This window comes from Cupressus sempervirens, chromosome 5 (genome assembly GCF_028749045.1).
Source record: "Cupressus sempervirens isolate cs-2001-9-10 chromosome 5, ASM2874904v1, whole genome shotgun sequence".
Classification (NCBI taxonomy): domain Eukaryota; kingdom Viridiplantae; phylum Streptophyta; class Pinopsida; order Cupressales; family Cupressaceae; genus Cupressus; species Cupressus sempervirens.
The window spans coordinates 227,528,652-227,600,740 of NC_143122.1; the positions used below are offsets into that span (position 1 = coordinate 227,528,652).

At 33.6% G+C, this 72,089-nt stretch overlaps 1 pseudogene; it reads left to right on the forward strand.

Annotated features, from left to right (window-relative positions):
• The first annotated feature begins 11,190 nt into the window (after positions 1–11,190).
• On the forward strand, positions 11,191–24,025 carry LOC149555267 (PI-PLC X domain-containing protein At5g67130 pseudogene; annotated as a pseudogene).
• The last annotated feature ends 48,064 nt before the right edge of the window (positions 24,026–72,089 follow it).

The following is a 72,089-nucleotide window of genomic DNA, read 5'->3' on the forward strand; positions in this document are numbered from 1 at the left end:
CCTCTAAGTCATATTCACATAAAAAATCCATCCAAAACCTCTGCATGACATTTATATTAGGTTGCATTATGATCTACTACAAACTGTGATGGTTGATATGAAGCTCAAAATGATGCCCTAACAAGAAGTGTCTCAATCTCACTAAAGCATGAACAACTACAACTAGCTCAAGATCATGTGTGGGATAGTTCAACTTGTGATTGAGCTTGTGAGACTCAAATGCAATCACATGTCCATCTTACATTAGGACTACTCCAATCCCTTGTAGGGAAGCATTAGTGCACACCATAAAATCACCTTCTTGATCAGTTATTTCTAGAATAAGTGCGCTAGTCAAAATATCCTTGAGCTTTTGGAATGCTTCCTCACACTTCTCTATCTAAATGAACTTATTCCCCTTTCTCTACAAGGAAGTGATGGGGTATGAAACTCTGGATAAGTTATGAAAAAATCTATGATAATATTTGGCCAAACCAATGAAGCTACAAATCTTAGATACAATAGTGGGTGTAGACCAATCTACCATCACTTGGATCTTCACAAGATCCATTGAGATACCTTCTCTTGAAATGATGAGTCCTAAGTACTATACCTTAGACTGAAAGAAGTCACACTGCGCTGAATTAACACATAGTTGATTGTATCTAAGACACTAAAGGACTAGCCATATATTTTCCTCATGTTCTTCTTGAGATATAGAATATATAAATATGTCATCCAAGAACACAAGTACAAAATAGTCTAGGTAAGATCAAAATACTCCATTCATCAAGAACATGAATATTGATGGAGCATTCATCTAACCAAATGGAACCACTATAAACTAATAATGTCTATAACAAGTGCAGAAGGATGTTTTATGTATGTCAGCATCATGAATGCATAACTGATGGTACCCTAACTTCATATCTATCTTATAGAACACCTTGGCTCCCTTGATCTGGTCAAATAAGTCATTGATCCTCGGTAAAGGGTACCTATTCTTAATCATTACCTTGTTCAACTATTTGTAGTTGATGCACAAGCATAATGACCCATCCTTATTCTTCACAAAGAGCATAGGTGCTCCCCATGGGGAAACACTTTATCTAATACAATGTATAAACAAAAGGTCCTCTAGTTGTAGATGTAATTCACTCAACTCCTATGTGGTCATCCAGTAAGGAGCTCTAGATATGGGCTCTACTCCTAGGATGAGGTCAATGAAAAATTCAATGTCCCTCTTAGGTGGCATACCTAGGATATCATTGGGAAAAGTATCAATATACTCATGTAGGATAGGATGATCTAGGGTCTTCCCTTCAAGGTATTCCTTCTTAAGTTCACTCACAATAATGGTGAACACTTGACAACCCTTTTAGATACTCCAATTTAGCTGCATTATGGAGATCATATAGAGGGATATAGGTCTCTGGCTGCCCATAATCTCATTGTCCTTACCCTTGTCATCCTTACACTAAATAGTGTTCCTCCTACATTCAATGCTAGCTCTATGTGGCCCTAGGCAATCCATTCCCAACACCATGTCATAAAACCCAAGGGGAATGACTTGAAGTTCTATTGAAGTAATGTATCCTCCTAGGTCTAACTCGCACTAGTGAACTAGATAGTTTGTGGCTATCCTAGCTCTTGAAGCTAGTTCCACCTGCCAACCTATGTCTTTCTTAACCACCTCAAGATAGCACTTGACTATGATAGAAGGTGATATGAAGGAAGTTGTAGCACTTGAATCAAATAAAATAGAAATGGTTATATCTCTAATTGCTCCTATAGTTTCATATGGTACCTTGGTGATCTATCTAGCAGTGATCTACCACTACAAAAAATCTATGTGATCTCCCAACACCACCAACTATAGGCTTAGATGTTATTGGCCTCTTTCCTGAATACTGGGAAGTACATTGGGGAAGTTGGCTGAAATATGCCCAAACTATCCACATGAAAAACACCTTGTAACTCTACCAAAACCTCTCCTTGCTAGAGGTGCACTAGACAAATGATGGTTTTCTCTGCTAGCAAAGGAGTGGTTACTCTGCACAGGATGACTATACTAGTTGCGCCTATTGCATTGTATGTTACAAAAGTTCTAAGAATTGGAACCACCACCACCGCTATGTGCTAGAGGGTAACATCACCTCTTTTTCTATTGTTGTTGATGCTAACCATAATTTTCCTTGGAGAAAGGAGGCTTACTATTACTAATTGAGCCCTAGTTTTGTATACCTTTGGACCCTGATGGTCTTAGGATGGAATACCTTCACACCCCCATTGAAATGATTGTTCAGTCCTTGTATAAAGTGTTGTACCATAAGTGACAAAGTGTCACTAATCCTTGCATAGGACATGAGTTCAAAGAACTTCTGGTCATACTCTACCATATTTAGGGTAAACTATCTCACATTATGAAAGTCATCTTTTCTTTCCCAACTCCACTCCTTAGGTAAGAAACACTCACGTAAGTTCTCTAGAAATAACTCCCATGTGATGTTCTTCATATCTAGGCCCAACTTCTTCTCCTCAATCTTCCACCATGTTTCTACAAAAATCTCTAGGTGGGTAATGGCATAGCTTTCTTTGATATTTTTTTCAAAGTCTTGCATCACAAAACATCTATCCAGTGTGATCAACCAATTCTCTACATCATAACCAGTACGAGCTCCTAAAAAATATTTAAGCTCAACTCTCAGGAGGTTCTTCATTTGATTGGCTTTGATAGCCCCTAGCCTATCTCTTGTGTGACCTCTCCTAGGACTCTTGGATATTTGTCTCTCGTCATTCCCTAAATCATGTGACTCCCTTTGTTCAACCCTCTCCTGGTTAGGTAAGGGCTCTAAAATAATCTTCAATAGTTTCCTAGTACTAGGTTCTTTGGAGTCTACATACTACTCTCCACTATTCTCCTCATTGTTCTCTTCCTCAACAGGACTCTCATGACTAGTTACATCTAGGTTGATATCTCTACCTCATCCATGACCTTTACCTTGGGCTAAGTTACAAACCCTCACATTTGATCTAGACCTAGTCACCATCCTCCTAAAACATCCAAGAAAGAACAAAAAAATACCAAAACAATCAACAAAGGTATAATACCTTAAAGCATAATCATAATAAAATATGTTCTGATAACCAAATCAGGAGTACTTCAAGTTTTCCTTTTTCTATGTTTAAGTACTCGGGTCTAAAGTTCACATTGTAATATATAAGTATAATTGTTTAAGTTTGTTTTAAGTTGACTAATTGTCATCTAGTGGCATTCCAATATATTTAGAGCTCCCAATGTAGAAACTCAAGCTCTGATACCAAATGTAATTCCCTACATGGGAACCCAAAAGAAATTAACCTATAATGTCACTAAGTTTGCTAAACATTTTTTTTTAAAGATTAAAACAATCAAGAGATAACATAGCCAAAGAAATAACTCATATACATATATAACAAATACAATAATAGTTACATCTCTCAAGGGTTCCGTAAAATTGAATCACACGTGCATAATTTTTAATAAGATTAATTTTGATAAGTAAAAAAAGTACATGTCATAGAATAACCATAGGGGCAAAGTCACATAAAAGAATATACAAGTACATAAGATACCTCATGGCATAACCATAATACATAATCATCCTTTGCACAAGTCATAGGGTATGAAATGCTAAAAGAATATACATCATGACAAGATACAACATTCCATAGAATTTCAAATAACCAAAGTACAAAATACCATAGTATGACCATAGAAAATAATCAATAGATAATGAAGAATAGAACAAACACAAGGTACATCCAACATCAACATCTAGCTATCAAATCTCAATGGTATAAGAAACACTACCACCTGACCTTGTGGAACCTAAATGACCCACTACCATTGTGCTAAGGAGATAATACCAAGTCCCAAATGGATAACAATCCAAAATTCATAGCAAGAATCTAGGTCAAGGAACCCTACTAGAAATCTATTTCAAGGTACAAAGTACACAAGTAACAATCTAATCCCATAGGAAAAAAAGACACGTAGGAAACCTAATACATGAGTGGGAAAATTTCATCACATGAGTCAAGTCTAAGTTTACCTTAGTAGTCTCAATACCTTGGTCCCCTAATGACTATGAAAAATCTATATCCTTTCTTACAAACAAGGCATACTAACAAGGAAATGTTGCAACCAAGAATCCTCTCTACTCCCATCCTAGTCTATGCTAGCACTCGAGGCATGAGTGATGTAATATACTAACTCTTGTTAATTCATTTTAACCCCATTAATGAAAATATGATCACTTATTAATACAACTTACAATTGGTTACCCAGGTAGCCTCTATAGGGCTTTGACCTCAATTTCAAGCCACTTCCCAGCATACACATAGATAACCTATCCTAAGCTCATAAAATCAAAATAATCAAATCATTTGTATACAAGAATATAGAAAACACCAATAGATAACTGATCAAAACCTCAAAGGTTATATAACGAAAACACAACACATGAGCTTACAAAGAAGAACTAGATCTCATCACAGAAACATAGAATAATCATTTTGACATGTATCACTAGAAAATAACTTAACTCCCTGCCTCTGGTATACATTCCTATTTGGTCAAACTACGATATTTTTCACCACACCCGTCACATGAAGAAAACACAACATCACAATAGTTTGTTTACACCAACTAGAGTTTTTCAGCCATGAAGCTTTTTATTAAATTTCCTAAAGATCGTTTTGAGTATAGTTTAAGTTTTTTTTTTTTATAATGGTTTCCATTAGATATAGTTTCACCTATTCAATTAACCATAATACAATCCCCCATTTGTAGTCTAAAAGAACCCATTTCTAGTAAAACTATGCTTTGATTTAATTGATATTTAAAAAAAGAAGAAAAAAAAACATTAAATTTAGTTTAATAAAAAAACTAAATTTAACTACCTTTTAAAAAGAATTATTATTAAATAATATTAAATAATATAAATAAATAATAATAAAACAATTTAAATAACATATAATATAATATTTTTTTTTCAAAGAAAAAAAACTTCAAAAAAAACCTTACAGAAACATTAAACCTTAAAGAGGGGATGACAACTGATAACATGTGCTACCCAAGGAAGTCTTAGTACTACCAAGATAATAGTTGTTGCCCTTCTACAGCCTCGACCTGCATGTTGTGGGGTATAGAGGGGTGTGTCGATGTAGTGACTCACCCCCACTTCAAATATATTTTTTATATTATTATTTTTTATAATAACCCCCATTCCCAAACACGAATCCCAAAAATGGTACTTACCACAATAAAATTTATTTACTGTGATTATATGTATATATATATATATATATTGTTTTTTTTTTTTAAATAATTTTTTATTTCTGTTTACTAAATTGATAGAGGGAATACTTGTAACCAATTGAATTAATAAAACAAAAAACTTTTCCTAGTGTCAAAACCTACCCATGAACTAATTTTTTCAAATAGTTTCAATGAGGATTTCAATTTTGTTTTTCTTTCACAAACATTTCAGCAATGAAGAACAACAACTTCTAAACAAGGGTTTCAATTTAAAATACATTTTTCATAAACAAAATTGATATAACAGGCACAAAGAAGACATAAAATTTTCAAGAGATTTCCTACAATGAATTTTACAGGATTCCTACCTCAATCTAATTCTATAATATGACAATAGCTCAATGATTGCAAAATTCACATCTCCCAGATCCTTCAAAAATTTCTCATCTTTCAATCTCAAAAATTGCTCCTCCAAAACCCATGTGTGTACAAATGAGTTGAAATCTCTTAATAAAGAGTCTAACCCTACATAGGGTTTCCAGTTCATGAACATGCAAAGGCCTCTCCTTATAATAAACTTTTATTATGTTAATTTACTTAATTCCCTTGTGCAACTTTTTTTCCATTAATTAGATTAAACCTTATTTAAATTATTCCTGACTTATTTTTAATTATTTAAAATTTTCTTTATAAAAAAATCATTTAATTAATCATTTAATAATCTCTAAGGTTGATTTAATTATACTTGAAAATTACAACATACCCTCAAACTCAATAAGATAAAACTCGACTATAAAGAAAAAGAGAGAAATCACATTCAAAGGTTAGGATCTCGAATTCATGTCACTTTAACTAATTTAAAAAGGTGAAGAACTCAAATACTTGTCCTTTATCTTAGGACAATTAGGCTCAGGTTTAGGATTTGGACTTGAGATTTATCTCCCCTCTTTTACCATTGAGATACTGCGATAGGGAAAACTCATGCTAGCATTTCAGGAAAGTTGATGCTGGTACCTACAATCTACATAAAAGATGAACATCTACATATGCATATATATCTAAACTAAACAAGAAATGGTGGGGAGTGGTACGTCATGTAGATCTTGACTAGTAGGTGACTACGACTCCCTCTCTCAACCACATTAGATATGTCAGACATAAGACAACACATACATGTACACCATACACATGCAAGTGTGGGGTATGTAACCATAAAGCCACATATAAATCATCCATATAATTGTCATCACGAATGAAACTAAAATTACTATATGAAGTATGCAAAGCATCATCATCAAAAGAATAACTATGAAGACATCAAATATCTTCGTATAATGTAGCTCATAAACTAAATAATCCAAACATGTAAATACTATCAACCAAATTAGGTAACCAAGTACCACTAAATAAAATCATGTAACCATGAAAGATGGCCTAAAAGAACTTGGCAATATAACATAAAAAGGAAACTAAGGGTAGGCACTATAGGTTCTATTCAAATATTTCAATATGTGAACGATATATAAATGATAGTAACAAAAGTTTTGACGAATCATCTTTCAAAAATTATAGTGGTGAAAAAGGCACTTATCATGTGTAGTTAAAATACACATACTTCAAGGCCAAATTGGTAGTAAATCAGTGATCCATGAATTGAAAGAAATATACACTCATGTTATTGAGGTTATTTATTTGATAGTTTTGTCAAATTTCATATCTTTCAAGTATGACCAAGTGTAAATAGTGACTTTTTTCATTTTAGGTTAATTTTTAGAGGTTAATTAACCTCTCCCAAAATACGTAAAATGGAGTTAGTTATTAACCTAGAGAGAAGGTAGTTATTTTGAAAAGTCTATAAATACAATGCTATTTGTAATGCAAAGGGGGAGAATTTTTCCACAAGGGAAACTCTGCAAAAATACAAAGGAACTTTCAATAAATTATCTTTTCATATTATATATAAAGGTTTTTGAGTTGTTACTTTCTCAAAATAATAAAGAATGCATTTGTTCATATGTCCGAATGTATGTCTAGGTTATGCTTACTAATTTATCCTATGTTAAATTATTAATTCCTTTATATGTTTGTCTAGATTATGTAATCAATGCAAAGAAAAATATTCATCTTTTGGTATCTTGATGTGAATGCACTAGGATATTTTACTTTTTCTTATGTTAGGGTCTACTATCCATTTTTTTCCATCATTGTATTTTATGCTCAAAATGGCCTTCATATTATTATCTTTTAGGAATTCCATTTGATGTTCATATGTATATCTCTTGGGTTTCTGTGATCCATCTTATGTAATTTCATGTTCTATCTTTTTGTAATTTTAGGTGAAAAGTACACAAAAATTCAAAATAATCACATCGTATGATAGGGTTTCCCCTCTCAAACGCAGAGAAAGGTTGCAAGTTGATGGTGATTATTTGTAGTCTCTCCAACTATTGGCACAATTGTCACTATTCACAGGGTGAATAGGGTCATTTATAAGTACAAATTCACAATAAAAAATATATTTACCAACATAATTTTGGCGACTCTACTAGTTATTGAACAAGAAAGATTAATCGGTCATGTGTGATGAAGCAAGATGGTGTTTCCATGTGAGAATATGTTTCGAGTTCTCCAGGGAAATCTTGGTTTCTGGAATGCAAAAGAAGACATTATTTTATATTTGAACACTCTAGCCTAGAGGTGTAGATGAATAATTGAACAATATCACTAGGTGAATCGAGGTCTAAAGAAGAAGAACTTAGGAAAATCTTGTGAAGAGTTCATATCATTTAAAATGTTGTGGTTGTTGAAAGAATAGTTTCTATTTAGAGAAGGAACATGTAAAATCTTGGTCACATCCAAGGTCAAGTAAACAATAATCAATAAGTTGGCTAATAAAAGATACCTTCCCTAGAATGAAGGTTGGTGATTTTGTTTAAAATATTTAATATTGATGACTCTATCTCAAAATGTGAACTCAAAATCATGGTTTGTTACAAAGAAAAGGTAGAAAGTTGCAATGATGATGAATATTTTGCATATCAGAAGAAATAGGTTCCTAATGAGCCCATATGTGTTGATTTCTTAAAGAGTTTTTATGGTGGCCTCTTACTTAATCTAGAAAAGATCCATCCATCTTTACTTTGAACTCTACAAAAGATAGGTGAAGAAGATAATCATTTTTTCTCTCACAAACCAAAATCATTGTCAGAGAGAAATTCCACATGCAAACCTAAAGAAGACCTTGTTCAAAAGTATGACTCATATGAACCATAGTTGGATAATGGTGGCCAAGAAAGTAGTCCAACACCTGGATCTATCACTCAACAAAATCATAGTTCCTATGATCCTGATCAGATTAAGATTTTAAAAATCTTCTATGGAAATGCATGCCTTGATCTTGACAAAGTACATCCTTCTTTACTTCAAACATTACAAGAATGTGAGAGAGAAGATCAATGTGAGAAATATTTTCATGATAATAAAACATTTTTTGATTAAAATTCTAGAAAGGACCCATCAAAATCAGCATGCATGAAAGAAGATGAGGATTCTACGTTTAATCAAGAAGATAGTCAAGAAATAGAATCTATTGAAGAAGAAGAACCTAATGTATTATAACATCACCATGAAAATTATGAAACTAAGGATAAAATATTCAATCATCTTAATCCTAATGAGATTGAAAAATAGATATCTGATGTTTCTCAAGAAAGTACACAACATGTGATTGAAAATGAAGAAAATACACTTCAAGGTGAATCTCTAGTAGATTGTATTCCTACTTTTTGTCTCAATGCTTTAGATGATGACTTCTTTTGTGGAGAATGCATTCCTATTCATTCATCATTGGTTGTTGAAGAGGAAACAAAGGTTGATAAAATTTAAGGTATATGCTTATTTGTTCCTTCTATTGACGTGTTAGTAAATAATGAGATTCATGAAAATCTTGTGAAATATGAGGAAACGAGTAGAAAAGATGTCTATCATCCGAAGTTAGAAGAAATCCTTCCAATGAAAAAGCTAGAAACTATGGATCCTAACACTGAAAGTCATTTTGTGCACCAAAGGTGATGATAATGTGGATGACATAAGAATTTCTTGTAAAATGAATTCTTTGGAGAAACCACTTTATCACAATCTATAAGGAAAATATTAGTATGGAAATTTTGAAAGGTATTCAAAGGATTGATGAGTTAGTTTCTCCTAAGGTGGTTGAAGTGGAAAAATATTATTATGTGATTTGACCAAATAGGGGAAGTTACACTTTACTATCTCATTCATTAGAATCTCAAGAAAACATTGTACTTCACATCTCACACTGCAAAAGTATTGGGCCTTGAAGAAATGTGTTGTGATACTATGATTGAAAAATGTGAAGATTAAGGTTTTGATGATGATTCTCTTTTAAAAGCATTTCCTTTGCATGAATACAAACCTATGCTCAATGATCCCAGTTAGATGGACTTATTAGAAGATATGTACACCAAGATAGAAAAAGTGATTGTCACTTCTTATGAATATGATCTAATGGATGTTTGAGTTGGAGAAAAGGAAGAAACACATAATAAGAAAATTTGGTCTAATAGGGAGGTGTATTTAGATAGGAATCATTATATAAAGGGTTCACCAAAAATCACACCCATGGGAGAAAACATAGCATCAAAAATAATTATAGTGTTTCATGATGATCAATGACAAGAATTCCAAGAAGATGACTTTGTAAATGGAGAAAAAGGTTAAGGTCTCATTATGAAGTAAGAAAGTTTGATGCTTCAACTTATTCAAAAAGAAATCATTGACAACATGAAAAGGGAAGTTAAGTTGATTTTGGATTCATGTGGTTTTGATGAACAATTATTGTTTAGATATTTTGATTCACTCTAGGAAGTTGCACATACTAGGAATCTTCAAGAAGTGAGCCTAAAATTAATTTTGTAAGTACCCCAAGGTCACCATGTGTTATCTCTCCATGTCATTTATTTTCTTCTTCTTGTAAATGAGTTTGCATGATTTACTAGAGTCTATTTGATGTAGGGGTTAACTACCACATACATATTCTAGTTAGGAATTTTTGCTTGCATGTCACATTTTTAGCTTGTCTTTGTTTCTCTAGTTAGTCCCCTTTGTTGCTTCATTTTGGAGTGACTCTATATCCCTTTGATAAAGAAATACCTTCTCCTCACTACTAAATTTAGGCTTAAATTGCGATGGCCACCCATTGCCCATGCAACATAACCACAAATTGGTTCCCATTCAACAGGCATCAAACTTTTTTTGTAACAAATTGCAACCACAAGGGTTTTCCCTGTAATTATGATAGAAAGGAACTGTCATAACATGGAAGATGAAAGGGGAAATATTTCATCTTGATGTTGTCTTGATTGTGATAGTAGACCATCGCAAGTATGATATCTTAATCTTTCAGTCTTTCATCACAATGTTCACAGTTTTACAACAAAGGTGTCGTGGGACCGAGGACGATCCATTAGAACAAGTGGTCCCAATTGCAATGAGATTATGATAGCTATGTCTTGGTTTTTTTGCTAGTTCTGAATGATATGCTGGCCTTTTTGCTGCTGTTGAGTCTAAAACACCAGGAGATTGACTCATTTTTTGTAGAATTTTTGTCTTTTCTTGTGTGGAGTCCATTGATGTTAGCAGCCCATACATTGTCTTTTTTATGTTGTCCAATGCAATAGATATGGTCTAATTAATTTCTTGAAAGGGATTTCCAACTTTTCTAGTCAACATAGTGTGGTAATGGGTTGGTTGGGGATACAAGATTGTATGCCATAAGTCTCATGTATAAAGACTTAAGATTTGCACATTATCATTAATGATCTCAGACTGAGAGCAACCTTGATTTGAGATTGATATTGGAAGATAGGATTTCTTAGAAAAGGTAAACAATGAGTATAGGTTTGGGATGTGTGGGAGTATTTGAGAATGTTAGTAACATAGTAGATGGAAAAGTAGAGCCCATGTTGCAAAAAGAGAAGGAACAAGAAAGGTAGATTTAAGAAGATTATCAATTCTTTTTATAAATAGTGAATATCAAATGACTCCTTATGAAATCTAAACATATTTTCTGCCATTAATTAGCACTATTGTCTATGTTGACAACATGGAAAACTAGTCAGATTTTCTTCATCATTGTCCTTGTAACTCAGACAATTTTTCCATGTACTTTGTAGCTCTAAACCTATTTTACTTATTCCTTGAGCATGTCTTTTTCTTATAATTTAGTTGAATTTTCCATGTACTTTGCAGCCATATGCAACTTTTGGAAAGAGTTTTTTATTCAAAAACTATGCCCTCTTAAATTTTTATTACCATTTGTTATTATACCAATTTTAGTATATCCATTGTTTCAACTCATTTAATGTACCAAGACATTAGTTGTATTTCTGAATGTTAAAAGATATTAATATTTGGATGCTCAAATTTAAAGTGGATAACTAGCTTCCCTACCCATTTAATTTACCTTCACAACATGTATACAATTAAAGAAGGGGCTAGTTTTAATTGTTATGCATCCTTAATGAGTCTTGTCACATGGCAATCAATAGGAAGAGAAGGATTTGGCAGATCACCTGTCAACTCTGCCCCACATTTGTTATATTAATTATTTGACAAGGTAGCACTTATTGTATGTCATGGATAATGTCAAGCTCACCCCACTTTCATATCATAACACTTCTAAAAAATTGCGAGCCATTAAGAATGTGAACACAAGGACTAACTCCTATCATTCAAGGTTCTAGATCCATAAGTGGACCTACTAAGAATGTGATGAGATAAGTATCATGGTGAAAAGATGTTGATAAGAAGTAGATTTGGAAGTATAGTTGAACCCAAATAGTTGAATTATGATTCATGGGTGGCACCAATAGAAACTTTAATTTTTCCCTTGTTATTAATGTTGCTCCTAGGTAGAACTTGGCATTATAAGCATGAATTTGCAATAGAGGGTCAACTACTAAATATAAAAAAACACAAATAACTTAACCAAGAATAACCCAACTCATTTTCACCCACTTTCCTTAACTCCTTGTAGTTGATACCAATACATTAGTATTGTTTAGTGATCCAAGAGATTCCAAGCTGACAAGTAATCCTACATTACCAAAAAATAATTTTCTTCTCTTGTTCATGTTTTGCATCTTTTGTATACATTGTGATTTCAAGAGCATCTTGTGGATTGTTGTAAGGAAAAAATCTTATTTTTGACAAAACTTGGCTTCTATCTAAAAAATCAAAGGCAATTAGGTTGTTTAATGTGATTATATTACACAATTTCAAGATTTGAAAGGTTGAAGGGGTCCATTGGCAAGTTAGAGGAAACTTGTAAAGAAGACTTAATATTTATTTTTATGATTCTATCAATTTTGATGCCTCCAAAAGTGTTCATGAGACAAGTGACTTTTGGTATTCCATTCTTGTCTTATTCATTCAATTTTGATGCTTAAAAAGGAAGGAAAAGATACTAACTTAAGGCAAAATAATTAATGACTCTTCCATTACCAAAGTAGCACAACTTGGTCTAGTATTTTGTTCACTTTCTAAAGCCATCCACAATAGAAAGGCATTTGATATGAAGTGACATAACACACATTTTGGAAGAAAACTATATTTTTATTTCATTTTTTTTTATTGAAATTCAAAGGTCATATTATGGGAAATGAAAGAGAAGATTGTCGTCTCTCTTTGTCTCAACCACTGGAGTAGATTAGGACATACAAACTTCGTTAAATTAAAATTTGCAATAAGCTAGCAGAGGTTTTAACCTAGGAGTCTCCACACCACAGTAAAAAATGACAATTAAAAGATACTATCAATGAAATTTAGTTTATACACTTTTCACTAGAGAAAATTTTAATTTGGATGATCAAACCATCATAAGATGGTTCATATATGATTAAAAGCGTATCAAGAAATGAAAAATCACTCTCCAATTCTAATCTAAAAAAACTTGTGTTATCAATTCATTGCAAAATGATGAAAAGTAAAGAACCTAAAAAAATATGCTTGAAGGATTTCACATATATCGCCCTTTTTATGATTCTCGGCTTTCACAACTTGATATAGAAACTTGGCACAAAACATACAAACAATTTTACCTACATAATAACTCATGTCATAAAAAAGTTATTTGCTGCAAGATTAGGAAGATATTGAGTAACGTACACCATCATCTAGTAGACCATATATCCCTTAATCATAGAACCCTCAGGACGTGCTCTTTTTTGAACCAAACCCTTCAAAAGTTTCAAGTTTCTCTCAACCATCCACATTGACCTAGGCTGTATAGGTCCACACAATTCAATGTCCTCAACTTGGTGTATGAGGTAGTTTTCTTGTGCATTGAAAAAAGTTGAAGGTAAACACTTTTCCATTACACACATTAGTAGAGAAATTCTTTTCTTCCAATATTTTATATCTTCTTTATGGATTTCTTTAGATTAAAACCACCTACAAGGGATTCAAGACACAAAAACATATAAATACAAGACTTTACAATATATCACTTGTTTAAAATATTGAACAAATATCATTGTTTACCTCATTTATTTTCCAAGATCATATATCACTTGTTTCATATTATTGTTAAAGTTTTTTAGGAGTGATAGGGGTAGCACTTACTACAAAAATTGTCAACTGATCATTTCATTCTTTTCTAATGTAATACAATAAAAATTGGATGCAATTTCACAAATATATTATAAATACAAAAGACCATGACTTACCATGATGAAGGTATGCCAATCATGCATTTTCAACCCTAGCCTAAATTCAATTTTCTTTGATATGAGATTTCTTATATTTTTAGCAAATCCTATAGGAAATCAAATTTTTCAGGTGACTTCTTTTATGGAATTACTTTGCTACTCTATTAATAAGCAAGGAAGGGCACTTACATTAATCTGGTCTCCATTGCTATTTGATTCAATGATATTTTTCATTTCATGATTGGAATCATGAATGTTGCTATAGATTTTGGAAAGTTCTTGTTTGTCACACCTTCCATCCAATGTTTTCCATAGTATCTTTGTTACATTCTTTCCAATATTCATAGTATCAAACAAATGCACAATTTGTAGCTGCTTGTAGTAGGGAAGCCTACTAAACTCTCTGGGATAACATTATAGTCTCTTTGGAAGGTGGTCAGTGATGCCTTGATGACATGACCTTCATGATCATTAATTACATAATTAGCCAAAAAAATACAATCAAAATATATAATTTCCAAACATAAACCATTAGGTGGAGTCATACTACCTCGAATTCTATTATATTCCAACTTCCATAGGTGAGGTTTCATTCTTTGTGGCTTTGATGTAGTCTCTTCTTTCCCATTGAAAAGATGCTTTTTGAGTCTTTGAAACTTATGATTTCTGTGGAGGATGTGCCTATTCTTATCAAACACCTACTTTCTTAAACTTTTGGAATGACAATATTTCATTTTTGGACCACACATTGGACATGCAAATTTTCCCTTTTTTTGAAGACCTACAAGATAATGATACAATTGGATTAAATATGTTCATTTTTGGAATTAGAATTATTGCGTACAACTAGATTTCAGCATAACATACCACATAAATGTGTCAACCCTGGGGCATCATGAATTATCCACACAAGAATTGCATGGAATTGAAATTTTTTTGTTAAATTGGTCTAGAGATATCATACATAGTGAAACCATTCCATAATGCTAGCAACTCGTCGATAAGAGACACAATATATAGATTCATATCTTTCTTGTTACTTACCTAGTTGAATGAATAACATTAGATAATTATTGTGGTTATTTCACAACAAGACTTATAATTACATGTAGATAACAATAAATTAATAAAATACCTAGAAATATCATTGCCAACATAATGTGCTCCCTCTTTATTGACATCCATGGAGGAAGATTATTGTTGATAACAAAAACATGCCACACCGACTAAATAAATCTCATCTCTCCAAATGGATTGACACTGCTAATTACCAGAGAAAGCCCAATATTTCAAGGCTCTTCTTTAAAGTGTGGTCATTTTTCCTCTATGTCCATAAATTTTGAGCCATTTGCAAGCATTCGAATAGTGTCATATCAACTTCTATTGTGTGCATGGTAATCCAATAATAGTGCCAAGCTACTACACTTGAATAATCATTTAAGATGTGGAATAATGGGGATGTAATGAAGAACCTTATGAGGAAACTTTTTGTGACTTGATCATCTTGATATCTACTCATATGGCATTAGGGACATTCTATTGCATTTTCATGTTCTTTATGATAAATAATATGATCTTTAGGACAAGCATCTATTGCTTGATACTCCATTCCAATATGTTTCATAGTGGCACATAATCCTTGGTATGAGTGAGGGAGAAAATTTGTTACTGGTAACAAATAGTTATCTATCAATCTACAACAAAAAATATAAGTCATTAGTATAAATAATCTCAATGGTACATATTTGACCATATGACAAACCTTAGCATACATGACATTGTTATGTTGGATAAACCATTCATAACCTTCAAATTCACTAACAAAAATACAAAAGAGAGAAGAATTGATTGGGATCCTTTGTAAAGGATTGTGTTTTCCTTCTTAAGTAGAGGTATATCATGGATGACCTCAATGTCATCCTCATCATAATCATCATCATCATCATCAGAAGCAACACCACTAGTACCAAATGTGTCATGTATCAATGCATTTGTACCATCATCTTCAAATGTGTTTTTTTCCGCATGATCATCATCTTCCATGGGATCATGATCTTCTCCTTAAATACTCACACCTCCATGTTCCTCCATATTCATACCTCCATATTCCTCCATATCCAAACCTCCATGTTCCTTTGAGATGTGGTGGTCCATATCACATATTACCCTCGGGAGATTGACCTATATAAAAATGATGATAATCAAACCCCCATTCTGTGGTTCATATCCATATTAACTATGAAAACAATATAACAAACAACTTACCAATGTATTATAATCAAACCCCCCTTCAGTGTGACCATTCTCCCTACAATGTCTCTTAGCTATTTTGATTTTGATTCTTCTTGTCTTTAAGCCATTACTAACTCTTGCAAGGATAATAACATTTTTCATCACCTTCTCTTCAAAAGTTAGACAACAATCTAGCGATTGTCTCCCTATTTTGATCAAATTCTCTTGTATTATCTAACATGATCCTTCTTCATGGGAATAACTTATTCTTGTACCTTTATTGAGTTGGTTGTACTTAATGTTTATATCTGCACATATGGTTTCGAAAGAAAAATTTGGTGTAATTAATGTGTATATCTACAAAAATATTGGACATGTTGTACTTAATATTTATATCTGCACATATGGTTTTGAAAAAAGAATTTTGTGTAATTAATGTGTATATCTGCAAAAATATTGGACATGTTGTACAAGTAATGATTATATCTACACATATGATTTTGAAAGGAAAATTTGGTGTAATTAATGTGTATATCTACAAAAATATTAGACATGTTGTACTTATTGTTTATATCTACACATGGTTTTGAAAGAAAAATTTGGTGTAATTAATGTGTATATCAACAAAACTATTGGACATGTTGTACTTAACGTTTATGTCTGCACATATGGTTTTGAAAGAGAATTTTGGTCTAATTAATGTTCCTTTTCAACATCCCACCTTTTCATTTCATCCATATTCATCACATTTCTCATCCAATGATCGACCCATCTTAATATTGTTTCTACCAAACCTAGCCAATTGTAGTTGGTTGATAATCATTTGATATGAAATGCTTGCATATGAAAACTCCAGAAAATTGAAGTTTATTATTGTTTGTATATTTGACATGGAAATGGAACTAGATTCAACTTTTCATGCTAATGTGGTAGTCTGGCATGCTAGCAGTACACATAGGTTTCTTATGGCTCATTAAGTGTATCACTCCTTGAAATTTTACTTCAACCTAAGAACATGTCCTATTTTCCATATTTTTCCTTATTTATGAGTTGGGGATGAGAGTGTCAAGAATTTCATAAAATCCTCCAAAATTATCCCAACACACTTTAAACTAGCTAGGTCTCATCTAATGGTTGTTGGTCAGCAATTGGAAGCTCAACATGAATCCATTAACCAATCCAAATGAATTTGAACAACTAAATATATATAAGTAGCACCTTCTTATGATGATAAAATGACTAAAATTACACCAAAGTATTTATTTTAGTTTATGCTATTTATTATTGATATTAACTTTTTGTACATTATTTCCACTGAAACAAATAATAAAGCAAGCAATTCAACAATATGTGATTTCTAAAACAAATTCTTAGGCTAAAACATTAAATAAAATAATTCCCAGTAGTTAACAAACTAATATATAAAATTTATATGGTAGGTCTAGTCATCAATAGTTTTCCATCATTTTTTGAAGCATTGTAAAGTATTTATGTGTTCCCAAAGCGTAAGACTCACCTTTGAAAAAGCTAATCACAATTTAGATGTGCTACAAAATGAATAGAAACAAATCAAATCAATTTCAAACTGCTTAAAGGCAAGGTAAAAAAAAATTGACTTCTAATTCCCTATCTAAACACAAAGAGCTATTATCATTGATTCATTATGTTTGGGCACATCAAAATATTATCCTAGAAACAACAATATGATCATTGATCCCATAATAAGTTGCAGACTCAGACTTGTGGTAGTTAAGGAGGAGAAGAACTTTGAGGAGGAATACTTTTATGGCATCTTGTTGAGACAATTATGATGCAACTAGTTCCAAGTTCTTTGAATCTAGATTATCTTGGTGTTTCACCTATGCTAAATACAACCCACCTTCATGCCTAATGTGAGTGGAAAAGATGACATCACAAATTTTGATGAGAATTGGACAAACATGCTCCCACAAGATTCCCCAACTTCCACCCCAAAATTTGATGAATATTTTTAATGCTACACTTATGTAGATCCTAACACTTTTAAAAATAGTGTGTATGTAATAGGATTCTCAAGGTTTTGTTGTGATGTAGAGATTCGATAATCAAATAAATAACCCACTCAATTGACCTTATAGGTAGAATATTTTATCAAGGCTGAATACATCGTACTATCCAACTTCATGTTTTCGTTATTGTTCACAAGGCTTGACCAAGGAAGTGATGGTCTCAAAAGGTCAATCTACTATGGATCAATAGGGAATATTCCAACTATTTTTCAAACCAGCAATCTAATACATACATATGACACTACTAATACATGGGCATAACAAGCCTTATGTGCCTTGGCCTAGGTCACCAAATTTATCATGGGAACTCAAAATAAGTAAAAATATATCCAATCCTTTGAATAGATTTTTAATTGCATATTTCTTTATTGGACTTTTGTTTGGTAAAAACACCCTACCAAATCAGATTTCAAGTCACTATAATTATTAGACTTACAAATTCTTTATAGGTTCACTTTTCTTTGGTCATATATAACATTGATTACAATAGGACTCCCTACATATATTATAGACAATAGTTACAAAATCCCTTACAAGTAATGGACACCCAAAACATTGAAAAGAATAAGTTTTGAACAAGTTGTTAAAGAAAAAGAGGACTTTCATGATTTACTATGAAAAATTAGTTTTGCAAGATCTATTTTATTGACGATTATTAATATGTGTGAAGAATCCATATCCATTAAAGGGGAGAAATGAAAAATTGAGACATAAATTACTTTTTTTTAGAATGATTACAATTTGAGAGATAATTTCAACAAAAAATGAAAAATTTCTAGCTGTAGTAGTCACTATTTAATGACAATTAGTCAATATTATCAAAATCAAAAGTTTAAAGCAAAAAAAAATTATTGTCATGCACTAGAGAATGAAGAATGAAATCCTCTACAACCTTTATTAACTTCAAATATTATTGGAACTCTTCCCATATATTTGTAGTTAGCAACAAAGTGCAATTACTATTGCAGTTAATAGAAATTGATACAACAGTCATGCCAGAGCCTCCATTTATATTCATGGAAACAACTCCTAGGTATGAGAACTATTCCATTTGAAAAATCATTCAAAACAATACTAGACTCTAAAGATTCATAATTTTTGGATGGTGGAAAACTGAGATACCAGTCAATCTTCATCCAAACCCTTGCTAAGAAGGGTTTTTGGACCCCAAATAACATTCTAGCTTGCTCCCAAATCAAAGAGGACCCCAAATAATGTGTCCAACAAAACATCCATGAAGTGAAGATTAAGGAATATGGAATATTCATAAAGGAAATATTAAAGAATATGAAGCAAAAAAACTCACTCACTTGGGTCAACATAAATTATAGGACTAGATGAATGAAACATTAACCAAGCAAAGATTGAAGCATATAAAGAGAGAGATATGCCATTTGTTAGATCTGCCATCATAGAAAATCAATTGTAATGGGCACTTACATTTATTCTAATGCATAAATTTCCTTGTATGCACAATTGATCAATGGTGTACCTTATAGAAGATATAATTTTATAGGTACAACAACTCAATATTGTACTACACTAGATAAGATGTTCTCTATTATGCATAATGTTCAGCTTTGCCATTTTTTATAAGAGTGTTTCAAGGTTGGGAACCACTTCAACATCCTTTTCATGGTTTAGAGGTAAATTCATTGTAGTAGAGGCTTCTACAAGGGAATAAGCCTCGTGATTATGGCATTTACATAGAAGCAAAACTTGCTTCTTCAACTCCTTACACTCAACTCCTCATTGAAGTTATTCTTCCAACAATGGGAATAGATGCTACAAATTCCTAGGAGCCAAGGGACCCTGAACCTATGCTACATTTTCTATAGACATGGGAGAAGTTACTACATGCTTTAGTAATTCATAACATTCTACATCATATAGTGATGCCCAAATTAACAACAACAGTAGATACTTGGGATCCTTACAGGGAGATTGTGCCAATACATGCATGGTTACATCCTTGGCTTCCATTGTTGAGCTAGCATATGAAGCCTTTATATCCAACCATTTTTTATAAGTTGGGGAATGTGCTTCATGCCTGGCATGCAAGTGATGCATCTGCATATGCAATTTTATCACCTTGGAAAACTATATTTGATCCTGTAGTTGGGAACAACTGATTGTTTGTTTTATTGTACCTAATCTGACGATAGTTCTACAAGAATTTGTAATCAACCCAGCTAATCAAAAAATAGAACAATTTACTTGGGCTATGACTTGTTTATTTCTAAAAATATCTACTATGGTATGTTTTGTAAAACTTCTTGTGAACTCTACCCACTTTTCCTAGTCTACATTATTTTTGTACAGGATCTTGAGATAAGTCACTTAGCATGGGTTTAGTGAGTTTTATTATTTTATTATTTGGATTTTGGAATATGTATGCTAAAATAAAGAGGGTTATCAATGTATGATCAAATTTGGCCTATGTTTCTTGACTTGGTTGGTACCTCTTCTTGCAAAGAGTGATTGCAGATTGTGGAAAATGGCTAAAACCCCACCTATAATGGTAAAAATTGTTTCTTTATGGGCTTCCCATATGTACAAGACCCAAAAGATAAATACAGATAATGATGATGGATAAAAATGATTGCTACAATGATGAATGTAGTCACAAAAGCCATCAAAATTATTTGTAAAGTTTTATCATAGACATTGGTGATCCTCTTTCTTGTGGTGTCATCTTTTGAAGATGCATAAGAAAGGGATGATGCTATTGATAAGGAAATGCCCGCCATGCTAAACACCAGACATTTGAAAACTCACACTTCAATGCTCATGTTATGTCCTATTCTCAAGGGAATGATGGTAGTGATTAAACCAAAAGCCAGTAGGGCAATGGTAGTCATTAATGTTGCATGATTACCCTTCTCTTCCTCCTTCTTTCCAAATTCTGTAAACCACCCAAAAAATGGTGAGTAAATAAATAATGCGTGTCTTGTCCTATCTTTTTTTAAATGGAGTCAAGGAAATCTGAAATAAAAGACACAAGATTTATGCTAATAGAACATGTTTTTGTTTCCAATCTAAAGGCTTGTGACTTTTCTCTTTTTATTTACTGACCCAATAGTTTTCTATGCAAAATTATATCCATTTAGGAAAATATGCACACATAAGGGAGAAGCAAAATCACAACTAAAAGACATTAAGAACAAAACACATAGTTGAGAAAAATCCTATTAAGTCATTTTGCATTTCCCATACCTAATTATGGTGAAAGGGAACATGCATTTACAACTCTATGTTAAAAATACTGTTGAAAGGTTTTCTTTTTGCAAGTGTAAACTCTACCAATTTAATCAATGGTGCAAAATGGCTCCAAAGCCTACCTTTGTTGCATAATGAAACATAGTTATACCTACATTAGTCAACATCCCAAAGTATACCTTACTAGGAAATATATTTTTACAGAAAAAATGAAAATTTCTTTTAAAATATGACTCATGCACGCAGGGATATTCTAGTTTGTAAGTTCTTCTAAGTTTCCCTATTATTTGGGTTCAACTAAGGCACAAATATTTTGATTCTCTATGCAATTTTTAGTTGGGTCATTGCATAATATTAACAATGGAAAAATTCAACCATCACGTCGATATGAAATGTTGAGTTGGTTACTACTTGAAATTATTTTGGAATGATTCCAGTATGACCTGCAAATTATTTGTATGGAAATCAATGCCTATAAGAAGTGATATTTGCAGAGACACACACATCAAAGAAAATATAGGTGAATCTTATTGTTGGACTAGTCAAACAAAGGTGGAGGGGATTAATTGTAGGAGGGAGTGCCATCTTATACTCTAGGAAGTGTGTTTTAATTCTAAAGTTGTCGGGCATCATTTTAATCTTCTTCTAGTTTGTGCACACACAAAAATAAACAAGTGGATGGTTTCAATTTTGCTCCATTTTATAGGCAGTGCCAAGGTTACATACCTCTTCTTCCCTTGAAGAAAATTGCACAGCTGCAAGGGTACGACAACAAGATCACAAGGGCACAACAAAAAAAGGCACCAATTAGAAGGGCACAAAAATTTTCAAAGCTCTCCACCCTCGTTTGGTGCAACTCCACAATCAATTAAAACAAATGGGGAATAATGTCATTTTTTTTTGTTTATAATCATGCTAACATTGCAACGATGTCAGGGAAAATTACAAAAAAAAAAAATGAAAATCACCACAAATTATAGCGCTATCAAATATTATCATCACAATTTGACCCCAAATGTTGTAGTGCCTACCTATAGATTCACTCTATGTGCATCATAGTTCTTGTCCCCAGTTAGAGCCAACTATTGCCCCAATTCCTGTGCTCATACTTTTTTTTAAATTTTCATAAAGCCAAATGATTTTTTTCATGAATTAGATGTTTTATTTTGTGTCACTATACATGATCCTAAGGTATAATCTAATTTGAATGTCTAGAATTCTATCATTGTCTATCAAAAATGAGCTAAAACATGCCTTAATTCAAGATTTAGAGTGGTCACACTTTTATTAATTTTATAGTGATTTTATAGTTCCAAGGACTTCAACTTGTTCTAGCTTCGTCTAGCACTTGTAATTTTTGGAATCTGATTCCCAAGTCAAAATTTATTCTAGGTTAATCAAAGCCTCCAAAATATGTTTTTTCAATCAAAACGTTAACCTTTAAATAAAAAGAGATTAATAAATGTGCCCAAAATATATAATTTTATTTCGATTATTAACCTCTCTAACAAAAAAAAAAGGTTAGGTGAGAAAACCTAAAAATGTGTTTCTGAACAAAATACGAACCTCCTAAAAAGATGAAAGTGCGAAATTAAAAAAATGTATTTGAAGGCCAATTCTATACTTCATTTCCAAATGAGATGAGATAGGTGGATAAAACTAAATAAAAAATAGTTATGATTCATATTTTATCATACAGTATAATGAAGAGTCTCATTGTTAAGGAAATATTGAATGTTGTTGGGCAAGAGACACTCAAGGCATGGTATTTTCATAGAAGCATTATTTCCTTTCCACTAGATTTCTCTTAGCAGTAATTAATGGGGTAAGGGGATTTATTCTTGACACATATGACTTCAAAGGAGATTTATGGATTTGTCACTGAACTAGTGGCCAATGCCATGATGCTACAACATTTGGCCCAACAATTGATATCTCAAAATATATTGAAGCATCCTTGTCCTGAAATCCTTCTAAAATTGTCACTCTTATTCTAGAAGATTATGTTCATTCCCCCAATGGGATGAAAAATGTATTTACAACAACCAAATTAAGGAAATATTGGCTTCACTATAAAATAAAGCCTAAAAATGATGGAGAATAGCCTCTTGTGAGTGAGATGGTAGCCAATAACCAAGGTTTTCTTGTATTTACATTGATATTCTCAAAGGAGGAACCTGAAGGGATATCATATGAATGGAATTATATTATGGAGAATCAATATGGGGATGGTGGAATGCATGTAGGAACCTTTCCTAACCTTGCAAAACCATCATCTTTAAATGATCTCTCTAATTCACTTGTTTTAGAATTTTTTTTTTGACAATTCCAATAAAGCTGCTTTCTTGAGTAGACAACTCTAGCCCACTTTTGAAATGATTAAAAATTACTATGTTGCTGCTGGAAAGAGATGGGAAAACTATCTAGAAGTTAAATTTTACAAGAGAAGTAATGGTGGTTGTTTGTTAATATGCACAAGGGTACACTCAGAGCAAAGAACTACTAACCAAGTATAGATATCAATTTGAAGATTTAGAGGAACATATACCCATTTCTTTACCTGATGCATGTCCAAATTTAAATGACATTGTGGTCTATTGGAAGAGGATGTGGTATTGATATAGAGCATAATAGTTTCTTGATGGATCAAACAATGCTATTTCTTGGAAAGTATAATTGTAGGGAGAGCCTCATTAATAAAAATCACATTGGGAAATTTCATTTTGTCATATCCATTGGCGGCATAGTATCGAGCCCTCCACCTTTTCATATGCACAAGCCTCCCTTTATAGACCTATGCTTTGGTGGTAGACTTATTCTAGATTGACAACATGAGTGACCCCTATAAAATCAATAATGAACAAATTTGATTGGGCATACATATGTGTTCAATATGGAGGATCATGGAAGCATACAAACTATTTGAGAGAATTCTACAAAGGCATGCCATCCTTCTTATACAAGGATTATGGGGATCTCTATATGTGTACAATATACATAGTCGAGGAGTGTCTTGCATGCCTAATTCACTATCAGCTAGTGAGGGAACTCAATCCCACCATTAAGGGCCCATTTGGCTATGGGAATAGGAATAGCTATTTTGGAATAGAAAATGGGGGTACATATTCCTATTCTCTATTTGGTTCAACCAAAATTTGATGGGGAATTCACAAACCCAAAAATTTATGTTTTCTAAAATAAATAAAATTGGAATAGGAATATGTATTCCAATTCCACCTATTTAGGTGGAATTGCAAAACCACAGTTTTGGACCAAAATTGGAATACATATTCCTATTTTATTTCATATTTCAATTCTGATTTAGTGCATCCAAACGAAGAATTCAAAATTTTAAGAATTTATATATGCCTATTCCACTTGTATTCTCACTACCAAATGGGCCCTAAATGTAGAACTATAGGGGAATGGAATATAAATGAGTCATGTTGTTGTTCTTTCAAGAATGGATATTTATGCAACCTTCAAGTGACATTGTGGAAGAAAGATCATGTATTTAAGAACATGGAATCATAACATTGTACTCGACCATATTTTTGGCCTATGAAAGGCAAGGATTTCAAGAAATAATGTGTGAATAACCACAAAAACATTTAAAAATGAGGAATTCAATTTGATCATGTTGTCTTCATGATTCAATACCTATAAAGGCCTAAGGTTGAGAAGTACATGAGCAATTTTATACGATTGCTTAGATACATGGTAGTCTCATTAAATAATTTCCACTACAACTAGACATTGTGTGTGGACTTTCATACTAAGTATCCACCATTGTCAATGCTTGAAGCCTATTTAAAAAATTGTAAAAGAGATATTATATCTCACCAAATGTTTAGATAAGCTAATGAAGGGTGCTCCCCCTAGTACCACAAACCTATAACAAAACCAAAGAAACAATAACAATTAGTAGGAACAAAATACGGGCTTCTTATTATCACCACAAATGTAGAATTATAGAATTTTGAAATACAATATGAAAACCCACATAGGTTCCTTTTTTATAATAATTTTCAACATAGAGTTGTGACCTATCACCCAGAGTTGTCCTAGACGATGTACATTCATTCCTTAAATAAACATTTTTGCACCACCTGGGAAGTTTCTAGATATCAAACCCTAACCCTTGAGATTGACTAACTCTAAAATTACATATAGAGTTAGCTTGATACACCTTTGACACTTATTTTGGAAATTCTGGTTGGCCCAACTTTAGAAGGCCATAACTTTCAAACCGTTGCCTCGATTGGCTATTATAACTACTTTTTAGAATCCTCAACTTTTAATCTATAGGGCTTGAATTGCTCAAGTTCTAGTTGACCATATTTTAGAGCCCATCTGGGGCCTATAAGGTCTTCAATGGTGATCCTAAAGTTTTTATACTAAAATTACATACCAAAAATCTATAATAAATCCATGAATACTCATGATATGGCATTGAGCCTAAACTGGTAGGATGATATATCCAAGATGAACATCCACCTTTGAAATTAGGACATTCTGAGTTCATATGAATAACTTACTAAGTAGCAAGCTTCCATAAACAATAAGTTTGCACTAAGACAACCCTTATTCAAGAAACAAAAATGAAATACTGTTGGGTGATGCAAAATTGATCTTACACCTAGGATGGTCCTACATCATAAGAAAATGGAAATGAAATCAAAGGACTCTGGCAAAAAGAGACACCATTACAAGATGTTTCCATAAGTGAGCTATGGAATGATAATCTCGGGAGATGGTTTCAAACTCTCTTTGATGTTTGTTAAATTTGCATTGCTAAACTTGCCTTTGTAGGATGGAATTACTCCAACAATTTGAAGAGCATATTGAAAGAATGGAGAAATACTTGGAAGTGAGTAGATGAATTTGGATTCTCTACTTCATTGAGGTGTTTAGAGTCAATATTAATGGACAATTCATTGGAGTGTAATGGAAAAATAAATTTCAAAAAGTGTGAGGAGCTCTAAAATATTTTCACCATGAGCACGAGATCACCACTAAAGGAATTATTGAAATTTTTTTTATACATGGAAGTGTATGAAATGCTATCTCAACAAAGTCAACAATTGGATCTATTTAAAGATTTAAATATGTGAAAAATATATAAATGATAACTAACACTAGTACATTTGCACTTTTCTTTCTACCAAAATATTTTACCAAAGCTATGATTCCTTCTTCTTCTTCTTTTTTTCATTCCCGCGTTGGTCAAAAATAAAAATTCTATGCCCAATTTGGTCAAAATTTTGACAAACCTATGTTTTTCCAAGTTGAATTTTCACCAACTCAATGTTATACCAAAAAAAGAATTTTTTTTATAATTTTATGTCGTATTATATTACTAAAGGTATGAGCACGAGTAGCAGCAAAATTGGGGCTTCATTTGTGCATCGGGTAATACTAGCACAAATTCACCTATGTATTGGGGATTTTCCCATTTTGGCTTTGTGCAAATCAGTTGGCATACATTGAGTCCTAGGTGTGGAGCTGAGCCAAAATTCCATTGTTTTAGGTTTTTCTTCTCTTCCAAGGCTCAATGCATACATCTATACTTTTAGATCTTTAGCTTTGGATTTTTTCAATTGATTTGTGTTTAAGTGTCATGTAGGTTGGATTGGGAAAGAGCAAGGGATTGCCATGATAACACCTCCTCTTAATCCAAGCATGGAAAGATGATCCCATTTCTCTCTCATCTCAATTTTTTAAACTTCACTTGCTGTTTTCAATAACTTTTCCTAGTTTGCTAACAGTTTTCTTTTAGGTTTTATTCCCGAGGCCCAACCTATTCTGAAGGTTGTGAAATATTAAACCTTATTAGACCTCTCCATTTATTAGACCTTGACTTTTTCTATTATGGAGAAGACTAGGTTGAACAATGTATATGTGACAATCTTGACCCTAAATGCAGAGGATAGTGCTAACAATTTGTCTCATGCCATGGTATTGTCCTTTTTTGTCTTTAGTAGTTCAATATGTTGTTAAATTTTTCTTTTTTGTGAGATCAGTCATATGATTGGAAAATGATAACTCAAGGCAATAATAAGATCCTGGGTGATCTTTAAATGATCTTGCATTACCTCAAGATGAGGTAGTAGTAATGCTTGAATTGTTGAAAATATAGATGGAGTAACTAAGACAGGGGGTGAATCAGTTACCACAAAAATAAATCCATTGATCCCTTAGGTGTCTTATAAAACTAATTATTGCTATCACTCGCTAACCATACAAAATTTTTTTAACTTGGTAAATGTAGTGTATGTTATCTTATTACTGATCTTTAAACATGCATGCATAAAAGAAATAACATGAACACAAGAGACACTAGATTTAACGTGGAAACCCAATATGGGAAAAACCACCAAGTAACTAGCTAATAATTTTCACTCTTCTGAAGTGAGCTTTGTTAGTAGCCAACCTAGTTAAAGATTACAAAACACACTATTAGGTGTGACCTTGTTAGAGGATTTAATCACCCTACTAGGAGTGGCCTTGCTAGAGGACTTTAGAAAAATTCAAAAGAACTATCACCTTGTTAGAGGATTTACAAAATTTTTGCTAAACAAACTCTATTAGGAGATTTAGAAATCACTGCTACAATGATGAAAAAGTAACAATGACTTGACCTGAATGAGATGCAATTGAATTGCTGATACAGATCTCTATTTTGCTTCACTAGATCCTCAATGATCAAATACAACTTTTTTGCTCCTCAAAGATATCTAATCCTTCCAAAATTTTCTCATACTTTCCTCTTCACATAATCAACATATTTGCATGCTTGCTCATTCATTCATATAATTCACAACTTGACTTTTCATATATACCTTCCAAATTATCAAGTTGGCTTGATTACAAGTTACAATTAGCAATAAACATTACCTTTGTTAGCTACAATTATTATAGAAAAAAATTATACTTTATTTTCCAAAAAAATGAAATCCTTCATTAGCCGACCTTGCTTGGTAAACACTACTCCAAAAATGATTTCTAGTGTTAACTGACTGAAGCTCAGTGAACACTGTGAATTCTACAAAATCCTTTGGAGATCGAGTGAACTTGGTAAACACTGACTTTCCTTTGCTAACCTTGTGAGCTCAGTTACCACTGACTTCTTCCACAAAATCCTTCAATGCCCATATGAGCTCGGTAGAAATTGTTTCCATGGAGTATTTTTAGGAATGCTTAGTAGACTCTGAATTTTGCTTTGCAAACCAACTGAACTCAGTAGACTTTGTCTAATGATTGATATGACATTTGTGTAACATCAAAGACAACACTCAATTAAAAAATTATATCCAACAATCTCCCTCTTTGGCATTGATGGAAACACAAGATGTCATAGCACAATGGAATTTTCGAAGAAAATATCCTTAGTTTCATTCTAATTCTCATCTGATCATTTGAACTCCTTTCAGTTAGTAGACACTGCATACATCTCCCTCTTACTGCAAACTGATCCCTCTAGAGAAATTTCAGACTTCTCCCTCTTAAAACAAATTTCATGAGATATGATAGTAAACTTCTCCCTCTTTGAAAACACATGCCAAAGACAACACATACCAAATAAATAACAATGTACCTTGAGTACTAATTCATATGCAATGTTCCCATGACTATGCTGCATCAACTAATAGATCTTCTACTTGGTTCTTGTTGATGCATCACTAAAACTATATTTTAGTGAGCTTCAGATAGGGGAATGACCCCTAACTTACCTCTTAGATACAAGAATGCATCCTTAGGTAATGGCTTGGTGAATATGTCAGAAATTTGTTCTTTTGTATGGACATATTCCAATCTGATCTCCTTATCTTGCACCAATTCTCTGACAAAGTGATACTTTATTGCAATGTGCTTGGTTTTAGAATGCATCACTGAATTCTTTGATATGTTAATTGCACTTGTATTATTAAAAAACATAACAATTGGTTCTTTGATCTCAACCTTCATGCCTTCCAATAATTGCTTGAACCAAACAGTATTAGAGTAGTTTACTATTGCTACAACATACTTTACTTCTGCTATAGATTGGGATGTACAATTTTTCTTTTTACTTGTCCAAGATACGAACCTCTTTCTAAGAAAGAATGCTCCACCACTTATACTTTTTCTATTATTAATGTTTCCTGCCCAATCAGCATCAATAAACACTTTCAAGTCCAAATTACCTCCAAATTTGTACCACAGTCCATAATCTTTAGTTCCTTTCAAGTACCTAAAGATCCTTTTGATTGCCATTATGTGATTTTCTCTTGGTTTTGCTAAAAATCTTGCCACTATACCAACTGCAAGAGCAGTATCAGGCCTTGTATGAACCACATATTGCAACTTTCTAATCATTGATCTATATAAGGTTTGATCTACCTCCTTTGACTCATCATCCTTGGTAAGCTTTAGTCCAGTACACATGGGAGTTCCAACTAGTTTACAATCTTCCATACCAAACTTCTTGAGTATCTCCTTGATGTATTTAGATTGAGTGATGTAGATATCATTCTTGCTCTATTGAATCTGAAGACCAACAAAGAATTTAATCTCACCAAACATTGACCTCTTGAATTCCTTGTTCATTTGTTCTAAAAATTATTTGCATAGATCATCATTCCCTATGAAAAAAGTATCATCCACAAATATTTTTGCCAAAACAATCTTGTTATCTAGTCCTTCTTTGATATACAAGCTACTGTTATCATTAGTTCTTTGAAAACCAATCTGAATAAGATAGTTATGCAATCTTTCATACCATGTTCTAGGGGCTTGTTTTAGACCATACAATGCTTTTTGTGATTTGTAGACCATGTCCTTCTTGTCTGGATCAACAAAACCTCCAAGTTGTTCAATGTAAACTTCTTCATCTAGAATACTATTAAGAAATGTAGATTTGACATCCATTTGATATACCTTAAATCCTTTGTGTTTAGCATATGCAAGTAAGGTTCTGACACCTTCCAATTTTGCAATAGGAGAAAAAGTTTCTCCATAGTCTATTCCTTCTTCTTCAGAGTATCCTTTACATACCAATCTAGCTTTTTTCCTTAATACCTTACCATCTTCATACAACTTATTTTTGAATACCCACTTAGTTCCAATCACATTTTTATCTTTAGGCCTGGGTACAAGAGTCCATATATTTTTCTTCTCTATTTGATCTATCTCTTCATTCATAGCCTCAATCCAATTTTCATTCTCCAATGCATCTTTGACATTTCTAGGTTCAAAATTAGCAAGTAAAGAAGTACCTTTTAACTTCTTTTCATAGTACCCTCTATTTTATCTCCAATAATCTAATCTAGTGCATGATGCCTCCTGCCATACTTGGCCAATACAGGCTACTTTCCTTTTGAATGAATTGCATTGTCATCCTCTTGCACTTCAACTTTAGGTTCTGGCTATTCTAGCTTGGTTGACATTAGCTCGGTAGACATTGGCTCGATAGCATCAGACTGTGACTCGAGTTCTTGCAACTCGGCTTGAACTTCTTGCAACTTGGTAACTGAAAAATCAGGAGTAGAAGTTTCCTAATTGATAGATGTATCTGGAACTATATCAAGTTCAATGAAAACAAATCTCCTATAATCTTCTAGTTCCTTCTTGCTTTTTTCTTCAGTCCTTTCTGCAAACTCATCAACTCTCACATGTGCACTTTTTATGATTTTGTGAGTAGACAAATTCAAACATCTATATGCCTTACTCTTGCAAGAATATCTCAAAAATATGCTTTGATCACCTTTCACATCAAATTTTCCTTTTTTAGATTCTTCCAAAATATAATATTTTCTTCCAAATACTTTTAGGTAACTTACATTGGGATTATAGCCATACCATAACTAATGGGGGGTTTTGAATGAGTCCTTCTTCAACTGTACTTAGTTCAAGGTATGAATTGCAGTGCTGATAGTTTCCTTCCAATATTTGATAGCAATGTTATTTTCAATCATTAGAGTTCTTGCACAATCCATAATAGATCTGTTCCTCCTTTCAGTTATTCCATTCTGCTTGGGAGTACCAAGTGTTGATACCTATCTTTTGATTCCTTGTTCAATGCAAAAGTTATTGAATTCACGGGAGATGAATTCGCCACCTTTGTTTGATCTCAAACATTTCAATGTTTTCCTTGTCTCCTTCTCTACTCTATCCAAATACCATTTGAACTTCTCAAATGCTTATGATTTCTCTCTCAAATACATAGTAGTCATCATTCTTGAGTAATCATCAACAAAAAGAATGAAGAAATTTTCTCTAGTATAGCTCTCAACTCCAATAGGTCCACACAAATCAGTATGCACAATTTCCAAAAAAATTTCAGACTGATAGTTTTTACTTTTAAAACTAGTCTTTTCCATCTTACCAATCTAACAATTCTTTTTTAGACCAACATCAAGTTTCTTTATAGTAGGAATGCCTCTTACTTTCCTAAATTTTCTTATTTTGACTAGGTTATCAAAATTTACATGACATAACCTTCTGTTCCACAACCAACTTTCTTCAACTTGAGCAATAAAACATGAACATCCACCTAGTTCAAGATAGAACAAGTTACCTTTTGTCTTTATGCCTGATCCAATTAGTTTTCCTTTGTCATCAAGCAGTCTTGCCTTTCCGTGCATGAATTCCACCTTGAATCCAATACTAATTAGTTATGCCACACTTAATAGATTTTGTTTTAGTCCATCAACCTAATAGGCATTATCACATAAAAGCTCTTTGGTTATTGAGATTCTTCCTCTTCCTTTTGTACAACAAGGTTCATTATTACCAAACCTCAAACTACACCATCATCGTCTTCAAAATGATCAAACCTAGTTTTATCACCAGTCATATGATGAGAGAAACTATTTTCTATTATCCATGTATCATTTTTGCTCATATGAGAGATAAGTGCCATCTTATCTTCCTCATCATTATCAAATTCATCTTTTATGGCAATGTAAACAATTTCATCTTCACTATTATCAAAATCCTTAGAATCCTTAGCCATAAAACATGTTTTCTTACCTTTGTCCTTGAATGATTTGAAGTCTTTGAAACCCTTTTTGCCATTGCACTTATGACCTTTTTTTTCATCCTTGTTTTTCTTATTTGGGCATCTAGCTGCAATATGACAAATTTCTTCACATTAAAATCATATTAAAGGAACTTTACCTTTGTATTTTTCTTTGCCTCTAGAATATTTTCTTGCAAATAGAGCTTCAACTACTTTAAGATCACTATTAGAACTCTCTTATGATTCTTCTTCATTTTCTGACTAAAATTCCTTTATCTTCTTTCCTATTTCCATGAGTGAAATCTTACCTTCAAATACTAATTAAATGTTCTTGGAAGCTGGGACATAGTTGTCAAATTTATCTAGCTCAAATGATGTCAATCTTCCTACTATGGCCTCTAAATTTATCTTATGATTTGCTTCACATCTTCTTTCTTGAATTGCAGAAACTCTTATTGCATAAATGGGAAGCAATGTTCTAAGAACTTTACTTACAACTATTTCCTCCTTGATATCTCCTCCAGAAGCTTTGATTGCACTGAAACTTGCTTTGAGGGTATGTGCAGGATCATGGTGTACCAAACTATGGCCTTAAGTGGCAGTGAAAAATCAAAAAATCAGGGTTATGTCAACTTGACACATAATTTTAAAGTGGTTATGGACTTTATATCAAAAAGTTGTAAGAAAATAATCTGTAAGAAATTGAATGTAGTTTCTAAACTACTAGGCCTTATCAGGAGAAAAAAATAATTGATTGGTCAAAAGGTTGAATTTTAATGCAGTACTACAAAAATTTCAGGGCAAAAATAAAAAGTAGGTGTATGTCTGACCACCTTAATCAAAATCAAATGATAATATTTTTTTAATATAATTATAGATATGAAAAGTAAACTCATGCCCGAATGTGACGCATATTTTTTGATATTTTTATTCCAAATAAATAATTAAATATGAATTTTTTACCAAAACTTTTTCGAAAAAAAAAAAGTCTCATTTCTGACCACCTTAATTAATAGAAAATTTTACCAAATTTTATTTTATTTTATTTTTTCTTATACTAGGTGAAGCATAGAATGTGATGTAACTTTTAGATTTAAAAAATGTTATATCATTTGAAAATTATAGCTGTTTTTCAATCAGTATGTCAATCAACACTTTACAATAATCTTCATTGATAATTAACTAATAAATAGTTATCAATCTCAAAATTTGACAAAAATTATATTGATGGAATCTTCAGAGCGATATTAAAAAACCCTTTTCATTTCATTCAATTTCAATCAAAATAACATTGTCAGACGACTACCCGAAGTCTGAGTATCACTAAAACCCTCTTCAAACACGTCTTTTGGGTTGACCGGGTAAGCTTGGTAAATACCAAGCCTAATCGGATATCGGATTTGAAATCGGATATCGGATTTGAAATTGAATATTGGATTTCAAATCGGATATCCGATATGGCTAGGTGAATTTTGGTGAGAAATTTGAAATCCCAACCCATTTTGGAAGGAAAACCGGATTCAAGACTTATAACTTATGATTTATAAATTATTTTTGTTATATTACTATGTAAATATGTACTATAATATTATATATATATATATATATTATAACGTAATCTAAAGATATAACATATAATATATTAATATATAATAATATATTATGTTATTCTCATTATAATCTATAAATATAATTTATATTATTATTATTTTTACTAAATATAATAACGTAATATATATATATTATATATATAAGTATGTTATTAATATATATATAAAATAATGTAATATTTTTATTAAATATAATAAAGTAATATATATATATATATATATATATTATAACGTAATATTTTTATTAAATATAATAACCTTATATATATATATATATATAAGTATGTTATTAATATATATATATATAATAACTTAATATATATTATAACATAATATTTTATAGCTTATAATTTATTTTTAAAAAAAATTTATATTACTATGTAAATATGTATTATAATATATATATATATATATATATATATATATATATATATATATATATATATATATATATATATATATATATATATATATATATATAATAACGTAATGTAAAGATATAACATATAATATATTAATATATAATAATATATTATGTTATTCTCATTATAATCTATAAATATAATTTATATTATTATTATTTTTACTAAAGATAATAACTTATATATATATATATATATATATATATATATATATATATATATATATATATATATATATATATATATATATATATATATATATCTGTGTGTGTGTGTGTTATTAATATATATTATTATATTAATATGTATGTTATTAATATATATGTATATTATTAATATATATGAGTCAAAGGGGCTCATAGGTTGACCTATGACCCCCTTCGACCCATTACATAACAACATATGTCCCTAGGGGTCCTAGGAACCCTAGTGACATATTAGAATCATTCTTATGGGTTGAAGGAGGTCATAGGTTGACTTATGAACCCTTTCGACGCATTACATTATGACATATGTCCCTAGGGGTCCTAGGACCCTTAAAGACATATTAGAATCATTTTTATGGGTCAAAGGGGGTCATAGGTTGATCTATGACCTCATTCAACCCATTAAATGATGACATATGTCCCTAAGGGTCTAGGACCCATAGGGACATATTAGAATCGTTCTTATGGGTCAAAGGGGGTCATAGGTTGACCTATGACCCCCTTTGACCCATTAAATGATGACATATGTCCCTAGGGGTCCTAGGACCCCTAGGGACATATTAGAATCGTCCATATGGGTCAAAGGGCATCATAGGTTGACCTATGACCCCCTTTGACCCATTACATGACGACATATGTCCCTAGGGGTCCTAGCACCCCTAGGGACATATTAGAATCATTCATATGGGTTGAAGGGGCTCATAGGTTGACTTATGATCCCCTTCGACCCATTACATAATGACATATGTCCCTAGAGGTCTTAGGACCCCTAGGGACATATTAGAATCATTCTTATGGGTCGAAGGGGGTCATAGGTTGACCTATGACCCACTTCAACACATTACATGATGACATATGTCCCTAGGGGTCCTCAAAACTCTAGGGACATATTAGAATTGTTCTTATGGGTCAAAAGGGGTCATAGGTTGACAATTGACCCACTTCGACACATTACATAATGACATATGTCCCTAGGGGTCCTAGGACCCCTAAAAACATGTAAGAATGCATCATATGGATCAAAGGGTGTCATAGGTTTACCTATGACGCCCTTCAACCCATTAAATGATGACATATGTACATAGGAGTCCTAGGACACCTAGAGACATATTGCAATCATTCTTATGGGTCAAAGGCGGTCATAGGTTGACCTTTGATCCCCTTCGACCCATTAAATGATAACATATGTTCCTAGAGGTCCTAGGACCCCCAAGGACATATTAGAATCGTTCTTATGGGTCAAAGGGGGTCATAGGTTGACCTATGACCCCCTTCGACCAATTACATGACCACATATGTCCTTAGGGGTTCTAGGACCCCTAAGGACATATTAGAATCATTTTTATGGGTCAAAGGGGCTCATAGGGTGACCTATGACCCCCTTCGACTCATTAGATGATGACATATGTCCTTATTGGTCAAAGGGGGTCATAGGTTGACTTATGACCCTCTTCGACACATTACATGACGACATATGTCCCTAGGGGTCCTAAGACACCTAGAGACATATTAGAATGCTTCATATGGGTCAAAGGGTGTCATAGGTTGACCTATGACCTCCTTCGACCCCTTAAATGATGACATATATAGCAAGGGGTCCTAAGACCCCTAGGGACATATTAGAATCGTTCATATGAGTCAAAGGGGGTCATAGGGTGACCTATCGCCCCCTTCGACCAATTACATGACGACATATGTCCCTAGGGTTCCTAGGACCCCTAGGGACATATAAGAATCGTTCTTATGGGTTTAAGGGGGTCATAGGTTGACCTATGACCCCCTTCGATCCATTACATGATGACATATGTCCCTAAGGGGTCCTAGGAATCCTAGGGACATATTAGAATCGTTCTTATGGGTCAAAGGGGCCCATAGGGGTACCTATGATCCCCTTCGACCTATTAAATGATGACATATGTTCTTAGGGGTCCTAGGACCCCTAGGTAGATATTAGAATCACTTTTATGGGTCGAAGAGGGTCATAAATCAACCTATGAGCCACTTTGATCCATATGAATGATTCTAATATGTCCCTAGGGATTGTAGGACTCCTAGGGACATATGTCATCATGTAATGGGTCGAAGGGGGTCATAGGTCAAACTATGACCCCATTTGACCCATATGAATAATTCTAATATGTCCCTAGGGGTCCTAGGACACCTAAGGACATATGTCATCATGTAATCTGTCGAAGGGGGTCATAGGGGTCATAGTTTAACCTATGATGCCCTTGAACCCATAAGAATGATTCTAATATGTCTCTAGGGGTCCTAGGACCGCTAGGGACATATGTCATCATTTAAAGGGTCAAAAGGGGTCATAGGACAACGTATGACCCCCTTTGACCCATAAGAATGATTCTAATATGTCCCTAGGGGTCCTAAGATTGCTAGGTACATATGTCATCATTTAATGGGTCAAAGGGGGTCATAGGTTGACCTATGACCCCTTTTGACCCATATGAAGCATTCTAATATGTTCGTAGGGGTCTTAAGATCCCTAAGGACATATGTCGTCACGTAATGGTTCGAAGGGGGTCATAGGTCACCCTATGACCCCCTTTGACCCATAAGAACAATTCTAATATGTCCCTAAGGGTCCTAGGACCCCTAGGGACATATCTTGTCATTTAATGGCTAAAAGGGGGTCATAGGTCATCATATGACCCCGTTTAACCCATATGAAGCATTCTAATATGTCCCTAAGGGTCTTAGGACCCTTAGAGACATATGTCATCATGTAATGTGTCGAAGGTGGTCATAGGTCAACCTATGACCCCCTTTGACCCATAAGAATGATTCTAATATGTCCCTAGGGGTCCTAGGACCCCTAAGGATATATGTCATCATTTAATGGGTCGAAGGGGGTCATAGGTCAACCTATGACACCCTTTGACCCATATGAAGCATTCTAATATGTCCTTAGGTGTCCTAGGACCCCTAGGGACATATGTCATCATTTAATGGGTTGATGGGGGTCATAGGTCACCCTATGACCCCCTTTGACCTATAAGAACAATTCTAATATCTCCCTTTGGGTCCTAGGACCCCTAGGGACATATGTCATCATGTAATTGGTCGAAGGGGGTCATAGGTCAACCTATGACCCTCTTTGACCCATAAGAATGATTCTAATATGTCCCTAGGGGTCCTAGGACCCCTATGGACATATGTCATCATTTAATGGGTCGGAGGGGGTCATAGGTCAACCTATGACCCCCTTTGACCCATATGAAGCATTCTAATATGTTCGTAGGGGTCCTAGGATCTCTAAGGACATATGTCATCATGTAGTGGTTCAAGGAGGGTCATAGGTCACTCTATGACCCCCTTTGACCCATAAGAAGCATTCTAATATGTCCCTAGCTGTCCTAGGACCCCTAGGGACATATGTCATCATGTAATGTGTCGAAGGGGGTCATAGTTCACCCTATGACCCCCTTCAAACCATATGAAAGATTCTAATATGTCCTTAGGGGTCTTAGGACCCTTAGGGACATATGTTATCGTGGAATGTGTCGAAGGGGGTCATATGTCACCCTATGATTCCCTTCGACCCATATGAATGATTCTAATATGTCCCTAGGGGTCTTAGGACCCCTAAGGACATATGTCATCGTGGAATGTGTTGAAGGTGGTCATTGGTCACCCTATGACCCCCTTCGACCCATATGAATGATTCTAATATGTCCCTAAGGGTCCTAGGACCCCTAGGGACAAATGTCATCTTGTAATATGTCGAAAGGGTTCATAGGTCATCCTATGACCCCCTTCGACCCATATAAACTATTCTAATATGTCCCTAGGGGTCCTAGGATCCCTTAGGGACATATGTCATCATGGAATGTGTTGAAAGGGGTCATAGGTCATCTTGTGAGCCCTTTTGACCCATATAAATGACTCCACTAGAAATAATATAGTAAAAATAATAATAATATAGTATAACAATCATATATATATATATATATATAATTTATAGATTATAATAATAATAACATAATATATTATATATTATAATTTACATATGATAATAATAATAATAATATATTATAGATTATAATTTATATATGATAATAATAATAATATGTATTAATAACATATATATAATATATTACGTTATTATATTTAATAAAAATATAGTAAATATAATAATAATATATTATAATAATATATATTATATTTATAGATAATAATAATAATAATAACATAATATATTATTATATATTAATAGATTATATATTATATCTTTACATTACATTATATATATAATATTATATTATTATATAATATATAGATTATATATTATTTTATATATAATAGTTATGTTATTATATTATATATTTATAGATTATATATTATATCTTTACATATTTCATAACTCAAATTAGTTATATCACTTACAAATTTGTTTTTCCCTCTAATTTTTGTCCCTTTTCCCTCCAATTTTTATGCCGCCAATATCGGATATCGGATCTCATATCGGATATCCAATATGAGATCCGATATCCGATATGAGATCCGATATCTAATCTCATATCGAATATCTGATAAGGCTTGGGCCTTACTTTCCAGGTTTGGTACCTGGATAGGTGAAAAAAAGTCAGAGCGGATTTTGAAGCACTTTTATATGTGTTCAAACTCTATTTTTTTCACATTGCCACTTTTTGGCACACCATGATCCTGCACATACCCTTGACTCTTTTAGCATATTTGGCAATGTTCTCATTTTCTCTCATTTTCATCCGATCAAATTGTCCTCTTAGACTTTTTGCTTTGGCTCTTCTCACATTGTCATCACATCCATAGATATCTTTCAGCTTGTTCCACATAGCAAAGGCAATTGTGCAATCCTTAATGTCATCAAATTCTTCATAGCTTAGAGTAGATGCAATAGCTATCATTATGGTGTTATGAGTCTTTTTCTCAACAATGTCATTGAAAAATAATGTTCTACAAGGTGTTGAGTATTCTTGGTTAAGGTATTTCAATCTTGAATCTCCAATGGAAGCCAAATGAAGTCTCATCAATCCTTGCCATGTTGAAAATTTATTCCTATTAAGCCTTGGAATTTCTCTCTTGTAAGACATCCTGATCTTTAGCTTAGACCCTTAAAATCTTTCCTACAAGCACCAAAAGCTCTGATACCAATTGTTGGAAATATAGATGGAGTAACTAAGAGGTGGGGATGAATCAGTTACCACACAAATAAATGCACTAATCCCTTAGATGTCTTATAAAACTAGTTACTGTTGTCACTTGGTAACCATACCAAAATGTTGTAACTTAGTGAATGCAGTGTATGTTATCTTATTACTGATCTTTAAACATGCATGCATAAAAGAAATAACATGAACACAAGAGACACCAGATTTAATGTGGAAACCCAATATGGGAAAAACCACCAAGTAGGTAGTTACTGAATTTCACTCTTCTGAAGTGAGCTCTATTAGGAGCCAACCTAGTTAAAGGTTACAAAACACACTATTAGATGTGACCTTGTTAGAGGATTTAATCACCCTACTAGGAGTGTCCTTGCTAGAGGACTTTAGAACAATTCAAAAGAACTATTACCTTGTTAGAGGATTTACAAAATGGCTACTAAACCAACTCTGGTAGGAGATTTAGAAATCACTGCTACAATGATGAAAATGTAACAATGACTTGACCTGAATGAGATGCAACTAAATTGTTGATACAGATCTATGTTCTACTTCACTAGGTCCTCACTAATCAAATACAACTTTGCTACTCCTCAAGGATATCTGATCCTTCCAAAATTTTCTTACACTTTCCTCTTCACATAATCAACACATTTGCATGCTTGCTCATTCATTCATAGAATTCACAACTTGACCTTTCATATATACCTTACAAATTATCAAGTTAGCTCAATTACAAGTTATAATTACCAATAAAAATTACCTCTACCAGCTACAATTATTACAGAAAAAAATTATACTTTATTTCCCAAAATAATGAAATCCTTCATTAGCTAACCTTGTTTGGTAAACACTGCTCTAGAAATGATTTCTAGTGTTAATTGACTGAAGCTGGGTGAACACTGCAAACTCTACAAAATAATTTGGAGATCGAGTGAACTCAGTAAACACTGATTTTCCTTTTCTAACCTTGTGAGCTTGGTTACCACTGACTTCTTCCACAAAATCCTTTGACACCTGAGTGAGCTTGGTAGAAACTATTTCCACAAAGTATTTTCAGGAACGCTCGATAGACTCTGAATTTTTCTTTGCAGACCAACTAAACTCGGTAGACTCTATCTAATGATTGATATGACATTTGTGTAACATCAAATAAAATACTGAATTAAACAAATATATCCAACATGAATTTCATTCATCTCATCCCTTAATTGGCTTTCCTCTTGTAAGAGACTATGTTGATATCCATCACTTAGGAATAATGTAATGATGAAGTACAGATATCAGCCTTTAGTGTCTTTGCACTTGGTTTTAGATCTTCACTCACTTTCTACATTTTGTCTTTAATTTTACTCATAAGAAATGGAATATCACACAACTTATTGAACAATGTTAAAACATTTTGCACATTTTTTTCTAACTAGGTAACTTGGGTAGACAAACTCGCTAGCTATATAACAATCTTTCTTGCAATCATTTCCAACACTTTATGTTCAAATTTCTTCTTATCTCTTTTCATTAGCTTAGACTTGGTATCCACATCAGGTTCATTGATATTTTCAACAATTGCACCAATTTCTCCAAGATTGGAGTCTTCTCATTCAATGTACTATTTGGCACAATTTCCATTAGTATGTCTTCCACATCATCAAACATTCTTTCTTAGCTTTTCTAGAACTTAATTCACTTCATACAACCATGGCATCTATATCCAAAGTGTTTGGATTGTAATCAGGTATAATTATCACTTCATCATAAAAGAATTGATTTGGGAAAGTTGGATAAATGTTCTAAAAGAAAGAGGAAACAAGACTTGTATGAGTAACTAAGAATGGAGAAGTGGTAGATGGAATGGAGGAAAAAATGGTTGGAGAGTGCATAATCAACGACACTGACCCCACCACTATGAGGCCTGCAAGTGAATGAATGGGAACCTAGCTAGGAAGTGATGACATTGCAAAGATTTCTTTCCTTACCAAGTCTTACTATCTCCACATGCCATAAAAGCATTTCTCTTAGAAGTCATTTCTATGAAACTTCTTGATCAATAAATGTTTGAAAACTCCTCATCTTCAATCCCACTCATTTAGAAATGCAAAGGATTTAACATTCCTTCTGAATATCTTCTAGAATTGGTCAAACATCATTATCCCTCTTTGGTATTGCTCCAACAGTAAAATCACATTGCTAATATATTCATAGCAATGCCATTCCATATATTTTTATCGTTCAAAAATGCAAAGGATTCAACATTCCTTCCAAATATCTTCTAGAATTGGTCAAACATCATTATCCCTCTTTGTTACTACTCCAACAGTAAAATCATGTTGCTGATATATTCATGGCAATGCTATTCCATATTTGTTTATCATTTAGAAATGCAAAGGATTCAATATTCCTTCTGAGTATCTTCTAGAATTGGTCAAACATCAGTATCCCTCTTTTTAACTACTCCAAGAGTAAAATCAAATTGCTGATACATTCATAGCAATGCCATTCCATATTTTTTTATCATTTATAAATGCAAAGGATTCAACATTCCTTCTGAATATCTTCTAGAATTGGTCAAACATCATTATCCCTCTTTGTTACTACTCCAACAATAAAATCACTTTGCTGATATATTCATAGCAATGCCATTCCATATTTTTTTATCTTGATTACTTCCTCATAGAATTCCGAAACCATTATTTTCATTTCTCTTTCTCTACTTGAGTGTGCCTTATTCATCTTATTGATCTGATTCAATCTTGAGGAAACCAACCAATCTTTAATTAAAAGGAAATGTCTTCTCAAGTTTGCTTCACCTTCCTTCATTAATCCTTGCAAAGATTCTATTTTTCCCTTATAATTCTCTCTTCTCATCATGTTGCTCACTACATTTCTTCAACTTTTTCCAACTCCATTTCTTTTCAATAATTCATTTTACACACTGCCCAACTCTTTTTCTGCATTTGACAATTAGCATCTTCCTACCCCTCTTATTTCTTGTTAGGCACATTGTGCCAATCTTGATTTTGGAACTCAATTTAATGGTTCTAATTTATTTTAAATTAGGTTTACTATTCGCATTACCAAACTCAACCAAGCCAAAGGCATATTCACATAATACATCACAGCTTGATTTCCATGTATTCATTGAAGAGCATACATATTATCTACTTGACTATATGCAATACTGATACAAGTAATTGTGGAGATGATACTTGTTTGTTAATAAAAGAAACTCTCAAATTAGGCTAGGCTTATTTGAAGCCTACCCAAGCATAACATATGCTATCCCCTCCAATTCTCTAAGGTTAGAGACAAAGTGAATGGTGTATTCCTTGTGCTACTTTTACTCATTCTAGTTGTCTCTACCTATACCTTCAAAAAAAAATCACACAAAAACCTCTCACACTTCACCACACAACACCTCCATCACCTTACAACTCCTAGATCTTTATCAACACCATATCCCTATAAGCTTCCAAAGGAATTAACTCATTACCAATACAATACCTTCCTTATTCATAAGGTTCTAGACACCTTTAAGTCTTCACAACACCAATACAAATTTCTCTACATTATAGCTTCCCTTGGAAGGTAGATTAAGAACTCAAATTCTCCAAAACACCTCTCAAACTAAAGGCAGATTGAGATATCTCTTACTAATATTGACATAATTTGAAGACTATGGATTCCCACTATTCAGTCAAATAAAAAATCTGTAGGCTGGGTCTTCAAGATGGCAAGATACATATGCGAATGAAATTGGTGTAGGAGCACCTTAAACATTCAAGCCAAAGTTGAAGATTAGGGAGACCTCAAGGATCCTCAACACAAACCAGAAGGATGGAATGTATAAATAGGGTCTTCAAATCAAATGGAAGATTTTAGAACCTATAATGATACCTAAAATAATGCAATTCCTTAATCTTTTTGTAAGGTCCTCAAAAGGACTAATAGTTGGTTGTAATGGACTAATGATGTCCAAATTTCAATAATATTTTCAATAAGGTTTCTAGGAGTCTAAGATAGGTTGGGGATGAGTCTAGGAAACAATTAGGAAAGAGTTATACATTCTAATAAAACATTGTTGTTATTTAAATATTCAAATATTTAAACAGCAAACGGCTAGTTTAGGAAATTGAGGGAAACTTTTAGTTTGTTATTGTTTAAGTCTTAATCTTCCAACTCAATAATAGCAGTTGGTTGGAATGGTTATTTTGAATAAGTTATATATTTTGATGAAGTCTTTGTTATGGGGGACAACAAAAAACTAGTGTATAAGTTGGCAAACATTTGAATAATAAAGTTTTCCATGTTTTCTGCAACTGTATTCATTTCTAAAATATAAATTTTAATTGGTTAATTTATATATGTAGTGACAGAGATTTTTTAACCACTCATTTTTATATTTTATGAGTTTTTATTGGGATTGAACTTACTATTGCACTAAGTGCAAACCAATGGCTTTCTATTAACTATTTTGTTGCCACAGTAGGGTTGTAAGGATAATGCGGAACATTCCATGAATATGAAGGCCTGCTATTCATGGAATGAATTAATTTAACATGTATTATAGATTTATAACTTTGCATATGTAGATCCAAGTGGGATTTAGGTGATCCAAGTTCAAGAACAGTGAGGAAATCATTGAAATTGGATGCTCAAGTATAGTAGTGAGCATTCTACCCAAACAAGGGACCTATTTTGTGATTAAGAATATTGTAAAATTTTCATTTGATGGTGAATACATAATCAATTTGGATCAGAAATATGGAGAACCAAAAGATTGCGGAAGCCCTAAATTACAAGGGTTCAAGGACACAATTTGGGGTTTTCTAGGTTACAAAGTATTGGAGGTTAATTGCTTTTGGAATTAAGTAATTGAAGACATAAGAAGACATTTTCTTGGAGTAGGGGTTGATAGGAGGTCATTGTTTGATACTTCCTTTGAAAATTTGGTTATTTTTATGCAATGAAAATAGAGGGTCAGTCATGGTTAGGTGTATTGATCCAAAACAAGCATATGAAAGTTCTTGATATGTCATAGAAATCTAAAAAGGGTGTCTAGAAATGCTATCATCTTGTCAAGTATTTTGTGGGAAGATGAAGTTATTACCATCCTAAGTCTTTTGCAGGGTTATTGGACAACCTATTAGGCCTTTGGAATAGTTTGAAAGAACTTTGTGTATTGGAAAAATGGGAATCAAAAAAAAGTCTTAGAATCCCTTGAGTTTAAGTGGTTTGAGGACTAGGAAACCAAATCCATGATTGTGTGTTAGGTTCTTTAAACATTAGATGCTGTTGATAGGCTAGAGTGCCTAAACCTTTGAAATTGCAAACTCTCATTGTGTTTTGGAGACCACCACCCTTCCCTCTGCATCAAAAATGAAGAGATAAGCTTAAAGTTCAAAAGTAGGATTAAAAAGCCATTTGGTACTAATCATTTGTTTATAAGGAATGACTATATGGAGAAAAGAGGATTAGGTTCAAAATTGAATTTGGTGAATATAATTTTCTTTTTGGAATAATGGTATCAGTTCTTCATGTTGAATATGAAATGGACTAATAATTCTACCATTTAATGTACAATTTATGGCAATGTGTTTTCATATGGGGCATCTATTTTTTTCCCTATAGTTATGAATGAGTTTGAGGTGTGAATATGTAGATTCAAATAAGGAAATTATTCTAAAAAAATTTCACTGTTTGGAATAGGGAAAACAATAATTAAGAAGATAGAGGGTCTTATTAGATATTTTGAAATGATATTTGAAATAATGTAGATTTGATTAAAGACATCATTCTATAATTATAGTTGTGATGTGTGAGAGACTTGAAGCAAACCTAGTTGAGTGAACCATCCTCCTAGGTTTTCTAAGGTTGTGTCTCTACATCAGAATAGGGAAGAAAATAATAAGATGGATTTCTACGTGTTCTTGATTGAGTCTGTGCATTTCTATTATGGCTTATGTTAATGTGTGTGATTTGGAACCTTTATATTTTGAACCACCATCCTTTAGTTTTTTCATTTTTATTTGATTGCATTGATATTGTTACAAAATTTTAAATGTGGCTTTAATAATCATCAACTATACCCTAAGGCACTTAGTGGCATAAGGTAATCTATCAAACTATCCAAACTTGGAATTTACAAATGCCACAGTCCAAAATATCAAGTGTATAGCAGTCAACATACAAAAAGTTTATCTTTATAGCTAATTGGTCACATGTATAACCAAAAGGGCATATGGTAAAATATGACATGTTCATGAACTCTAGAGATTTCTTTGTTTTAACCTATACTTAAATAGCAATTATAAAGTGAGAAAAATACAATTTATCATAAGAACAATACAAAGATGCTCAAGTAATTTTTTCATTCAGGTACATGCTCAAGTCATGCCTCAAAATTTGTCAATTGTTTAGTGAAGAAAGGGCTTGGCTAAAAGGTCAAAAGAGGAGAGTACGTTAGAAAAAATATTCATGCCCAAAAAAATAATTCAATTGATTTAATCATTGAAGAGGATATGTTGATTACTTGGCTATCAAATTTATATTAGATTACTATCATGCGCATAATTCTACAAGGTAAAAAAAAACACAACTATTTTGTTTTTGCAGAAACTAAAGGTAAGAAACTTGATCTATCCTTGAATAGGAGGTGATGAAGTTAGAAGGAGGAATGAAGTTTTCTTCAATCGAAGTGTGGATATCAAGTTCACTATGAAGAGGTCACCTAGTTTCTAGTTACTAACGATAAAACTACGTCAAGTTGTTATGATTATGAATCCATCATTCTTCTATACTCAAAATGAGACACCCTAATTTGCCAGTGAGAATCAATTTGTGTAATTGTAGTGGTAAGAGTTCTAAGGTTGTAACAAAAGAAACTTTATCAGTTTATCATTTTATTTCTATTAATATTAGATTAACCGTAATTTTTATTTTTATTTTCTTTATTATTATTATTCAATTATTATCATAATTTTATTTTATTTTTAATTTTTAAACACGTATGCCTTCTATTTTAATAGAGATATTTTATTATTATATTGCTAACATTTTTAATATTGAATACTACTACAGTTACTACATTTGTAATTAATGTTTGATTAAATAACCCAATAGAAATATCTTCTAATCCTATACTACCTTAACAATAGCTAAATATTGCCTATACTTATTACTCCCTCAAAATATTTATAATAAAAATATATTAAATCACATATCTTAAATAATATAAATATAATATCTTAAATTTATCTACTATAATAATCAAGATATGACCGACACTCTATAAACGTAATTTACAAATCCCTAAAGTTTCAAATATATATAAATGAACTAAAAGCCAAATAAAGAAATCCCTTAACATTTTAAAAAAGAAACACCCTATTAATACCCCCCTACTCCATCTACCTCACCACGTCCTAGGCTATACACCCCCTTTTAAATCTCTCTTTTTTTTTTAAACCTCAACTACCCCTTCCTCTTAAAAATGTTGCCCGCCCACCCTCATCTCTCCCTTCCCACATGGAAAGAGGAGAGAAGGATGGCATGGGAGATAAGATGCCCCCCCTTTCAAATTAAATTGTGCCTGCTTACAAGGAAGCTGCCAAGGCACGTGGGTGGGTGTAATTTTTTTTCTTCTCCCCAATTTTTTTTTTTTTTTTCAAACTTGCCTAACATTCATTAAAGCCAAGGCATCTCTTCTTTAGGGGGGGTGATTATTTTATTAAATTTATTAAATTTGACATGATAGCTTGCTTGGTCGTCCATCTACCATTAAGGGATGGAATGTATATATCTTTTTTTAAAATTATTATTATATTATTATTTTATCTATTGTACATATAGGGCCTATTATGATAAGATGGGGGAACTAGGTACTTAGGTTCTTTAGAATGGTGTCTAAGTCTGACAACTCAAATACATGTAAATGATTTATCAATACTATATTAGCTATGTTCAAGAATAATGTTATTTTACTCAAGACCTATTTTTTTATTGACTGTATTAGCAAGGAACTTTTTTTTTGTTTTAGTCCATACATTTTCTAGAACATGTAAATACACCTACATGCCTTATGTGAGCTTAACTTATTGGTCTACCTCTCTCCATGAATTCTCTATGTTTGTTAAGATTGAATTGGTGGTAATCTATCATTGCATTATGCATTAAATTTCTAATACAAATAAGAAAATGTAACAATAATCAACTATCATATTACTACTGAAATCTACTTGTAATCTACACTTACATGGACCTCAAATGAAATTCTTGAAACTATAATTTCATGTACATCAATTATTCAATATGCTTTATTGGCATCCAATTCCATAATTCATCTATCTACACTTCCATTGTTATCGATTGTAAATCTTACAACTATTTTGAATTCAATACGGAATATCAAACAACTAAACTCTTTTCATGAAATTTAAGGAGATAAAGATATCAAATGATAATGTTCAGTCCATTCTTTCAAGAAATAACATGATACAAATTCTTTCCTTCAACACATTCAAAATTTAAGTAATGATATGATAGCATCAACACAATAGCAAACAACAATAGGGTGGTGGAATGACCATATCAAGCTATACACAATGGAAGGACCATTTGAATACATACATTATTCAAGTCTCTCTCTGTGTCGACAAATGAATTGGAACAATAACTACACTCTTACAATACAATTTCTTCACATAACAAGTGGAGTTTATCTCTCCATCTCCAACACAATAATAATGAGTCTTCTCCTATTCAAAGAATAAACTTCATGAACATCAAGCTTCCAAGCTCTTCAAGTGGATACCTGCAAAAGAAAGACAAAATGGGAACCATGGAGGCTCACCTCCCAACCTAGGCCTCAAGGAGGCCACCCACCAAGCTTGGGGAAACAAGGCATAAATATTTGCATACTACACATTCACATGCCATGCATATTCACAATAATATGACAAGATTCAACACAATACATTACAACACATCCCATCCCAAGGCTTTGCACAAAGATTCAACAATTGAAATAAGTATAGGTTGAAGGTGGGCTCTCACCATGAGGAGGATTTCCAAAGCTATGATTCACAATATTCACATATTCTCATTATCAACACGCCCTTTCAGGGCTTACAATATCTTCCCTTCCACACACCTCCTTATACCTCCCAAAATGCAAGTAAGCAAGATGAACGCATTCCATTGAACATATACAATCATCTCCACACATGGGAGAGTTCCTCAATATCTTCCCTTCCACACACCTCCTTATACCTCCCAAAGTACAAGTAAGTAAGATGAACACATTCCATTGAACATATACAATCATCTGCACACATGGGAGAGTTCCTTAACTACATGTGTGAGCCCAACTAACCCCTTCACCCAAGCATCTCTTCCCTCCCAATGGTGAGTGATGCTTCACACCCATTACAAAAAACAAAAAACATGAAAACAAAGCAAGATTCAAGGAATGATTCACACAAAACTTCTTACATGCAACACTCAAACAAGATCTTTTCCACAAACCACATCTACAATACACCAAAAATTCACCATGAAATGAAGAACACCACATCTATTCTACATATAAAATGATAAACACCATGGGTCAAAGGTACCAACCTCACTCCAAGCAATGGCAATGGATAGTTGTAATAGAGCTCCTTATCCTCTTTCTCCAAAATCTAGTTGTCTCTAAAGATAGAGAGTGGCCAAGTGAGTTTCCAATTTAGCCATGCCTCTATATATCCTTCTCATTTTTGGATTCAATAATGAATGCAATTTTTTTGGGGTCTCCTAGGTCTACTAGGAACCCTAGAGGTCATTATTAGCCTCTTAACTTATAGTATTACATGCTAGATATTTCAATTTTCAAATTTTCCCATTGTGATAACCTTGTTCTCTTTACTAATTTAGGGCAATAAATTAGATTTCTCAATTAAGGCATTTAACTCAGAATAAGGTGGCCACATGATCCATCATCAAAGAAAATGTCATTTCACATAACGAGTACAAGTGTCAAGTGACACACACAAAATACACTATACATCACACATACCACATTCAAAATCTACACATGAAATACATGCTTCACACATACATCTCATGTTTACAAAATAACCACATCACAACAAGGTTTTTGAATCTTACAAAGATTCACCTTGGAAAAGTCATTTAAACATGTCTCTATACCTTGTTTCTCCATTAAATTTACATGGTTCCTCTTCCTGCACATCAAACTCGAGCATCAATAGTCCAAGGAGTCAAATAAACATATACAACATAAGTGCATATAATAACAATAATAGCCATATTAGCATAATTTGAATTAGATTTCCTTTCCTAATCTTTTCAATTATTCAATTCGAAATGTTAAGATATCAAAATCTACATGTCATAAGTCATCATTATCAAATCAACATCTATTTGCATATCCTAACTATTCATTTGCATGTCATAAAGCATCATAATCAAATTAACATTTTTCTATAAATTAGAAATCATTAGGATCAAATTAACATTTGTATTACATCAAAATCTGATAATATCATGTCATAAAGCTACATCCATGTATGTTCAAACATTTCTTACACAATAGTAGGTTCTTAGTGCATATAACAATGTAAAACACTACTTCTTTGTTAATACCCTAGAAGCCAGACATAGAAAAATTACTAGGATCCTTGGCTATGGAGTGGGAAGACTTCCCTCTTCCTATCTAGGGCTCCCTTTGGGCTCTTCTCCCCCAAACTCCTTCTGGAATGGGATATTGGATAGATTCGATAAAAAGTTGGTTGGTTGGAAAGGTGCTTCACTCAACCAGGCAGGGACATGTTAGCTGGTCAAATCTACTCTATAGAACTTGCCCATGTATGCTTTGAGCTTGTTTGGGATCCTAGTGAGATTAGCTGAGAAAATGGAAAAAAGTTAAAGAGACTTTCTATGCAGGGCCCTTGAAGGGATTAAAAGGAATCCTCTTGTTGCTTGGGAGAATGTCTGTCTTCCAAAGAGGTATGGTGGTTTGGGCATAAGGAAGCAAACCCATCTCAACAAGTCTCTTCTGGCTAAGCAAATATGGTGTCTTTTCAACAACACTGGTGATTGGAGGGATATCCTAGTAAATAAATACATCAGAAGGCCTTCTTTTCATTTTATTTTAAACAATGAGGACATTCCTAAAGGGTCGATCATTTGGAATGGTATCCTGAAGGCCAGGGACCTAGCAAGGGCCAAAGTTTCTTAGAAACTAGGCAATGGGGAGGATATTCAGTTCTGGTTAGATAATTGGTTACTTCAAGGTCCCCTTATCAACAATCCTATTTTTGAAGTTTTGGCATATGAATGTACGCATCAATTTGGGTTCAAAGTTTGCAATTATAGGATTGGCTAGGGTTGGAGAGATCTCTCCCTCATTTCTAAGGATCTAAAATTGATAATGATAGTGTTAAACTCAATGGTTCTAAGTAATAAGAAAGATGAGTTGATTTGGGGGGATAATCCTAATGGTAGTTATTTGCTTGCTTCAAGCTACAACTCCCTTTGGTGTTTAAGGGAGAAACCCCCTTGGGAAAATGCTTGGCTCCTTGGTCTCATTCCTAAGATCAACATCTTTTATTGGTTGGCCCTTCAGAATAAAATCCTTACTCAAGATAATCTTATTAAGAGAGGACTCGTAATGCCTAATAGATGCCCTCTTTGTAAAAAGAAGCTCGAGTTGGGAAACCATCTCTTCATTCATTGTGTTTATTCTAAAGAGGTTTGGGATTTCCTAACCCAATATTTTGAGATTTACTAGTGTAGACTGGACAATCTCTTGGATTTTTTCAGTCAATGGAAAAGTCTATTTAATTCTTCTATTTTGCAGGAATTAAGCACTTGGATTTTACCTCACTTTTGCTGGAGTATTTGCAAGGAAAGGAACAACAAAATCTTCATGGATAGAGAGGAACTAGCTCCTTTTCTTGGGAGGAATATTTTTAAAAACTTAAAGGAAAACTATCAAGTGAAGAACGGGGGAGAAATTGAAGTTGGTGGTAGAAATATGGAAAAAGAAAAAGATAGGAAGGCAGATGTCTCCTACCCTTGGAGGGATGGTAAAAAGAAAACTTTGACAGTGCTTCTAAAGGAAATCTTGACCCCTTGGGAAGTGGTGGAATAATAAGAAGTAATTTTGGAGAGGCAGTTGCTGCTTTTTCTCTTCCACTGGGATTACAGACTAATCATTTTGCAGAAGCCAAAGCTGCATGACATGTGGTTAAACTAGCTTTTGAAGTTAGAATAACTAAACTTTGGTTAGAAGGGGACTCCAATAATATAATTAAATGTATAAATGGAAACTCTCTTCCTTCTTGGTCGATTGCCAATCTTATTCAAGAGACACATGGCACTCTTGCAAAATTTGAGAATGTCCACATCACACATGTGATCAGAGAGGCAGATCCAATTGCAGATTGGTTTTCCAAAAAAGGGGTGAGTTTTGACAAGTTGATTAGTTGGCAATTGGGAAAAGATATTCTAGTGGAATCTAAGACCCTTATTGACTTGGAAAAAATCTGAGGGTGTATGGTGGAGATCTAATTGTTATAATGAATATTCAAGGAATTTGGGATACGGGTATGAGTCATAAAGGCTTTTTTGATTTTCACAAGCAGCTAAGGTTATCATTGTCTATTCAACATGCTTTGTGGGTTAAAATCTAAATTTACTATTTTTGTTTCAGTAAGGTGAATTATTTTGGAACTTATCAAAGTAACAGTGCCAAAATTTTGTCTATGAAGGAGTTGTAGAGCTTAGAGTATATGAGAATTGTTGAAGCTAGAATAGAAGAAATGGTGGGACAATGCAGCAGAAAGGAGCCAATGGGGGAAGTGAAGAAATGGATAAATAGGGGAAAATTTTGGAAAAAATTGGAAGAGGGAGGGGTTACAAGTTACTTTGCAAAAGTTCATGGTTTTGATCTTGAGGTCACCAATAGCATGCTAAATTTGTGGAAAGACAGCAAGGTGAAGGTGAATGGTGTCTTGTTTGTGATCACTGAGGAGGTTGTCTTGCAATTACTCAAATTCCTATGGAGGGTTTTACATTTTACAGGGATAAAAACCTCCCAACCAATGTAGTGAAGGACTTTGTGAAGAGCATTGAAGAAATGAATGAACTAATTAAAAGTGAGACTTTCTATGTGACAAAATCCATCAAGAAACTCTAGAGGTATGTCTTGTGTGCTATCATTGAATATATTACTCTAGACCCTAGGTTTGATCAAGTAAGAACCCATCATTTTTTTCTTCTTAATCATTTTTGCCATGAAAGTAAAATTTCTTTCCCTTACTACTTATTCACCTCCATGAGTAAGTCTATCACTAGTTTTAAGATCAAACCTACTATCAACCTTGCTCTGCATGACGATTTGTTTCTTCTCATCCACAAGTACTTCAAAGCATAGATGGTAAGCAATAACCCCCTACTGGCTGCTAAAGCTAGCAATGGTAGCTCCAACTACTCTTCTAATTATAATGATATTCAAAGCATTAGTTTGGAGGAGGAGGGGAATGTTACTGCTGGTAAAAAAATCAAAGGTCAGAATAAGAAGTCATCCTCTATTATATCCCCTACTAGGAAGAGCCCTACGGATGATGGCCATACCTCTGGCAAAGATGATTTGGATTATAATGAGGATGAGGAGGATATGGCTGCTAAGGATGAGGGCAAGAAGATGGAAGAGGAGACAGAAGAGGAACATGTAGGGAAGAAATGGAAGTGGGAAGATGTGAAAGAAGAGAGGGTTTCAAATTAGGGGCTCAATGTTTTGATTCTCCCTCTCTCTCCTGTTCATCCTCATTGTCCTCTTGGGGAGAAGGAAAAGGTTAATCCTGGTGGTGTTCAGGTGGAAGTGCTTATCAATAATAGGAGAAAACCATGGAGAAATTTCATTGTTAGGACTACGACGATGGGAATTTTTAGAGAAGCTATGAATCCTCAGATTCTAGTGGATAACTAGGAACAACCCTAGCTTGAATAGCTCGTAGACCCCACTATTTTGGCCATCACTAATAATGCTAGGGAGATAGGTATGAATCTTTTGAACAATGCTTGTAATAGCATAATTGATAACTCTAGATCAATCAAGTAGTTATACTATGAGCTAGATGAGGTTAGAGAGAAGGTTTGTCAGTTGGAGGGCAACAAGAAGAAGACTAATAATGAGAACTAGGAGGACCAAGAGGAGAGAGACAGTCCAGCTAAGAGGAGAATTAAGAATCTTGAAAACTACAACCATAACTTGGCTAATCGGATGATTTCTCTCCTAAATTTGATCAATGACAATATTCTCCCCTTATCTGGTGAACTAAAAGATAGAGGACAGAGGAAAGGCTAGATCAGATGACGATAAGGCCATTGACAACACCTTTACCAGTTTGGACCAAGATAAGGAGAAATTCTAGGAGTAGATGGCCGAGGAGCATAAGAAGATTTTTGAGGCTGCCTAGACCATGCAAGATCTTGAGAAGAATAATGAAGAGTAGCCCTCTTTTTCTATGTTTTTTGTTTTCAGTTTATTTTTTGGCTTTTGGTTTTGGCTTTTGCTATTTCTTGTTAAAGATAGTTAGTTTTACTAGCCTTTTTGTTGGTCTCTATTGTTGGCTAGGCCTTGTGCTTATTATCAACTGTTAGACTTTTTTTTTTTCTAGCTGGGCATCTCTTACTTATTTTCAGCCTTGCTTTTATTTAACTTTTGGGTTTTAGGGCCCTTGTAAAACCTGTTTATCTTATCAAAAACAATGTAAAACACTACTAAAGCATCAAAATCAATAGATAAAGCAATCCACTATCCATCTAAGCCTGAAATAACTACCAAAATATCAAGGTCTCAAATATCAAAATGTAAATAAGATATCCATGCTATGACGGGTCAGGTGAGGCCTCACAATTACCAATTGTTTTTTATTACTAACACAATTCTAAAGGTGAATAGTAAAAAAAGGGGAAAGGGGAACAATAACTTGCAGGCATGAATAGCATTAATTATATAGATCTTGAATGGAAAGCTTTGGTCATCCGAATGAAATATAACATCATTTCTTTTATATGCAAAGAGACACACTTGTTTCCTTGTGTCACTTTCACCTATTCTAGTTATCTCTACCATTACCTTCAAAAAAAATGAAAACTTATAGACCTAGGTAAAATTCATTTACTTGGGTATCCATTTTGCATTTCATATAGCTAATACTATCCATGTCAATTAATAATGCCTAAATTTGTAAAAAGTATAGCATAGCATTAATTTCCATCTGGCTAGTTAAGTGTGATTTTGATGAAATTCTTCAATCAAGGGACTACTGTTCCTTTTCCTTTTCACTCCTAGGTGGGTCATACAAATTCTAGAGAAGTTTCTATAAGATTTATTTGATGTAAGGAAGAAGCAATAACATAGTCCTAAGGTATATTAAAGTAAAACTTGCATTCTTGCAAAAGATTAAGGGGATACAGGAAATACTGAAATAAGCATGTATGGGGTAGTTCTTGTAAGAAATTGAATGTTAAGAGTAGTGAATGGATTTTATTAGAGAATTTTACATATAATTAAAATCTTCAAAACTTCAAATATTTTTAGTAAGTTGAGGGGGGCTTTTGCAATTGCAATCTACATAGTAATGAAAGGTATTTTCCTTTAGCTATAAGTACAATAGAAAATAGTAACTCCTTGGAAAGGGGTAAAAAGCCATCCTTATTGCCTCTATATGGGAGTGTGATGCTTGGGATCTTAGATTAAGGCTTATACAGATGTTTCAATCCTTATGTAGACTTGAACTCTTGTAAATTTGCATGGTCTAGCTACGACGCGATCCTAGAAGCCATCACATCAATGGTGGATGCCCTACAACTAAGCTACTAGCCTTTTGCAAATACTGCCTCTAAATATTCTAGGTTTCCACTATTAAATCACTCATTAGGAGTTCATTTATAGGTATTGTGTGTGGAATCTAGATACAAATAGTTAAAGATACATAGTTGGTTACTAGGTTTTGAATTAGTCAAGTGATTTGCATATGGCCAATCTGAAAACTTAACCATGTTAGTCCAAACTATGATTTCTGATGAAGAAGTTTTCAGTGTATAATTTCAAAATTTTATTTATAAATTATCCATTTTGCAACAAATAGTAGTGTTTTGGATACATGAATGGTCACTTTTTTTTGAGTTAATCAAGTGAATATAAATATGGCCAATCTAAAAAAAAAATTATGTTATGAAAAACTATGATATCAGATATATAAGTTTTCAATGCATGATTTTACAGGCTAACTAATAAATCATTCTTTTTTTAACAAATAGTATATGGAGATTGAACATGACCTTATATGCATGCTTTCATATTTCCTTTAGTGCATTTATATGTATGCATGCACAAGTTTTTCAATAATTATTTCCTGCTCTAGTTTTCTACAATATTAGATCTTCATGTATCTATAATGTTGTGCATTTCAAAAAAGGGAAGGTTTTTTAAAAATTTGATAGCTAGAGTAAAGCAACTATGAACATTCACTAACAATTCATTTTCCAACATAAAAATTTAACTTGGACAAGCAACTATGTTCTACTACAAAGCTTGATATTATGAATATGATTCAAGACCTTGAAATAATCTCAGGCAATTTGTGCCAACTTGCCTTTGATTTCAATCTTTACGTTTAAATCAAGACAACCACCACATTCCAGTCATTGATTTAATGATTAGTTATTGTTGGATGTTCTTTCATCAGATGTTTTATAGTAATATGGTAGTAATATGGAAGATAACAGACCCCTTTATTACTTTTGAATCATATTTTCCAAGGTATCTTATGCATTTTATTTTAAGTGTTGCATTGTTTTGGAAGGGCTCTTACTTACTGATTCCTTTTTTTTCTTGAAGCTAATAAATAGTTGATCATCAAGAGGGATCGATCAGTGAACTAACATGTGACAAGGAATGATTACATCGAGCATGGGTGCCATTTTAGGTAAGAAGAAACTATTTTCCATCGAGTTTCCTTTTATGCCTTTTCTATTTATTGTATTTCAAGTTGCCTTAGGTGCCTTTTTTTTTTATGTTTGCATTTCTCATATGGTTTGTAGGTTGATCGAGTTTCCATTGCAAATGTTTGACAAGTTTTAGTTTCTATTGTAGGCGTTTGATAGTTTTCAAGTTGACATTGCAGACGATTGAAAGGTTTTGAGTTTCCTTCACTAAGTGGTAGAAATCTACAACTTTTCTTATCACATAATGTATTTGCTAAGGGTTTCATCAAATCAATAAGTAATTTTTTTTCAAAGCGTATATTTGGTAAGGGTTTCATCAAAATGATATTACACCATTTATAATTGGTTCTCTTGCTAAAAATTGCACAATAATTGCACAAAATCCAACTAAGTGTAATGTATGAAACCTTTGTCATATCACTATCCACTCACTTCAAAGATTTTCAAGTTACGCATTGTTGAATGTACGCACTGTTGGATGTTATTTCATTAGTAGTAAGATAGTCATGACTTTAGACACTAACTCCTATCCTCTCTCCATACACCTTAACATATCATTCTCTAACATTCTACAAGGTTTATTGGCCAACTGATAGGTCTAGCCCTTCCCAATATTCCAAATTCAAAATTTGCACTAGGAGGCATAAAAGGGGCTCATTCCTAGTAGCCCTATTTTTTCCAAATTTACTCTAAAATTCACAAACTTCCACACAACCACAAAAAATATTTACAAAATCTCTTAGTAGGTATAAAACCATCTCTAATAATTGTTTAAGATCACAAGTTTTTAGCTCTTTTCTACTAAGCCCTAGTTCCAAGGCCTTTTGGGCTTAAAAATGTTGTTTGGCCTTATAGGATCATTCCCATGAAACTCATGAAGGAAATTCTTTGACAAACATCATTGGAATGGTATTTCCATTCTTTTCACTAAAGCTTTTAACTTCACTAGTCCTACAACTATTGGATACAATTGTCTAATTGTGTGTTGTCTTTGATGTTACACAAATGTTAGGTCAGTTGTCACTCTGTGCTTATTGAACTTAGTTGGTCAGTAAGGCAATTTTACTTGTCTACTAAGCTCACTTAGGCATCGAAGGAAAATTGGTCAGAGACAATGTTAATTGAGCTCACATGGTTAACAAAGAAAAGTTAGTGTTTACCGAGTTCACTTGGTCTCCAAAGAATTTTTGTAGGATCACTGAGTTAACCGAGCTTCTATTGGTTTACACAAGAAATCTTGTCAGGAAAAATGTTTACTAAGCAGGGTCGGTTAATAAAGGATTTTATTATTTTGGGAAATAAAGTTTAATTGTTTGATGTATTGATTCTAGCTGACTAAGGTAACAATTATTGGTAATTGTAACTTGTAATTGGGCCGACTTGATAATCTTAAAGGTATATATGAAAGCTCAAGTTGAGAATTCAATTGAGAAATGATGAGTGAGTATGCAAGCGTGTTGATTGTTTGAAGAGGAAAGTGTGAGTGAACTTTGAAGGATGGTCAGATATCCTTGAGAAGCAGCAAAGTTTTATTTGATCAAGAAGGATCTATTGAAGCAGAATAGAGATCTATATTCAGCAATTTAGTTGCATCTCAATTAGGTCATTTCAATGTTACTTTCTTACCATTGTAGCATTGATCAAAATCTCTTAATAGAGTTGGTTTAACAGCCAGTTGTAAATCCTCTAACAAGGTGATAGTTCCATTGAATTTTTTAAAGACCTCTTAAAAAGCCACTCCTAATAGGTAATTAAATCATCTAACAAGGTCACACCTAACAGTGTGTTTTGTAACCTTTAACCAGGTTGGCTCCTAATAGGGCTCACTTTAGAAGAGTGAAAAAATAGTAACTAGTTACATTGGTGGTTTTTCTCATATTGGGTTTCCACATTAAATTTTGGTGTCTCTTGTGTTCATGTTATTTCTTTTATGCTTGCAAGTTAATCACTGTGAATGTTTAAGATCAATTATAACATACTTTGCATTTACCAAGTTACAACATCTTTAAGTATGTTTATCGAGTGATAGCAGTAATTAGTTTTATCAGACATCTAAGGGATCTATGGATATATTTTTGGGATAACTGATTCACCCCCCCTCTTAATTACTCCATCTATTTTCCAAAAATTGGTATTAGAGCCTTTTGGTGCTTGCAGGAAAGGTTTTAAGGACCTAAGCTAAAGATCAAGTTGTCTTACAACAGAGAAATTCCAAAACTTAATAGAAATAACTTTGCAACATGGTAGGGTCTCATGAGACTTCATTTGGCATCCATTGGTGATTTAGGATGCAAATACATTGATGAGAAATAAACAACTCCTACTGGCACATTATCTACTGGAGATATTGTGAAGAAAAAGAACCATAACATCATGATGATAGATATTGCATTTGCTCTTAGCTATGAGGAATTTGATGATATCAAGGACTGCAAAACTACTTTTGAAATGTGGAACAGGCTAAAGGACATATATGGAGGTGATGACAATGTGAGAAGAGCCAAAGTAGGAAGCCTTAGAGGATAGTTTGATCATATGAGAATGAGAAAAGATGAAAACATTGCCAAATATGTTGAAAGAATCAAAGAAAGTATCAGTGCAATTAAAGCTTCTGGAGGAGATATCAAGGATGAAACTATTGTAAGTAAAGTTTTTAGAACATGGCTTCCCATATATGCAATTAGAGTATCTACTATTCAAGAAAGAAGATGTGAGAAAAATCATAAGATAACTTTGGACACCTTAGTAGGAAGATCGACAGCCTTTGAGCTAGATAACTTTGACAATTATGTTCCAGCTTCCAAGAATATTGAATCTGCATTTGAGGCCCAACTTTCACTTAAGGAGAAATGAAATAAAATAAAGGAAATTCATTCAAAAAGTGAAGAAGAATCAAAGGAAAGTTCTGATAGTGACCTTGAAGTTGTTGAAGCTCTACTTGAAAGGAAATATTCTAGAGGCAGAGGAAAATACATAGGTAAAGTTCCCTTAATCTATTTTTCATGTGAAGAGGTTGGTCATATTGCTGCCAGGTGCCCAAACAAAGATAAGGATGAAAAGAAGAGTCACAAGTACAATGGCAAGAAGGATTTCAAAGGTCATAAATCATTCAAGGAAAAAGGTAAGAAAACTTGTTTTATGACTAAGGATTCTGATAATAGTGAAGATGAAATAGTTTACATTGCTATAAAAGATGAATCTGATGATGAAGAAGATAAGATGGCACTTATCTCTCACATGAGAAAAAATGATAAATGGATCATAGATAGTGGATGTTCACATCATATGACTAGTGAAAAAATAAAGTTTGAACATTTTGAAGACTATGATGGTGGTAGTGTAAGGTTTGAAAACAATGAACCTTGTTGCATAAAAGGGAGAGGTCAAATCTCATTAACCAAAGAAATTCTATGTGACAATGCCTATTGGGTTAAAGGTCTAAAACATAATTTTCTAAGTATGGCATAGCTGATCAACATTGGATTCAAGGTAGAATTCATGCATGGTAAGGAAAGACTGCTAGATGACAAAGGAAAACTGATTGGATTAGGCAAACAAACAAGAGGTAACCTATTTTATCTTGATCTTGGTGATTGCTCATGTTTTATTGCTCAAGTTGAAGAAAGCTAGTTATGGCATAGAAGGTTATGTCATGTAAATTTTGATAACATGGTGAAAATAAGCAAGTTTAGGAAAGTAAGAGACATTCCTAGTTTGAAGAAACCTAATGTTCATTTATGCAAGAATTGTCAAATTGGCAAAATGAGAAAGACTAGTTTTAAAAGAAAAAACTATCAATCTGAAGATATCTTGAAAATTGTGCATACTAATTTGTGTGGAACTATTGGAATAGAAAGCTATAGTGGAGAAAAATTATTTATTCTTTTTTTTTTATTACTATTCAAGAATGATGACTGTTATGTATCTTAAAGAAAAATCACAAGCATTTGAGAAATTCAAATTGTATCTAGCAAGCATAAAGAAGGAAAGAGGGAAAAGAATGAAATGTTTAAGATGAGATAGAGGTGGTGAATTCATCTCCAATGAACTCAATAACTTTTACATTGAAAGACGAATCAAGAGAGAGGTATTAGCTCCTAGAACTCTTGAGCAGAATGGAATAGTTGAAAGAAGAAACAGATCCATCATGGATTGTGCAAGAACTTTGATGATTGAAAAGAACATTGCTATCAAATACTAGAAAGACTATCAGCACTACAATTCATACCTTAAACTGAGTATAGTTGAATAAGGACTCATTTAAAACTCCTTATGAGTTATGGTATGGCTACAAATCCAATGTAAGTTACCTAAAAGTATTTGGAAGTAAATGTTATATCTTCAAGGAATCTAGAAAAGGAAAATTTGATGTGAAAGGTGATGAAGGTATATTCTTAGGATATTCTTGCAGAAGTAAAGCATATAGATGCTTGAACTTATCTACTCATAAAATCATAGAAAGTGCACATGTGAGAATTGATGAGTTTGTAGAAAAGACTAGAGAAGAAAGCAAAAAGGAACCAGAAGACTACAAAAGATTTGTTTACATTGAACCTGATACGTTGCCAAACACATATGTCAATAAGGAGACTTCTATTCCTAAGTCTTCCTCAGTTACTGAGTTGCAAGAAGTTCTAACTGAGTCACAAGGACTCGAGTCATAATCTGAAGCTACCAAACCAGCGTCTACTGAGTCTAAAGGACCCAAGCCATAGATAGATCACTCTAAGCCAGAAATTCAAATTCAAAATAAAGATAGTAGAATTCATTCAAAAGGACAAGAACCTATATTGGCCAAGTATGTCAGGAGGCATCATGCATCAGACCAGATTATTGGAGATAAATTAGAAGGTACTATGAAAAGAAGTAAGATAAAAGGTACATGTTTACTTGTTGATTTTGAACCTAGAAATGTCAAAGATGCATTGGAAAATGAAATCTAGATTGAGGCTATGAATGAAGAAATAGAACAAATATAGAAGAATAAAAGCTGGACTCTTGTACCTAGGCTTAGAGATAAAAATGTGATTGGAACAAAATGGGTATTCAAGAATAAGTTGAATGAAGATGGTAAGGTATCAAGAAACAAAGCTAGATTGTTATGTAAAGGCTACTCTCAAGAAGGAATTGATTATGGTGAGACTTTTGTTCTTGTTGCAAGATTGGAAGGTGTCAGGAACTTACTTGCATATGTAGCACATAAAGGATTTAAGGTATATAAGATGTATGTTAAATCTACATTTCTCAATGGTATTCTTGATAAAGAAGTCTACATTGAACAACCAAAAGGTTTTATTGATCTAGATAGAAGAGACATGGTCTGCAAATTACACAAAGCATTGTATGGTCTGAAACAAGCTCCTAGAGCATGGTATGAGAGGTTGCACAACTACCTTATACAGATTGGTTTCCAGAGAACTAATGATAAAAATTGTTTTTACATCAAGGACCTAATAATAAATTTGTATTGGCAGAGATATTTGTGGATGAAACTTTATTCATAGAGAATGATGATCTATGCAAAGAATTTTTAGAACAAATGAAAAAAGAGTTTGAAATGTCTATGTTTGGTGAGATTAAATTCTTTGTTGGATTATAGATATAGCAAAGCAGGAATGGTATCTACATCACTCAGTCTAAGTAAATCAACGAGATACACAAGAAGTTTGGTATGGAAGATTCAAAACCAGTTGGAACCCCCATGTGTACTAGATTAAAGCTTACCAAAGATGATGATTCAAAAGAGGTGGATTAGACCTTATATAGATAAATGATTGGAAAATTATAATATGTAGTTCATACAAGGCCTAATATTGTTCTTGGAGTTGGTATAGTGGAAATATTCTCGACAAAACTCAGAGAAAATCATATGATGGCAATCAAAAGAATCTTGAGATATTTGAAAGGCACTGAAGACTATGGTCTATGGTATAAACTTGGAGGAAGTTTGGACCTAAAAGTATTTACTAATGCTGATTGGGCTGGAAATATGGATGATAGAAAGAGTATAAGTGGTGGAGCATTCTTTCTTGGTAAAAGATTAGTATCTTGGACAAGTAAAAAGCAAAATTACACATTCGAATACACAACAGAAGCAAAATATGTTGTAGTAGTAGTAAATTGTTTTAATATTGTTTGGTTTAAATAGTTGTTGGAAGGCATGAAGATTGAGATCAAAGAACTAGTTGTCATGTTTTGTGATAATACAAGTACAATTAACATATCTAAGAATCCAATGATGCATTCCAAAACCAAGCATATTTCTATAAAATATCATTTTGTTAGAGAATTGGTCAGTTGGTTAGCAAGACAATTTTCCTTGTCTACCAAGAATTCTTGGAAATTACTCTACAAAGATAGTATCTACCAAGCTCACTCAGGCGTCAAAGGAAAATTGGTCAGAGATAGTGTTAACCGAGCTCACATGGTTAACGAAGGAAAGTTAGTGTTTACTGAGTTCACTTGGTCTCTGAAGGATTTTTGTAGGATCACTATGTTAACCGAGCTTTTGTTGGTTAACACAAGAAATCTTCTCAGGAATAGTGTTTATCGAGCAAGGTCAGCTAATGAATGATTTTGTTGTTTTGGGAAATAAAGTTTAATTGTTTTATGTATTGATTCTAGCTGACTAAGGTAATGATTATTGGTAATTATAACTTGTAATTGGGCTGACTTGGTAATCTAAAAAGTATATATGAAAGGTCAAGTTGAGAATTCAACTGAGAAATGATGAGCAAGTATGCAAGTGTGTTGACTATTTTAAGAGGAAAGTGTGAGTGAAATTTGAAGGATGGTCAGATATCCTTGAGGAGTAGCAAAGTTTTATTTGATCACGAAGGATCTATTGAAGTAGAACAAAGATCTATATTCAGCAATTCAGATGCATCTCAATCATGTCATTTCATTATGTAAGAATTTGCCTAAGGGAAAAATTCACCCAGGAACTAAGAACTCAAACACAAGCACATAGTAGACCAAAGAGAGAGTATGATCAGGATAACAATGTATTCAATAACTTGTTCCTCATAAGAGTACACTAGGAGTGCTTGAATATAAAGGCCTCAGAAGAGATTCTAGAATACATAGAAGTTAGCACCATGAAGTGTCATACAACCAAGCACATGTCCACCAAATATGAGTTATCCTCCATTAAGCACAGAAGTAAGTGCGGTGATGCGAGGATAAGCCTACAGGGGTGGGACATGCAAAATAGTGTTGTAGACACCATGAGCTTAAAATAGAGTTGCGTACTCCTGTGTTGTCTACATGACAACTCAACAAGGTGTGCAAACTCCTAAGTGTCTCACAAATAAAAATAATGAAATAATGCATTAACCTAAGTAAACTTAAGTAAGTGTAATAAGTAAATACTTATTTACACCAACACCCCCCCTTAAGTAAAACTTAGGGGAATGCTTTTAAGCTTACGAACTAGGATGAAGATGCATAATGGGTCCTGGCTACTAGGCCATGTTAGGTTCCCATGTACATAATGAAAATGCAATCTCCCATAAAGTCGGGAAAGAGGGAAAACCTCATGGGAAAAACCCTCCCCCAAAAAAAGAGATAAGAAAGGATGCATTGATGGATGGAGTAATCAAGACCCCCCCATTATGACATACATCCAGTATATACAAAAGAGAATAAGAGAAGGAAGAGAGATAGAATAGGCTCCCCCCCCCCCCCCCCCCCCCAAAAGAAGAATGCCAACAAGTGAAAGCTACTCCGATGAAGAAGCTAGTCCAAGAATGTAGAATAGTGTTCCTCCCCTTAGGAAGAAACAATGCCAAAGGTACAGTCTTGAAGATGTGTGCTGGCCCAGAAACCTGCTCAAGTATCCCTGTACTGATGCTGAAGTTCACCCCTTCCAACTATGCTAAAAAGAATGAATGCAAATCTATCAAAGATGTCTGTTGAACCTGTTCCACTGAACCATTTGTCTCCTCTACTAAAAAAGAGACCTCCACTAATTGCTGTTCATAAGGATCCACAATCACACCAACCTCAAAAGATTGATGATGTAGAGAATGGACATGAGGGTCAGAGTGAGCCCTCGCAACAACTGTAGAAGAATCATCATCAATGAGAAGATGTAAGTCCTCAAGTTTGTCTCCCAAGTCAAGTGAAGCTAGAGCTAGAAGACAATATGTACCATGCTATGTTGGACCTTTCACTGTGGCAATATAAGCACATGGATTGGACTGATGTGACCTCTCACTACAACTATCGATAGAACCCCATATGTTTGAACCTGTTCAAGCACTATCGCTGGTGTCACTATCAGTTTCCACTATGTATGAAGTGCGGAGAGGAGTAGAGAACAAGCTCGGAGAACTTTCCTCAAAGTGAACATCCTTCTCCACAAAAATCTCATGTGTCTCTAGATCTAGAAGTCTATAAGCCTTTGCATTTTCTTCATAACCAATAAAGGTACAAGGCCTAGGTGTCGATGCCTTGCAACTCCTAGAAGATAGGTTTTCCCATGTTGGACAACTGAAGACTCTAAGGTGACTCACAACTGGTTTTCTGCCACACCATGCCTCAAAAGGAGTCTTGCCATCTAAGGCTGGATGAAGAGACCTATTAAGTATGTGAGTAGCACTACTAATCACTTCAACTTCAAGTGTAGGATTAAGAGACTTGGCCTTAATCATGCAACTTGCCATGGTCTTGAGAGTCCTAATCCTCATAGTTGCAACATCTATCTTGTGCGAACTGAATGCTAGTGAGTTTTGAAGATCAATCCCCTCAATTCTTCAAAAGTTCTTAAGTATTCTGTCAACATATCTATTCTCATTGTCCACCCTTAATACTTTGATGGCTTTCCTTGACTTGTGTTCAACATGAGCCTTGAATTCTTGAAGCTTATGAACCAATTCATTCTTATGATGAAGGAAGAAGACCCAAGTAAATCTTGAAAAGTCATCAACAAATGCGAGTATGTAGCAGCCTTGGCTGACTGAAGTCACTGCAAATGGTCCTACTAATACCATGTGAACTAGCTGAAGAACAACTGGAGCTCAAGAAGACTTCCCTTTATCATACTTCTCCTTAAGAGGTATATCCACTAAACAAGATGAACATTCTACCTTAGAAAAGTTGATGTTGGGTAGACCTTTGACCATGTGTTTTGAGCAAAGTTGCTGAAGAGAGCGGAAGTCAAGGTGACCAAACTGCTCATGCCATAAATTGTTGTTTGAATTAGAGTGAGTTAACAAGGCTTGAGAAGAACTCTTAGGCACAAAATGGGAGAAGGAATAAAGCCTCCTATCATCATTGACTTTCCCAACTGCTACCAATGAATCATCTTTGAGACTTCGCACCATTACTGAATCAGGAAGGAACTCAACCTTATGACCATCTCCAAGGTGAGTGATTTGGTAAACTGATAGGAGATCGAAACTTAGATTTGGAACATAAAGAACATCTTTGAATTCCCCATCTTCCATTTCAACATGTCCTTTTCCTTCAACTTCCATCTTACTATCATCTCCCACGAAGATGTGTGGTAACTTTGACTACTTCAATAAAGAAAAGTCTTGCCTTGAAGAACCCATGTGATAAGAGGTACCTGAATCAAGTATCCATTCCGAAGAACTTGTTTTTTCCATAAGTTCTTGACCTTTACCCTTCAAAGAGGTAGGAGTTGAATCCTTGGAAGTACATGACACTTGAATCTTGTTCTTCTTGAGTAGATTTTCTAACTCATCGATTCTTTTTGTCTTGCAATGATGCTCGTCATGATTTGGCTTTTTGTAGTATGCACAAAAGAGTGTGTCCTTCTTGTCATTACTTCCCTTCTTGTTTGAAGAAGAACTGCCTTGTTGAGAGGAGTCATGTTGTGTCTCAAATTGTGTTTTATGCTTCCACTACTTCTTCTTCTTGTTGCTTTTTCCCCCTTGATTAGATTTGTGAGCATCTCTAGCCACCAAGGCTTTGGTCTTAGATAACTTGAGAAGTCCAAAATCCACCAAGTGAGATTGTTCAACAATCAACATGTCTGCAAATGCATCAAAGGAAGGCTTAAGATAAGAAGATCCAATGATCAACTTATGAGTATTAAAACTTGAAACAAAGTTGGCATACTTAGAAGGTAGCTTCTTCAAGATGTGATGAATCAACCTATCATCCTTTATGGGATTTCCACAATCTTTTAGAAGTGCCCTATACTCATCGACTTTGATGATATAATCCTAAATTGTGTCATAATTCTTAGGATCCAAGAGAAGTAGATCATCCTCAATCTGAAATCCCTTTTCTTCATCCACTTTACCATACAACTATTCAAGTTTATCCCAAGCTTCCTTAGATTCTAAACAATTTTTAATGTGAAAGAGAAGATCCCCATGTACACAACTTCTAATTACACCTAAATCTTGTCGGTCTTGACTTGTCTAATCAATGAGTTCTTTAGCATCAGTAGGTTTGGTAATTGTACCATCAACATATAAACTATATCCTTTTTCCATTAATCTACTCCATGCAATATCTTTCTATGTAGAATAGTGGTTTGAAGTTAGAGGAGGACATTTAAAACCCATGATGTAGAAATGAAAGAGCACAAAATAGAGACACAAGAAACACAGTACACCCCCCCCCTTTTCACTCAATCAAAAGACCCCCACAAAAAAGATGCTTTGGCACTTTGTAAGTAGTGTGTTTACAATGGGCCACTTGTCAAAATGAACAAAGTGGACTTTCTAATTTTTCTTTTACAACTACTTTATGAGGTTGAAATCTATCACTTAAGCACTGTAGCTTAGTTATACAACAATTTTGAAAAAGAATCAAAGCTTTACAATGCCAAAGAAGGCCTAATTCTGAAAGTGAGAAATTGGTCCACACAACCTTAGAATCCGACTTCAGATCTAGAAAGTAGACAAAAAAACACACACTTTCAAGAAAAATGAAACCTGAGAAAAAGACCAGATGTGCCTGTACGGAGCTTCTGAAGTTGCAAAACATAGGATTATGTAGGTACAGTCACCAAAAAATGCAATTTTTACAAAATATATGCACCAAAACTAGAAAACAACACCACCACTAAAAATTCAAGAAATTCTACCTGATTTCAAAAAAATTGCACCAGAATCGAAGTTCGGATGTCCAAGATATGAGCTCACAATGTCAAGCTACCAAACTGAAAAGCAATCTAGAGAGGGGTCTCGAGGAGAAATAGTGAGTCTAAATTTGAAGATCAAATGATCATCACTACAATTGTAAAATGGTTAGAAATAATGTTGAGACAGGCGTCAAATTTAACGTTTTAAAATGATGATGTCGGCAAAAAAAGCACGCCCCGACTGACATGTCGGTGACATGGAGTGTTCGTACTATATGAATAGTACATGTGTTTATCCTTACGATGACATGTCAAAGAGGGTTCCACAGGTGATGTGGTAGTCTCTATTATTGCTAACTGGGCATTTAGTAAATGTGTCTATTGCTTGCTGGGTCACATGGTGAATTGCATCTAAAAGTCTGTCCTATGTGGAAAAATGCCAATACTCCACGTGCGGGGCTAAACGTGCCACATGGCCTTAAAAATAACATTGCCAGACTGTTGAAAATCAAATGGTGCCATAAAACCTATTGTTGCCACTAGAAGCAACAGATTGCTACCATAAAACTTTTGCGCAATCGAAAACTTCAATTGCCATTGGGATGTGCACCGATTGTTGAGAAACCTAATTGCATCTGTCAGGGGTATTTGCAGTTGCTAGAGAACCTAATAGTGGTTATCGATGAATCTAATAGTGGTTGCCAGATGCGAGCAACGAGAGCTGCGAGTTTGGGAACTAATAATCCCGCATGTAGAGTCATGAAGCATAATGCGCTAAATAAAAGAAACTTGCCGTGAGTATAAATTGCAAAGGAATCCCTTTGGTGGAGGCTTTGGTTAATCGATCGTTGCGCTAGGATGGGTTGGTAGTATTTTTGGTCACCAGTGAGGGAGGATTTGAAAAGTACCACTTTTTTTATTCAGTAAAGCCCTGCAAAAATATTAAATCTGCCCCAAAAAAAATAGAGAGCTAAGCCAAGGTGTGACTGCCCGGTTCGGTGAATTTTTTTTTTTTTTTTTGACCATGCAAATAAATTTTGAAAAAACAGTTTCAAAAAATACACTAATTGCAGAGACAAAATTAAATCAAAGATCTAAAAATAATGACCATACTCATACTGGAAATCAGGGCCTCAGAATTTTGATTTGCAAAAAAAAATTCCTCACGGTCAACTTTGGGCCAAGGCAGGCATGCTTATAGTCGATTTTCACCGGTTCAGCATTCAGGACGTAATGGCGAGGTCAGATCTGGTGCTAGACACTCCTAATTTTTGTAGCACTCTAGATTTGGGCTGAGGTGATGTAGCAAGCGAAGTCTCGAATGGCTTGTGATGAGAAAGTCTCTAATGCTCTGATACCATGTAATAATTTTCCTAAGGGAAAAATTCACCTAGGAACTAAGATCTCAAACACAAGCACACAATAGACCAAAGAGATAGTATGATCAAAATAATAATGTATTCAATAACTTGTTCCTCATAAGAGTACACTAGGAGTGCCTAAATATAAAGGCCTTAAGAGAGCTTCTAGAATGCATAGAAGTTAGCACCATGAAGTGTCATACAACCAAGCACATGTCCACCAGATATGGGTTATCCTCCATTAAGCATGGAAGTAAGTGCGGTGATGAGAGGATAAGTCTACAAGGGTGGGACACACAAAATAGTGTTGTAGACACCATGTGCTTAAAATAGAGTTGCGTACTCTTGTGTTGTCTACATGACAACTCAACAAGGTGCGCAAACTCCTAAGTGTCTTACAAATAAAAAAAATGAAATAATGCATTAACCTAAGTAAACTTAAGTAAGTGTAATAAGTAAAGTACATATTTACACCAACACATTGTTACTTTCCTACCATTGTAGCATTGATCAAAATCTTTTAATAGAGTTGGTTTAACAACTAGTTGTACATCCTCTAACAAGGTGATAGTTCTATTGAATTGTTTAAAGACCTCTTGCAAGGCCACTCCTAACAAGGTGATTAAATCCTCTAACAAGGTCACACCTAATAGTGTGTTTTGTAGCCCTTTAACCGGGTTGGCTCCTAACAGGGCTCACTTCAGAAGAGTGAAAAAATAGTAACTAGTTACATTGGTGGTTTTTTTCATATTGGGTATCCACGTTAAATTCTAGTGTCTCTTGTGTTCATGTTATTTCTTTTATGCTTGCAAGTTAATCACTATGAATGTTTAAGATCAATTATAACATACTCTGCATTTGCCGAGTAATAGAAATAATTAATTTTATTAGACATCCAAGGGATCTATGGATATATTTTTGGGATAGCTGATTAACCCCCCCTCTTAGTTACCTCATCTATTTTCCAACAACAACACCTTCTATGCTATGATTCTTAGCAATCAGCACATTAAACTTGTAGTCATGGTCATGAAATTTCATGTTGCATCTCCATCTGATGAAAACTCCCAATATCCTCACCTTGCATACTATCTCCACCTTCTAATTCAACTATCCACTGGGTACCAAGAAGTTTGGGTTGTGAGAATGAAAGAAAACAAAAATTTACCTCTAAACCCTCAATCCAGACCTAGGGTAAACAAAAAGTATTTATGGATGGATAAAAGCTCTTAGTCCAAAAATAAACCTCAGTCAAAAAGATTTATGTTAAAAACTAAATCATGTAGAGGGAAAGGGTTGAATTTTAATGTGAGCACCAATCCATCAAAACATATGAATAGAAGGTTTACAATTTTTGGACAAGTATGAATAAGTTAGGACTTTAATGAGAACAATTCAACTCTTAATGACACCAAATTTTTCTTTCAAAATCATATGTGTAGATATAAAAATTAAGTACAACATGTCCAACTTTTTTTGCAAATATACACATTAGTTAAATCAATTTTTTCTTTCAAAACCATATGTGCAAATATAAACATTAAGTACAACATGTCCAATTTTTTTGCAGATAATATACACATTAGTTAGATCAAATTTTTTATTCAAAACCATATGTGCAGATATAAACATTAAGTACAACATGTCCAATTTATTTGCAGATATATTTTCCTATGAAGAAAGACCATGCCTGACAATATGAACCAAGAACAAAATAATGATACAATGGCTACATTGTGGTCTCAGTTCTGAAGAAAAGCTAATAAATGTAATTGTCCTTGAAAAAAGTGTAAGGGCTTAAAGAATTGAATAATTCTAATCACAAAAACCCAAAGTCATGTAGGCAACATGGTCATGTTGAAGGGGTGCATGATTTTTGCCCATTGTTAACTGTGGATTTTCTACTAGAAGAACATGGAGGTGTAAATATCTAAGCTGAGGATAACACTCCCATGGAAGAAGATGATAATGTGCTAGAGGACATGATTGAAGAAGATGGTATTGGAGTAGGTGATGAAGAAGCTCATGATGATAGTACTAGCACATCTGATAATGATGATGAAGATGGTCTTGATATACCTTTACTTGAGAAGGCACACAAGCCTCTATACGAAGGCTCCCAAACAACTCTTCTCTTGACTATAGTGTTGTTGGTGAACTGAAGGGTTATGAATGGTTTATCCAATGTAGCAATGTCATGTATGCTAAGGTATGCCATTTTTGTCATCGTGAATGTTAGCATACAATTACTATTCATTATATTAACAATGCATATTTGTTGTTGGAGGTTGATAGGTGACCTTTTTTTATCACCATCAAACATTCTGCCTTGTTTATACTGAGAATTATCTACCATTAAAAATTAGATTGGAATGAAGTATCAAAAAATACATGTAAGTCCTAATGATCACATTCTATATCATAAACAACATGAATTTACAATAGAATTCCCTAATTTTCATATTAGTAGATATTGGTGAGATCAAATAACAAAAAAGGTGTTTCACAAGGTTTTTGGTACATTTCCATTATTTCACATCTTTAATGATTATTCAAGTACACTAGCTTGACACAATTTATAGATTACCATGCATGTAATAGAAGTCAAGATGACATTATGTGAATGCCTGTGGATGGTTCTACATTTAAAGAGATAGAAGAAACATGATCACACTTTAAAGAAGAACCTCATAATCTATAGCTTTCATTGGCAGCAGACGGTGTCAATTCATTTAGAGA